This window comes from Eleutherodactylus coqui, chromosome 6, assembly GCF_035609145.1.
Source record: "Eleutherodactylus coqui strain aEleCoq1 chromosome 6, aEleCoq1.hap1, whole genome shotgun sequence".
Taxonomy (NCBI): Eukaryota; Metazoa; Chordata; class Amphibia; order Anura; family Eleutherodactylidae; genus Eleutherodactylus; species Eleutherodactylus coqui.
The window spans coordinates 151,437,221-151,509,309 of NC_089842.1; the positions used below are offsets into that span (position 1 = coordinate 151,437,221).

Sequence of the window (72,089 nt, forward strand, 5' to 3'; positions counted from 1 at the left end):
CTCTGTAAGTCTGTCTGTGAGTGCAGTAAATGGGTTTACTCGCTGTATAATTAACTATGGGAGGATCATCGATACTGGGCAAGACCATCATTACTGACTGTATACATTATATTGCACTGAATTGGTCATTATTGGTATTGTTTAGACAAAACATAGGGGTAGTTTCACAGAAATATATCAGTTCCTGAGTGATTGAAGCTAACAATCTAGTTTTTTGGCTATTTTGATCAAATATAGTTATGAAATGGTACAATGGTCATTCGTGTATTCAGATATTCTTCTAAGGTTTGCAAAGGTTGTGTCATGAATTATCCACATTATACTGTGATGCCAAGCATATAGAGAACATAGGCACCCAGGTACCCAAAGATTACATACACTGCTTACGTCTGAAACTGACACCACCTCATGTGTTCCTTGCTTCACTTAATGTGTATGTGTACCTCTGCTTTGGTATGAAGAGAAGCGAAACCAAGTTTTTCGAAGTAACCAGGAACTATTCAACTTGCTGTGTCATGTATGTGTATACCTGTCTCAGCCTGCGAAAAGCGTACAGGCACATACACCTGTGCACATATATGGTAATGGTATGCTGCAATGGCATCACTAAAATATGGACGAGTCACACTTGGGGGTTGTACACTCTAGGAAGGCTTTGTTATGGAACCAATAATTGGGCGGCTTTAGCCTTGTAATTACTGACAAAAGTAGAAAAAAAATGAGATACTAATGACTGGAATCCATGTACAGGACCAGAGACCTCTTTGCTTTTATTTGTGCTGCTAGCCCCAGAGGCAGGCAAGACATCGAAAGATATTACAGACATTATCCAGGTCAATATTTATGAGCTGGAAGCAAGAATTCAGCCAATTAAGGAGATCATGTGGCTCGATTGAAGGCTGATGGTACAAAATCTGAACTTTGTAGAAACATGTTAACTACAGACAAAGAGACTGAGAAGGTTACAACCATGGTAAAACCTACACATTGGATTTTGTAATGCCTCAGGGAACATCCTCTGTAAGTGCAGTGTTATATATAAAACATACATTCAGTTCTTTCACTGTTAGGTTTGGTATAAAAACTAAATTAAGCCTCACCACTTCCAAATTTATTGATAAATTCCATTTAGCCCCCTGGAAACCAGTAGGCCATTCTTTAATATGCCTAAAATAATGCCAAAAAGGTCTCCAAGTATATTTTAAATATTGCCTAAACTAAATTAAAATTTTGATAAGCAGCATGGACATCCAGCAGTTTCTATCACTTCCATAAACATTTCATTAAAGGGAACGTCACGTCCCCACAACACAATAAACTATGGCAGTAGGTCACCCCTAGTAGTTGTACGAAGGACAATGATAGCTCAGCGATATGTTTAGGACATCCTGCAGCCACATGTGTTCCTCTCATGGCGGCTTCCAAGAGGCATTTTCCATCAGGGTAATGCTCGGCCGTAAACAGCAAGGGTGTCACAAACATTGCCACACTTCCATGGCTGCCCGACCGCCAGATCTGGGATGCCAACTTCGATGGTGTATGTGTTTCCACAATCATTAATAGGTTGCAAGTCTGCATGGTGCACTACACGTATCAATGGGACTTATCTATGTGTAACTATAATGCTAAGCAGCTACTCCCCCTCAATATGTGGTAGGTGTGAGTGGCTGTTCGTCAGTAACTTGTATTTATGCAATGCTCCTCCTACTGTATTGTGCTGGAAAGTGGTATTTGTACCTGCCCTTGTATGAGTTTATAAGTAAATATGGTCGCTGGCAGTGATATTTGAAAATGGACGATATCAACCATAACAGCCGTTTGTTAGCTTAAATTTAACAACAAATGATCACTTTCGCTGACAGTTAACAACCATTGTCTGCAAATGATCTTTCTTTAAAAAAATGTTTTCAGAAAGACCTCCCGGTGTTATTGAACATCTACGGCCAGTTTAAATGATTGTGACGGCCAATATTGATTAAAATTAGAGATGAGCGAGCACCAAAATATTTCGCCGATGCTCGCTAAGGTTTCCTTGTGTGAAAATCTGGGCAATTCAAGAAAGTGATGGGAACGACACAGCAACGGATAGGGCAGACGAGGGGCTACATGTTGGGCTGCATCTCAAGTTCACAGGTCCCACTATTAAGCCACAAAAGCGGCAAGAGTGGCCCCCCCCCCCCCCTCCCAAAAACTTTTACTTCTGAAAAGCCCTCATTAGCATGGCATACATTAGCTAAGCACCACACTAGCTCCAACAAAGCACAATCACTGCCTGCATGACACTCCACTGCCACTTCTCCTGGGTTACAGCATGGGTGGCTCCCTGGAACCCACCGGCGGTACATAAAAATATCCCATTGCATTGCCCAACACAGCTGAGGTAGTAATGTCGTGCTTAATGCAGGTGGGCTTCGGCCCACACTGCATGCCCCAGTCAGACTGGGGTTCTTTACAAGTGGAAACAGATGCATTTATAATTCCCTGTGGACCCACAGCATGGGTGGGTGCCAGGAAGCCACCGGCGGTACATAGAAATATCCCATTGCATTGCCCAACACAGCTGAGGTAGTAATGTCGTGCTTAATACAGGTGGGCTTCGGTCCACACTGCATGCCCCAGTCAGACTGGGGTTCTTTACAAGTGGACAGATGTAGGTTAAACTCCGTGTGCACCTACAGCATGGGTGGCTCCCTGGAACCCACCGGCGATACACAAAAATATCCCATTGCATTGCCCAACACAGCGGATGTAACGTCAGCTGTAATGCAGGTGGGCTAAAAATTCATTTGATTACACTGTAGGCGAGGGCCCACAAAAATTGCTGTATCAACAGTACTAATGTACATCCAAAAAATTGGCCATGCCCAACCAAGATGGCAGGTGAAACCCATTAATCGCTTTGGTTAATGTGGCTTAAGTGGTAACTAGGCCTGGAGGCAGCCCAGTTTAACGAAAAATTGGTTCAAGTTAAAGTTTCAACGCTTTTAAGAGCATTGAAACATATAAAAATTGTTTAGAAAAATTATGAGTGAGCCTTGTGGCCCTAAGAAAAATTGCCCGTTCAGCGTGATTACGTGAGGTTTCAGGAGGAGGAGCAGGAGGAGGAGGAGGAATATTAGACACAGATTGATGAAGCAGAAATGTCCCCGTTTTGGATGGTGAGAGAGAACGTACCTTCCATCCGCGGGTGCAGCCTACGTATTGCTTACGTATCGCTGCTGTCCGCTGGTGGAGAAGAGAAGTCTGGGGAAATCCAGGCTTTGTTCATCTTGATGAGTGTAAGCCTGTCGGCACTGTTGTTTGACAGGTGAGTACGCTTATCCGTGATGATTCCCCCAGCCACACTAAACACACTCTCTGACAAGACGCTAGCCGCAGGACAAGCAAGCACCTCCAGGGCATACAGCGCGAGTTCAGGCCACGTGTCCAGCTTCGACACCCAGTAGTTGTAGGGGGCAGAGGCGTCACGGAGGACGGTCGTGCGATCGGCTACGTACTCCCTCACCATCCTTTTACAGTGCTCCCGCCGACTCAGCCTTGACTGGGGAGCGGTGACACAGTCTTGCTGGGGAGCCATAAAGCTGGCAAAGGCCTTGGAGAATGTTCCCCTGCCTGCGCTGTACATGCTGCCTGATCTCTGCGCCTCCCCTGCTACCTGGCCCTCGGAACTGCGCCTTCTGCCACTAGCGCTGTCGGATGGGAAGTTTACCATCAGTTTGTCCACCAGCGCCCTGTGGTATAGCAACACTCTCGAACCCCTTTTCTCTTCGGGACTGAGAGTGGGAAGGTTCTCCTTATAGCGTGGGTCGAGCAGTGTGTACATCCAGTAATCCTTAGTGGCCAGAATGCGTGTAACGCGAGGGTCACGAGAAAGGCATCCTAACATGAAGTCAGCCATGTGTGCCAGGGTACCTGTACGCAACACATGGCTGTCTTCACTAGGAAGATCACTTTCTGGATCCTCCTCCTCCTCCTCTTCCTCCTCCTCAGGCCATACACGCTGAAAGGATGACAGCCCAGCAGCATGTGTACCCTCACCAGTGGGCCAAGCTGTCTCTTCCCCCTCCTCCTCATCCTCCTCATGCTCCTCCTCTTCCTCCTCAACGCGCTGAGATATAGACAGGCGGGTGCTCTGACTATCCAGCGACATACTGTCTTCCCCCGGCTCTGTTTCCGAGCGCAAAGCGTCTGCCTTTATGCTTTGCAGGGAACTTCTCAAGATGCATAGCAGAGGAATGGTGACGCTAATGATTGCAGCATCGCCGCTCACCACCTGGGTAGACTCCTCAAATTTTCCAAGGACCTGGCAGATGGCTGCCAACCAGGGCCACTCTTCTGTAAATAATTGAGGAGGCTGACTCCCACTGCGCCGCGCAAGTTGGAGTTGGTATTCCACTATAGCTCTACGCTGCTCATAGAGTCTGGCCAACATGTGGAGCGTAGAGTTCCACTGTGTGGGCACGTCACACAGCAGTCGGTGCACTGGCAGATTAAACCTATGTTGCAGTGTCCGCAGGGTGGCAGCGTGCGTGTGGGATTTGCGGAAATGTGCGCAGAGCTGGCGCACCTTTCCGAGCAGGTATGACAAGTGGGGGTAGCTTTTCAGAAAGCGCTGAACCACCAAATTAAACACATGGGCCAGGCATGGCACGTGCGTGAGGCTGCCGAGCTGCAGAGCCGCCACCAGCTTACGGCCGTTGTCACACACGACCATGCCCGGTTGGAGGCTCAGCGGCGCAAGCCAGTGGTCGGTCTGCTCTGTCAGACCCTGCAGCAGTTCGTGGGCCGTGTGCCTCTTCTCTCCTAAGCTGAGTAGTTTCAGCACGGCCTGCTGACGCTTGCCCACCGCTGTGCTGCCACGCCGCGTGACACCGACTGCTGGCGACGTGCTGCTGACACATCTTGATTGCGAGACAGAGGTTGCGTTGGAGGAGGAGGAGGAGGAAGGTGCTTTAGTGGAGGAAGCATACACCGCCGCAGATACCACCACCGAGCTGTGGCCCGCAATTCTGGGGGTGGGTAGGACGTGAGCGGTCCCAGGCTCTGACTCTGTCCCAGCCTCCACTAAATTCACCCAATGTGCCGTCAGGGAGATATAGTGGCCCTGCCCGCCTGTGCTTGTCCACGTGTCCGTTGTTAAGTGGACCTTGGCAGTAACCGCGTTGGTGAGGGCGCGTACAATGTTGCAGGAGACGTGGTCGTGCAGGGCTGGGACGGCACATCGGGAAAAGTAGTGGCGACTGGGAACCGAGTAGCGCGGGGCAGCCGCCGCCATCATGCTTTTGAAAGCCTCCGTTTCCACAAGCCTATACGGCAGCATCTCTAGGCTGATCAATTTTGCAATGTGCACGTTTAACGCTTGAGCGTGCGGGTGCGTGGCGTCGTAGTTGCGCTTGCGCTCAAACTGTGGCACTAGCGACGTCTGGACGCTGCGCTGAGAGACATTGCTGGATGGGACCGAGGACAGCGGAGGTGAGGGTGTGGGTGCAGGCCAGGAGACGGTAGTGCCTGTGTCCTCAGAGAGGGGTTGGATCTCAGTGGCAGGTTGGGGCACAGGGGGAGAGGCAGTGGTGCAAACCGGAGGCGGTGAACGGGCATCGTCCCACCTTGTGGGGTGCTTGGCCATCATATGCCTGCGCATGCTGTTGGTGGTGCCTCCCCAGCTGATCTTGGCGCGACAAAGGTTGCACACCACTGTTCGTCGGTCGTCAGGCGTCTCTGTGAAAAACTGCCACACCGTAGAGCACCTTGACCTCTGCAGGGTGGCATGGCGCGAGGGGGCGCTTTGGGAAACAGTTGGTGGATTATTCGGTCTGGCCCTGCCTCTACCCCTGGCCACCGCACTGGCTCGGCCTGTGCCCACACCCTCACTTGGCCCTCCGCGTCCTCGGCCGCGTCCACATCCTCTAGGCCTACCCCTACCCCTCAGCATGCTGTATTACCAGTGATTTGATTTCCCAGGCAGGAAAGACAATGGCGCTAGGCTGCAGTAAAGCGTAGCTGGTTGCGTCTGATTTTTGTACGTTGTACACGCAGCACACACGTACACGGAGACCTTAGGACTGACACAGGCAGGCCAAATATAATTTTTTTCCTTTTTAGCTTAGGGAAGACCCCACTGCGCGTATTCAATGAATAATAAATGTCTTCTGGCCCTGCCTACACAATTCTATCCCTGTAGTATTAATGCCGGGTGCAATGCTCTGCACAGCCGGTTTTGAGAAAAAAAAAAAAAAATGCAACACTGCTAACAGCAGCCTGGACAGTACTGCACACGGATAGAAGTGGCCCAGAAAGGACCGTTGGGGTTCTTGAAGCCTACACTAACTCCTAACACTCTCCCTGCCTAACCCCCACTTCTGTCCCTATTGCAGGGCGCAATGCTCTGCAGATCCAATTTTGGACAAAAAAAAAATACTGTGCTAACACAGTACTGCACACTAGTAGATGTGGCCCTGAGAAGGGCCGTTGGGGTTCTTGAAGCCTACACTGACTCCTAACGCTCTCCCTACAGCAGCACCAGCAGCAGCACTTTCCCTCAGCTAAGTCACAAGGCATGTGTGGCGAGCCGCGGGAGGGGCCGATTTTTATACTCGGGTGACATCTGATCGCCCCAGCCACTCACAGCAGGGGGGTGGTATAGGGCTTGAACGTCACAGGGGGAAGTTGTAATGCCTTCCCTGTCTTTCAATTGGCCAGAAAAGCGCGCTAACGTCTCAGAGAGGAAACTAAAAGTAACCGGAACACCGCGTGGTACTCGTTACGAGTAACGAGCATCCCGAACACCCTAATATTCGCACGAATATCAAGCTCGGACGAGTACGTTCGCTCATCTCTAATTAAAATGTATGGCTGTATCTGTTCACGAGACAATCATTTATTCAACACTTATTTAATCATCATCCTACATCTATATAATGTGTTAAGGCTAGAGATGAGCGAACGCGCTCGGCCCCGCCCCTTTTTCGCCCGAATACCGCGATTTTCGAGTACTTCACTACTCGGGTGAAAAGTACTCGGGTGCGCCGGGGGGCGGGGAGAGGCGTGGCGGCGTGGTGGGTAGCAGCAGGGAACAGGGGGGAGCCCTCTCTCTCTCTCCCTCTCCCCCCCACTCCCCGCTGCAACCCCCCGCGCCGCCACGGCGACCCCCGAATTTTTTCGCCCGAGTACGGAAGTACTCGAAAATCGCGGTATTCGGGCGAAAAAGGGGCGGGGCTGAGCACGTTCGCTCATCTCTAGTTAAGGCCCATTTACACGGAATCATGATTGCTCAAAATTCGCTCAAACGACAGTTTGAGTGACAGTTTTGAGCGATTATCTTTGCATAACTTTAAGGATACCAGCTGAAAGAATGATATCAGCTGATAAGGCTCATCGCTTATTTCTAGCTGGCTAGAAATCAGTGATGAACGAACAGTGCACGATAACCGCGCATTTAGATGCAACGGTTATCGTTCAAAAGATGGATTTTGAGTGAATTTTGAGCAATAATCGTTGTGTCTAAATGGGCCTTTAGTGCTCTGCCCCCTTCTATGTTTTTCCCTATACAGCAGTGCCCCAGCCACTCAAGTGCAGGGAAGTGTACCATGGCTCCATTCAAGAGCCGTTGTACAGGGAAAACCTAAAAATCTTCACTAGAGCTCCTTCAATCTCAGGATTTCTGGGGGTACCAGAAGTAGATCCCACTAATCATAGTGTAATGGCATATCCTAGTGACATGGCATCAGTTTATATGATGAAAAAAACATTTGAGCATATACAATATTAAATAATTTACCATTTTGAATTTCTCTTGCTACACATATGCAATAAATTCAATGGACTACAAGTTGTCTTCCAAGATTGGTGTGTATGGCTGGTATGCATCTTATGGAATGGTCTAATACCCCACGGCATACAATTCTACTTCAATGCTTTAATGCAGTTTCTAGAATTGAAAAATATAAGAACTGGAAGGGAAACTTAGAAACAGGGAAGAATGCTGAAAAGTGGTATTTGATCGATTACAGATGATCTACTAGACATAGTATTTATTAACTCCCTGATGACAACATCTGCTATACATGTAAGGTGGTAAATGTGAAAAGTGAATGAAGTGGGCTTAGGAACTTAGCCTGCTTCATATGTGGCAAATGCTGGCTATGTTACACAGCTGACACTGGCCTGCAGCAGTTAGGATTGGACATAACTCTATTCCTCGCCATTTAATCCCTCACATGCTTGGCCAATAGCAACTATGGCATTTGAGTAGTTAGACAGATTTAAGTATCTAAACTCCCTTTGCCCCCCTCTTTAATTGACAATGCCGAGTGCTTCTCATGACAGCTGAGGGCATAGTGAAAATCTTCAGGCCTGCCATTATAGTACTTCTATTACACTCTACCAGAGAATAATAGCAAAATACACTGCAATACTTCTGTAACAGTGCATTTTACAAGCGATCAGCTAATAGCACATTCAAGCCCCCATTGAAACTTAAAAAAGTGAAATAAGTCAAAAATATATCTACAAAAAAATTATTAAAAACATCCCCTTTTCCTGTTTATCAAGTAAAAATGTTAAAAATAAAAAATATATATTATCACTGCATCCAAAAATTAATATAATGTAACTATACCTACCATAGGTGCTTGGTTAGTGGATCCTTAAAGCCACAATCTTACTGGAAATCACAGGGTAGCTTGGTAGCACAGATGAGTGGACAAGGCTTGGCAATGGTGTAGCAGAGTCAAATACACGCAAAGGTGTAGAAGAACCTGATACAGGCAGTGTAGCACAGACTATGGATTGACAAGCTGGACATCACAAGGTTGACCTGATTTGGCAGTTCACAGGACCACAACAATGAACAAACTGCATTGCCACTCAGGCAAGGCATGAATGAGTTCCCGGAGTCTAAATAGGAAGGCTAATGAGCGAATTAGGAACCACTGTGGCAACAAAGTTCAAAGACCAGGAAGAGTTAGCTATTGAATAGCCACAGTGAATCATGGCACACTAGCAAAGCATTCCAGCAGGATCACAGGATGTCCTGGCCAAGGCCCCAGTGGCAGGCATAGAAGACCTAATGGTACAGCTCAACCTCTGCAAAGCCATGGAAGGTTAGTGCCAGAATGGTGAGCTAAGAGCACCTTTACAATTGGCACTGCATGTAACAAATATCTTGCACAGTGAATACAATAAAAAAAAACGCAATGCCAGAATTGATGGTTTTTGGTCACTTTGTCGTAAAATCTAAATCAAATCAATATGATTTTGACTCATTAGTCCAGAACACTTATAGCCATTTTTCTGCACCACAGTTCCTATGTTTTTGTGCATAGTTGAGTTGCTTGGCCTTGTTTGTACATTAAAGCTGTGTTTTTCATCTGCTGCACTACGTTTCCTTGGCTGACCACTGCGTCTATGGTCCTCAATGTTACCCGTTACTTTGTGCTTGTCCAAAAAAGCTTGAACAGCACACCTTAAAACCCCATTCTGCTTTGAAATCTTTGCCTGGGAGAGACCTTGCTGATGCAGTATAACTACCTTGTTTCTTGTTTCTGTGCTCAGTCTTGCCATGGTGTATGACCTGTGAGATTAAACTGTCTTCCACAACCTCACATTTGTAGCAGAGTTTGGCTGTTCCTCACTCAATTTTAAGCCTCCTACACAGCTGTTTCTGTTTCAGTTAATGACCGTGTTTTAACCTACATATGCAAATGATCATCATTATCACTTAATTGGTATAATTGGTTAATCATATAGCTGACTATAATCTTACAAAGCTCCTGACTTTGTGCAAGTGTACTTAGAAGGGATGCTGTTTTGAAGGTAAAGGGTGGTCACATCAAATATTGCTTTGATAAAGATTTCTATTTTATTCATTTACTTTGAATTTTAGTAAATTGACAAAAAAAAGATTATCACCAATATTTTTGAAAGCATTCTTACTTCGCAACATTTTTTCCACACTTGCCTAAAACCTGTGCACAGTACTGTATATAAAAAGGTCACATATAATACAACTTGCTCCCCAATAAAATAGATCCCAATATGGCTAGGTCAACTGAAAAATAAAAAAGTTTTGGCTTTTAGAAGGCAAGGATGAAAAATGCAAAACACAAAAATTGGGTTGGTGTCTTTATTGTGATCATTTGATAGATATTACTTTTCATCGTTGCTGAGGATTGTCCACCATTCTTCTTTTTTGGGGGCGTTTCATACTGTATTGTTAAATCATCCTCTAGTTGGAATCACTAGCAAATGAAAAGCTTCTCACAGTCTAATATAAAAAAGTTAGTTTAGTTTCTACCTGCCTCTTGGCTCAATTGATCTCCATGATCCAAGGTCTTCATTGTCACCAGAGCTTACATACTTCCAAAAATGTGATTGTATGTATGCCCATCTGGAATAGACACCAAACAGCAAATCGGAACTTTTCAGGGGTTCCTCTGTTAAGATAAAGGGAGATCTCTATGTCATAGTTGTGTACAATGCTTTACAATGCATGAATTCCAAAGCAAACACAGAAACTAATTATGATCCTATGGGGGATACTAACAAGAGCCAACATTTAACCTCTTCATACAAAACACATGCTTTGGGCTTTATTGCCTTTGCCTACACTTCCTCTCTATAGTTAAGTGGTAATCACAAGAAATTAGTATTTGCATCTGCAGATATACAGTATATAAAACATTTCTATTTAACATTCTAAGAATTCTTTTAGTGTCCTCACTGTTTTTTGTAATGAAAAGCCATACCACAAAACAAAATATACTCCGGAAAACCAGCACCGCAGCTGTACATGAAACATTTGAATCCGGGCTGACTCTGGGACGACACTCCTGACCGCTAACTAAAAACAGATTTTCAGCATGAATGGTCCTAAACTAATTGAAATCTTAGTAAAACTACACACCTGTGTTTGCACATCCCTCCCCTGAAAGCCTTGTCTTATGGCCAAGTCATATTTGTTAGCATCTATCAAAACATATTTGTGTGTTTACTATTAAAGCGCACCTGTTCATGAGAATGCAGCTTTTCGCATTCTCTTTGTATAGACTCCCTACCGATAACGGTTGGGAGACAAAGTCCAAAGCCGCATGAGGTCGAAACCCTTCCCACCAGCAATGGCCAATGGCTGCACAATTTAGCGAAAAAATAGTTCGGCCATTGGCCACCATGGGTGGGTGAGATTTGGCCACGTGCAGCTGCACTCTGAAGCCTATATACATTCTTGAGAATACAACCCAGCCATATGCTATTCTCAGTCTTTTCTCACTAGGTGCAATATATATATTCACTAGGAAAATAGGAAAGCACTGAACTGCAAACATTTGATTTACCAACTACCAATGAGCAGTAAGCTTTAAGTACAGAAGGTTTTCCTACAGGAAAAACCAGTCAGCAGTATAATTTCCCTAAAGTTGAACTAGTAGCTACAATAGAACATACTGAATGGCCCTTTAACGCACCAGTCCTGGTTATAGGTACTAAAACCAGCTGTCTACAAATTGTGGCTCCTTAGCCATTTCAAAAACTTAAATTCCAAAAGAGCTGAACTTCTTGCAATGGTTGAAGTGCTACAAGTCTGAGGCGTATTTGCCAATAGGCACTGGACGTCCTGTGCCTAGGACATACACTTGGTAGGAGGGGTCCCAGGAGCCGAAGAGTCTATTTTTTTTTTCTTTCAATCGTCATAACCGTTGAACTCTATTATTGGCTGCAGTCTCTGTGATGTCCCTTAAACTGGGATGGACTGCAGCTATAAACAGAGACCAGAGCGGGGGACTGAGCACATTTGTGGGAAACAGCGGGTGTCCTTTCCTGTACTTTTTGCGTGCGGAAATCCTGTGCATTTCCGCATGCAAACAAGCATCCAAGCATGCTTCAGTTCATGGTAATGGGCAATTATTTTAATAAGTTTAATATGTGCTATTCTTGTGTGCAAATATTGAGGAAAATACGTATTTTTTAGTGTGAACCACATATATGTGCAAAATACACTTATGTGAATGAACACATTGGATTCTCTGCACTGCGTATTGCGTGTGCAAATATGTACATGTGACACATGTAAGTGCATTTACAATACTAATAAGTAAATTTAGATTATGCCAAGGATCTGAAAGGGAAATATTAGAATTTTCCATTTTTACACCTGAGGGAAGGTTAGTAGAGATGAGCGAATGTACTCGTCCGAGCTTGATACTCGTTCGAGTATTAGCGTGTTCGAGATGCTCGTTACTAGAGGCGGGCACCACGCGATGTTCGAGTTACTTTCACTTTCATCTCTGAGACTTTAGCGCGCTTTTCTGGCCAATAGAAAGACAGGGAAGGTATTACAACTTCCCCCTGCGACGTTCAAGCCCTATATCACCCCCCTGCAGTGAGTGGCTGGCGAGATCAGGTGTCACCCGAATATATAAATCGGCCCCTCCCGCGGCTCGCCACAGATGCATTCTGACATAGTTCAGGGACAGTGCTGCTGCTGGTGCTGCTGCTATAGGGAGAGCGTTAGGAGTGATTTTAGGCTTCAAGAACCCCAACGGTCCTTCTTAGGGCCACATCTGACCGTGTGCAGTACTGTTGAGGCTGCTTTTTGCAGTGTTGCACATTTTTTTTGTTTTTGTATATCGGCTGTGCAGAGCATTGCGTCCTCAGTTTGCAGTCATTGTACAGAGTATAGGGCCAGTACTGGTGAGGCAGGGAAAGAGATATTCAGGCTATGTAGGCAGTGGGCTTTTTCCAAAAAAATTGGGGAAAAATACTATATTTGGGCTGCCTGTGACCGTCTTCAGTTTACTGCGTGTCTGCTGGGGGTAGTAGTCCTAATTAATACGCAGCTAAGCGTTACAGCAGGCTTGCGCAAAATTGTTTCCTGGATCTGCTGTCTCTGTTACATCAGCGCCGTCATCCCGCCAGAGGGAAACAGTATACATAATATTATACGCTGCCTACAGTATCTATCTGCTGGGGGTAGTAGTCCTAATTAATACGCAGCTAAGCTTACAGTAGGCTGGCGCAAAATTGTTTCCTGGATCTGCTGTCTCTGTTACATCAGCGCCGTCATCCCGCCAGAGGGAAACAGTATACATAATATTATACGCTGCCTACAGTATCTATCTGCTGGGGGTAGTAGTCCTAATTAATACGCAGCTAAGCGTTACAGCAGGCTGGCGCAAAATTGTTTCCTGGATCTGCTGTCTCTGTTACATCAGCACCGTCATCCCGCCAGAGGGAAACAGTATACATAATATTATACGCTGCCTACAGTATCTATCTGCTGGGGGTAGTAGTCCTAATTAATAAGCAGCTAAGCGTTGAAGCAGGCTTGCGCAAAATTGTTTCCTGGATCTGCTGTCTCTTTTACATCAGAGCCGTCATCCCGCCAGAGGAAAACAGTATACATAATATTATACGCTGCCTACAGTATCTATCTGCTGGGGGTAGTAGTCCTAATTAATACGCAGCTAAGCGTTACAGCAGGCTGGCGCAAAATTGTTTCCTAGATCTGCTGTGCGTTCCGTAAGGGAAGTCAGCCTCCAACCACAGGCCAATAAGCGGCACATTTAATTACAGCGTTCTGTTTCTGCACTACTGGTAATACAGCATGCTGAGGGGTAGGGGTAGGCCTAGAGGACGTGCACGCGGGCGAGGACGCGAAGGCCCAAGTCAGGGTGTGGGCGCAGGCCGAGCTCCTGATCCAGGTGTATCGCAGCCGACTGCTGCGGGATTAGGAGAGAGGCACGTTTCTGGCGTCCCCACATTCTACACACAATTAATGGGTCCACGCGGGAGACCTTTATTAGAAAATGAGCAGTGTGAGCAGGTCCTGTCGTGGATGGCAGAAAGTGCATCCAGCAATCTATCGACCACCCAGAATTCTGCGCCGTCCACTGCTGCAACTCTGAATCCTCTGGCTGCTGCTCCTCCTTCCTCCCAGCCTCCTCACTCCATTACAATGACACATTCTGAGGAGCAGGCAGACTCCCAGGAACTGTTCTCGGGCCCCTGCCCAGAATGGGCAGCAATGGTTCCGAATCCTCTCCCACTGGAGGAGTTTGTCGTGACCGATGCCCAATCTTTGGAAAGTTCCCGGGGTCCGGGGGATGAGGCTGGGGACTTCCGGCAACTGTCTCAAGAGCTTTCAGTGGGTGAGGAGGACGATGACGATGAGACACAGTTGTCTATCACTCAGGTAGTAGTAATTGGAGTAAGTCCAAGGGAGGAGCGCACAGAGGATTCGGAGGAAGAGCAGCAGGATGATGAGGTGACTGACCCCACCTGGTTTGCTACGCCTACTGAGGACAGGTCTTCAGAGGGGGAGGCAAGTGCAGCAGCAGGGCAGGTTGGAAGAGGCAGTGCGGTGGCCAGGGGTAGAGGCAGGGCCAGACCGAATAATCCACCAACTGTTTCCCAAAGCGCCCCCTCGCGCCATGCCACCCTGCAGAGGCCGAGGTGCTCAGAGGTCTGGCAGTTTTTCACTGAGAGTGCAGACGACCGACGAACAGTGGTGTGCAACCTTTGTCGCGCCAAGATCAGCCGGGGAGCCACCACCACCAGCCTCACCACCACCAGCATGCGCAGACATATGATGGCCAAGCACCCCACAAGGTGGGACGAAGGCCGTTCACCGCCTCCGGTTTGCACTGCTGCCTCTCCCCCTGTGCCCCAACCTGCCACTGAGATCCAACCCCCCTCTCAGGACACAGGCACTACCGTCTCCTGGCCTGCACCCACACCCTCACCTCCGCTGTGCTCGGCCCCATCCACCAATGTCTCTCAGCGCACTGTCCAGCCGTCGCTAGCGCAAGTGTTGGAGCGCAAGCGCAAGTACGCCGCCACGCACCCGTACGCTCAAGCGTTAAACGTGCACATAGCCAAATTTATCAGCCTGGAGATGCTGCCGTATAGGGTTGTGGAAACGGAGGCTTTCAAAGGTATGATGGCGGCCGCGGCCCCGCGCTACTTAGTTCCCAGTCGCCACTACTTTTCCCGATGTGCCGTTCCAACCCTGCACGACCACGTCTCCCGCAACATTGTATGCGCCCTCACCAACGCGGTTACTGGCAAGGTCCACTTAACAACGGACACGTGGACAAGCACAGGCGGGCAGGGCCACTATATCTCCCTGACGGCACATTGGGTGAATTTAGTGGAGGCTGGGACAGAGTCAGAGCCTTGGACCGCTCACGTCCTACCCACCCCCAGAATTGGGGGCCCCAGCTCGGTGGTGGTATCTGCGTCGGTGTATGCTTCCTCCACTAAACCACCCTCCTCCTCCTACGCAACCTCTGTCTCACAATCAAGATGTGTCAGCAGCAGCACGTCGCCAGCAGTCGGTGTCACGCGGCGTGGCAGCACAGCAGTGGGCAAGCGTCAGCAGGCCGTGCTGAAACTACTCAGCTCAGGAGAGAAGAGGCACACGGCCCACGAACTGCTGCAGGGTCTGACAGAGCAGAACAACCGCTGGCTTGCGCCGCTGAGCCTCCAACCGGGAATGGTCGTGTGTGACAACGGCCGTAACCTGATGGCGGCTCTGCAGCTCGGCAGCCTCACGCACGTGCCATGCCTGGCCCACGTCTTTAATTTGGTGGTTCAGCGCTTTCTGAAAAGCTACCCACGCTTGTCAGACCTGCTCGGAAAGGTGCGCCGGCTCTGCGCACATTTCCGCAAGTCCCACACGGACACTGCCACCCTGCGCACCCTGCAACATCGGTTTCATCTGCCAGTGCACCGACTGCTGTGCGACGTGCCCACACGGTGGAACGCTACGCTCCACATGTTGGCCAGGCTCTATGAGCAGCGTAGAGCTATAGTGGAATACCAACTCCAACATGGGCGGCGCAGTGGGAGTCAGCCTCCTCAATTCTTGACAGAAGAGTGGGCCTGGTTGGCAGACATCTGCCAGGTCCTTGGAAACTTTGAGGAGTCTACCCAGATGGTGAGCGGCGATGCTGCAATCATTAGCGTCACCATTCCTCTGCTATGCCTCTTGAGAAGTTCCCTGCAAAGCATAAAGTCAGACGCTTTGCGCTCGGAAACAAAAGCGGGGGAAGACAGTATGTCGCTGGATAGTCAGAGCACCCTTCTGTCTATATCTCAGCGCGTTGAGGAGGAGGAGCATGAGGAGGATGAGGAGGAGGGGGAAGAGACAGCTTGGCCCACTGCTGAGGGTACCCATGCTGCTTGCCTGTCATCATTTCAGCGTGTATGGCCTGAGGAGGAGGAGGAGGACGAGGATCCTGAAAGTGATCTTCCTAGTGAGGACAGCCATGTGTTGCGTACAGGTACCCTGGCACACATGGCTGACTTCATGTTAGGATGCCTTTCTCGTGACCCTCGCGTTACACGCATTCTGGCCACTACGGATTACTGGGTGTACATACTGCTCGACCCACGGTATAAGGAGAACCTTTCCACTCTCATACCCGAAGAGGAAAGGGGTTCGAGATTGATGCTATACCACAGGACCCTGGCGGACAAACTGATGGTAAAATTCCCATCCGACAGCGCTAGTGGCCGAAGGCGCAGTTCCGAGGGCCAGGTAGCAGGGGAGGCGCAGAGATCAGGCAGCATGTACAGCACAGGCAGGGGAACACTCTCTAAGGCCTTTGACAGCTTTTTGGCTCCCCAGCAAGACTGTGTCACCGCTCCCCAGTCAAGGCTGAGTCGGCGGGAGCACTGTAAAAGGATGGTGAGGGAGTACGTAGCCGATCGCACGACCGTCCTCCGTGACGCCTCTGCCCCCTACAACTACTGGGTGTCGAAGCTGGACACGTGGCCTGAACTCGCGCTGTATGCCCTGGAGGTGCTTGCTTGTCCTGCGGCTAGCGTCTTGTCAGAGAGGGTGTTTAGTGCGGCTGGGGGAATCATCACAGATAAGCGTACCCGCCTGTCAACCGACAGTGCCGACAGGCTTACACTCATCAAGATGAACAAAGCCTGGATTTCCCCAGACTTCTCTTCTCCACCAGCGGACAGCAGCGATACCTAAACAATACGTAGGCTGCACCCGCGGATGGAAGCATCGTTCTCTATCACCATAAAAACCAAGGACCTTTTAGCTTCATCAATCAGTGTATTATATTCATCCTCCTCCTCCTCCTCCTAAAACCTGACGTAATCACGCCGAATGGGCAATTTTTCTTAGGCCCACAAGGCTCAGTCATATAATTTTTGTAAACAATTTTTATACGTTTCAATGCTCATTAAAGCGTTGAAACTTGCACCTGAACCAATTTTTATTTTAACTGGGCTGCCTCCAGGCCTAGTTACAAATTAAGCCATATTAACCAAAGCTATTAATGGGTTTCACCTACCCTCTTGGTTGGGCATGGGCAATTTTTCTGACGTACATTAGTACTGTTGGTACACCAATTTTTTGGGGCCCTCGCCTACAGTGTAATCCAATTAATTTTTTGCCCACCTGCATTAAAGCTGACGTTACATCAGCTGTGATGGGCACTGCAATGGGATACATTTATGTACAGCCGGTGGGTTCCAGGGAGCCACCCATGCTGTCGGTCCACACAGAGTTGTAACTGCATGTGTCCACTTCTAAAGAACCCCAGTCTGACTGGGGCATGCAGTGTGGGCCGAAGCCCACCTGCATTAAACATGACATTACCTCAGCTGTGATGGGCAATGCAATGGGATATATTTATGTACCGCCGGTGGCTTCCTGGCACCCACCCATGCTGTCGGTCCACACGGAGTTGTAACTGCATGTGTCCACTTCTAAAGAACCCCAGTCTGACTGGGGCATGCAGTGTGGGCCGAAGCCCACCTGCATTTAATCGGACGTTACCTCAGCTGTGATGGGCACTGCATTGGGATACATTTATGTACAGCCCGTGGGTTCCAGGGAGCCACCAATGCTGTCGGTCCACACGGAGTTGTAACTGCATGTGTCCACTTCTAAAGAACCCCAGTCTGACTGGGGCATCTAGTGTGGGCCGAAGCCCACCTGCATTAAACATGACATTACCTCAGCTGTGATGGGCAATGCAATGGGATATATTTATGTACCGCCGGTGGCTTCCTGGCACCCACCCATGCTGTCGGTCCACACGGAGTTGTAACTGCATGTGTCCACTTCTAAAGAACCCCAGTCTGACTGGGGCATGCAGTGTGGGCCGAAGCCCACCTGCATTTAATCGGACGTTACCTCAGCTGTGATGGGCACTGCAATGGGATACATTTATGTACAGCCCGTGGGCTCCAGGGAGCCACCCATGCTGTGGGTGCACACGGAATTCCCATTGCGGAGTTGTACCTGCCTGTGACTATTTATAAAGAAACGCGGTCTGACTCGGGCATGCAGACACCTTGACAGAATGAATAGTGTGTGGCACATAGGTTCCCCATTGCTATGCCCACGTGTGCAGCTCCTGATGGCGGTGGCACAGGATATTTCTCATTGCTTCTGTACAGCATTGTGGGCTATCGCCCCGCCCCTTTTAAAGAGGGTCGCTGCCTAGCCATGCCAACCCTCTGCAGTGTGTGCCTGCGGTTCCTCCTCATGGCAGACACACTTATAAATAGACATGAGGGTGGTGTGGCATGAGGGCAGCTGAAGGCTGCGCAGGGACAATTTGGTGTGCGCTGTGGACACTGGGTCGTGCAGGGGGGGGCAGCATGTAACCCAGGAGACGTGGCAGCGGAGTGTTATGCAGGCAGTAATTGTGCTTTGTTGGAGGTAGTGTGGTGCTTAGCTAAGGTATGCATTGCTAATGAGGGCTTTTCAGAAGTAAAAGTTGTTGAGAGGGGGGGGGCCCACTCTTGCTGCTATTGTGGCTTAATAGTGGGACCTGGGAACTTGAGATGCAGCCCAACATGTAGCCCCTCGCCTGCCCTATCCGTTGCTGTGTCGTTCCCATCACTTTCTTGAATTGCCCAGATTTTCACAAATGGAAACCTTAGCGAGCATCGGCGATATACAAAAATGCTCGGGTCGCCCATTGACTTCAATGGGGTTCGTTACTCGAAACGAACCCTCGAGCATCGCGAAAATTTTGTCCCGAGTAAAGAGCACCCGAGCATTTTGGTGCTCGCTCATCTCTAAAGGTTAGTAACACTACAAATAGAGACCCTGTTTATAAAAGTAGACACTGTGTGTAGTCATAGATCACTAGTGACATACCGGGAAATCAGGGTTTGTTTATAAACTTAAGACAAAGCTTATCCTAACTCTACATAGTGGTGACTGTTTTTCTACCCTCAATGAGAAGTTACATAGGATAAGTTAAATTATTTTTGATTGGTTTCCATTGCACCAATCAGAAAGTGAGAAAGAGCCCCTCCTTCTGTGAGTTCTTTTGACTATATAACAAAGTTAAGATAGGTCCCATGACAAATTACCTCATAGCTGTGATGGCTAAAGACCCTTTTACACAGAATAATTATCATTCAAACGAGCGAAGGTGAACGATAATCGTTCAGTGTAAACGCAGCCAATGGTCAAACGATGAATGATAAATTATTCACTTTTCGTTCGTTGTCATTTCATGCAGGCATAAAAATCATCGTCGGCTCGTTCACTAATCGTTCAGTTTAAATACCGATCATTCAGTTGTTCTCAGCACTTATACAGCAAATGTGAATGACTATATGATTTCTCGTTTGAGTGAGCCAACGATGTAGCTGCTGTATAAACAGGCTGCTTAAGAAGTTAACGCACTTCTTTCAGACCCCTAACTAGTCAAAGTTTAATAGGGTATTGTTTAGCTGCTCCAAGAGCCTGCCAAGAGGCAGCAGAAATGCAGTCCTAAGCTCTTGCTCATGACCTGAAGGTTGCAGGTTCAATCCCTGTGTGGTTCAGGTAATTGACTCAAGGTTGACTCAGTTTTCCAGCCTTCCGAGGTCAATAAAATGAGTACCCAGCTTGACTTGGGAATGCAATCGCAAGCCCCCCCACCAAAACAGTCTGCCAAGAAAATTTCATCCTAGGAGTCAGTCATGACTCAGTGCTTGCACCAGGGGACTTTACCTACCTTACCAAGATGTTGTAACCCAATGAGAACTAGTCTTGACAGATTCTCTTTTAAGCACAACTGGGCTTTCCAGTTCTTTCTTCTAGTTCTTGCACTTCTGGCCACCAAAAATCTCAGACTATTGGGACAGTCTAGAGTAATTTTAAGTACCTACATATGCACATGTAACATTCAGTATGGTAAGTATTCATACCCGGATTGGTTTTCCATAGGCTTTCAATGCTCTTTAAGGATATTGTGTTTATGTCAAGATGATAATTCTGCTTTCTCCTTGTGGGATATTAAGACAGTGTCGTCAGACCTGCAAATCAAAGTGACAAAAAGGACAGTGACCATCTGCACATATGATTTTGTTAAAAATATACATGAGAAACTAGATATATGAAAACTGAGATCACATTAGCTATATAGATACAGGAGACAAATAATCATGCTGATTTATCTGATTCCTTGTTTGCTACAAGCGATCATCCAAAGATCATATCTAGTTCCCTTTCCCATTGCTCCCCAGAGTTCAATAGTTTAGAACTTGTCAGGTGTGCTGCAATATATGCCGAACTGAGACACCTGTAGTATTAATATTGTGTTTCTACACTGCGGTCAGTGAGAATGGCATGCCTTCTAAAGTGCTTTACAAATATTACTGTTATTCCCTTGCATGTACACCACCGAAGACCGGGAAGTTGTGGTCAGTACTGGATTCTCCAACACTCAACCACCTGTCCAGCATCCAAAATCAACCAAAAGAGACAAGTGGAAAAATTGTCAATAGCAAACTAACATTAGCTCAGGGCAGGAGTCTGGTTAACTCTTTTAGTGCTACAAATGGTGTACAACTACTACTCATAATACCAAATAGCTATGATCCATAACTGCAATTAAATCCTGATTTCCACAATGTATATGCAGGCACAACTATGGTGGCTTACAAAGAAAAACAACATATGTCCAAATGATTTAAAGGAACAGTCCGGCAAGAACTGGATGCACTGTGTTAGGCCAAGTGCAAGACCTAAAGGGGCCGAGCATGACACAGATTCTCATTTTGGTGTTCTCTTCCCTGCCCCCGTACAAGGCACCCCCACTCAGTTACTGTACTAGGTATAAAACAATATCACTTTTGCTTGGAGTGTTCCTTTAAGATTGATGCAAGTCATCATCTATGTCATTTTCCAAACGATTTTCCTTTGACCTAGAAAACATTTGTTGCGTTAGATGGCCATACTGTAAATGCAGCATGACTGATACTTCAAAATGATATTACTCATTTCGACAAAATGGCCATTACAGAATGCAGCACCAATTGAGTCGGTGACAATCTCCATTACATATAACAACCTTATGCCTTGTGCGCTACATTACATTTCAAAAACATCAAATATAACCACCTTAAAATTCAGTATCTTGAAAGCTATAAAAGTAGAAACTTATATTTGTTGGCAGATGAAATTTAAATAAAAGCTTTCAAATTTTCATTATTAAAAGGGAGCCTGTCATCACCTTTGAGCCCCATACTCACCGGATGCCCGTTGCAGCACTGTGTCTCTGCAGAGCCAGCAGCTTGACACTTTCTGTGCACGCATCTCCCATAGAGATGAATGGAAGATGTGTGCAAAAAAAAGTTAATCTACTGATTTGTGGCAAGTTCATGGTGACATATCGCTAGAACGAGACACTCAGTGAGCATGAAACACAGACCTTCAGAATCCCCATCCTTTCACCTTTGCAGCTGATGAGGCTAAAAAGTGATGACAAGTTCCCCTCAAACCTATAGTATTAGTTGAGAAATTCAGGTTGGGTTACTAGTTCTGTGCAATACTTTTGTAAATTCTGCCCATGGGGATAAAACCTTGGGTATTTCAATTAAAAAAGAACATGCTCATTGAGGAAATCCTGCAAAAACGCAAATGATTCAATGAGCTGTCATCAATTAATTAACTAGGTAAAGTCCCTCGGTGCAAGCACAGAGTCGTGACTGACTTCTTGGGTAATGTCTAGCAGACTGTTTTTGTGGGTAGTTTTCCATTGCCTTCCACAGTTATCTTTTTTTTTTTTTCAACGGTTCTCTGATTATCAGGCAGAAATACAATGAAAACGTAAAACCCATAGATAGATAACATAGGATCCACTATTCTTAATTGGTGATGATCACAGGTTATCTACTCTCCCCTCCCTATACAATCATCTCTCTACTGGTCACAGAGCAGGTCAAGAATAATCTCCCATAGAAGTCAACGTGTCCCCTCCTGTTCAATGTGTGAATGGCTCATGATTTCTGCTGTAGAGCATCTCTAAATGCTGGTAAATGATGCTCCCGTGAGATAGCCAACTTCATAGTAATGTACACTAGAATAAAGTCAGAAAATAAAAACACATTAGAAAAATTGTGTTTCACTACCTGGTTTTATTTTGGTAAAGAAAAATATATAAATGATAGCATTCCCTTTAAGTCAATGGGCTCTCTGAATAATGCATAGATGTACTTGGTCCTCCAAAGCGGGAGGTGCTCCTTGTAGCCACCCGTCTATGGATAATTGATGGGGTCTAGAATGGAGAACACTATTAATTCAGAAGTCCCAATGGGATTTAAAGTGGGTTTTCTAGACCAGGCAGCCCCTTTGTTTTTTGTATTCCTTATTACATTTATATATTCAATTACAGCCTCTGATTTAAAAGGGTATTAATAGATGGAACCAGATGAACCTGGACACCATGTTTGTAGAGGTCTCATAACCTCCACGGCACAGAACGAAAAGGGTTTTGTGGATATTAAGTTAACAGGCAATTATCTCAGAAGCCGGGGTTATCGGACTTGTGCAGATCAGTTGAAATGTACGTAATTGCTCTGTCAAACAACTGAAAAGCACTCAGCTTTTAGCTTATTGCCACTTTAAAATGAAATTCTTTCTGCAGAATGGTTATGCCTGATATTCAAGGCATCAAAGACGAGGCAGCAGGTCACCACTGCCTTAGGCAAGACAGCTAACCTTTAAAGTGAAGAATGAGTAGGGGTGGGAGGGTGAGGGGCTGGGCTGATAAATAGGAGAAAAATAGTTGTGTTTTAATAACTTTGTGGAACTATTCTAGGCAGGTATGTATTCATCACAAATTCTGCAAAGAAATCATAGTTTATACATAATTATCATCATTGTCTACTCTAAAAGGTGGCTTTTCACAAGTCTGCTAAAATAAGACCAAAAATACGTCATTTTCCAAATTCAAAGTCTTGAGCTTGGGCCCTTTCGCAAACTAATTTTTTTTGCAAATATTGTTATCTGGAGGATTAGGGGTATTTAGTTTAAATATCAAACTCTTGGATTACTTTGTTTTATGTATTGAATTAAAAGGAAAAATGTAGGGGATTCAACAATTCAATATGATTTAATTACTGCTCACTTTGGAAAGATTACTCATTGTGCTTATTGTAGTATGATAAAGGTTTTGCTCTTTGTGTCAGGGATCAAAAGCAATTAGTAAGTAGTGACCAAAAACATTCACTTTCTAAGACAGTAATCAGTAACTGATTACAATTAATGCTGGTAAGTGGGTCAGAGGAATGCCTATGAAGAGACCTACTGCTCTCTTGGCTTTATCAACATTCGGGGTCAGAAGTTTCATGTCACGATTTCCCTCGTCCTACTTAATCGTTTGACTTGTCTTTTGCCTTAAGTCTCCACCCAAAAAAAAAAAACAGCTCTAAGCCCCTAAAAAAATATAAGCATTTTTCAGTGATTTTGATGCATCTCTGCATTAAAAATGCATGACCTGCATCGGATTTACTTTTTTTTTTTTTTTTTTTATGTGCGTGAAATATGCAAGTGGTTCCAGTAGTAAAATGATAGACAACCACATGTAAATGGCATGGCATGTGGGTGTAATGTGTATTTTTTTTCACAATCCCATAGGATATAATAGGCAATTCTTATTCCAAGACCAAAAATACGACTAATGTGATTTTTCTATCTCAGACTAAAAACTTGAGAGACAATTGCTCATGTACAAACCCATTGAAATCAATAGGTTCTTTTCCTGTGCGAGTTCTATCCATATCACGGAACTTGTGCAGGAGCATTGCCTGTGTAAATACAGCCTAGAAGGACTACTTTAGGGTTTAATGATCAGTGAATAACCTGCACAGAATACAATATAGACATTTTATAAGCTAAACATAGGATATTTTTATGGAAAGGTTTAGAGTACGATAGCTTAATACTACTCAACAGGGTCAAATTTGAAAGGGTCACACAACACTTTTCTGTACTTGGGAGTAAACAGCCAACCCTGGCAATACAATCTAGAGAACATAGAAGGACATTTACTGGTCCAAGGTGGAATTTGGCCAACAATTATGGTTTCTGTTAAGACAGAAGGGTACGGTGCTAACCTTTCTTTACTCCCTGCAATGCTTAAAGCATGCACGCTTATTGCCTTTTGGTGGATTGAACAACTGATTACTACGTCATATTTATAACTAGCATTATAGTTAGACTAATTGATCCACTAGTATATTTATCTTAAACAGGGTGAACCATGTGTAACATTTAAAGAACGGCAAGGGCCTTATAGCTTTTGCAGCTAATAGTTATTACTTTGCATATCATTTCTTTGTGATTAGAAGCTTAAACAATAATGATTAAGCTACAAGTGAAATTCTCATGAAGTCGTCATGTCATTTAAACAGTGTATAGTAGCTTTCATGCATTTTTTTTAAAGCCAAAACCAGAATTGAATCAGTACACGTTCTACTTGGCAACCCTCCAGGTTCTAGAACTGGCAATACACATTACATGTATATCAGACCAACACGGTCATCCAATGTGTATGTGAGCCTTTCGACTCTTCCCCAATGGCAGACGTCAGTGGAGATAAGGATCTGACAGTTTAAATTCAACATGCCCCATTCGCTTGCTTGTGAAGAGAAAATCCACCGCCAGAAAGGTCTGATAGCAAATTCCTCCTCCCTCCCCATTTAGAACATATGTATGCTCAGCTAAACTGAACATACATGTATATTGGGGGTGTTAGGAGAGACAGTCCTCACTACCTGTGTATGGTCAGCCTAAAGGTGCATTTACACAAGCCAATGATTGTGAAGACGATTGTTCACCGATGTAACAATGCAACGATCAGCCAACAAGCGAGCAAATACTCGCCTGTCATCTGATTGGGTCTTTTATGCCACACACAAAAAAAGAAAGGCATTTTTCTCAACAGCACATTTCCCTATGTGAATGGGTGTGTGCTGCCCACACTGATGATCTAGCATTGGCATGTGTAATTGATTATAACTCATTTAAACCACCTGTTTGCTTGTCTTTGTAAAAGGGCCATAACTCCTAGTTTTGCTTTTTTGCTTTACAAGAACACAATACAATAGCACCAAGCTGTGCAGGCAATAATAAGATTATATATAAATGCAGACACACTGTACATATACACATGAAATTCTTACATACCTTAAAGGACGAGAAAGGGAAAAAAAGGTGAAATACTTCTGCAACATTTTACCATCATTTGTTACCAAAAGACTCCACAATCAGATTAATGGAATTTAATTATTCTCACCTAACTAATAAATGGGGTGGAGGTTTCTTTTTATTATAGTTTCTCTTTTTTTTTACAATAGACTATAAACAGGTAGATAGGAAAGGAAAACTGAAATGAAGCACGGAACTTCAATGTTACTTTCTGCGGTGTCAATTCCTCAAAGTGACTGGGAAGTCTGTACAGTTAAAAACACACATTACAATCATTAGAGTGGCAATGCTAAAAGGGTTTACATAAAACTCTACAAAATGTCATAAAATTTCTGGACCAAACATTTGCCATGACAAACACCACTGTCCACTCATGAATGTAAGCGCCTAAAGATAGAAGCCATTCCAGCTCTTCTTGTATTCACTTTAATAAGGCATTAATTACACAGGGAGGGTTTATGTTATTTTGTTCAGGGGGTGCTGTCAGACAGTGGTGCATCACATGTGGTTTTCCTACTTTAGTTGCTATGGACAAGCCAAACTAATGCAGCTCAACAGCCAGATAGGAATGTTACTGACCTGTCAATGTCATCAACCACAGACTTTTGCAAGTTAGAATTACTCTCCATTAGAAGTTGCAAAAGTGACAATGTTGCATTCTGCAACTTTGTTGTAATTAAACTCTATTGTCACAAAAAAACAAGTTTCACGTCAAGGCACCATGCAGTCATGATAGATGTTGGATTAAAGTTAGCAACCTAAATTCTAAAAATTGAGAAGGATCCGCCGCTAGACAAATTCTTGGCACCATTTATTTTGGATGAAAAACAATGGGTTTAGCCACAAGAAACAATAGCCACTGTAATCCTTCCAAAGTTTGGCCACCCATGAGTTTCTGGTCAACCCAATTAAATTGGACATATACCACACATAGTGGACATTAAAAGAGAATTCACAATACTGGAGGATAACCTGCAAAAACGTAATGGTGAATACCAAATATAACTCATTTTTTGGCAACAAGGGCAGGCTTAGTGTATATAAAACATGTCTGTTTCTGAACTGACCTTACAACCCTATTTACATTGACAGTACATGTAAAAGATTTTTTTTTTTTGCAAATCAAACATCACAAAACAAATTAGTCCTCAGGGAAAACGAAGTTCAATCTCTTTTAAACAATTTATTTAAGCTCTGTACAATTAAAAAGGCCCTTTCTGAAGGGAGCTACAAAAGCAGCATGAAGTCTTGTTGCTTTAGCCTGAGGCTCTGATCTGGTCCCTCCACCTGCACTCTCCGGGAAGTTGTGGCTTGGCAAACTTTCCACTCTTTTACTGGTTTTAACTAAGCCCCCTCCCTACTATCCCTTCACCATTTTCCCCTTTCTAAGCACTACAGAGCTTTCAATAATTAAAAGACAAACCTTAGTAGAGTTTTAATGGGGAAATTTGGATGCACTGACACGCAAATTTAAAATGATTACTTATTTTAATGTGAAGGAGGAAAATAAATACATTTATTTAAAAAATATCAAAATATTATTTATATATTTTATTAAAAAAATATGATTTCTGATTTGGTTCGCTGGTGAAGATGGAAACACAGATGAACACATCTGTCAGTTTTAAATACAGTACTTGTCAAGTGTCTTTGCATTTTTATGTGTTTTTAACCTTCAAAAGACTTTCGGAAGCTTTGATGTCTTAAAAGAAATTATTTTGCACAATACTCTCTCAATACAGTCCAATCCAGTCTGTACACTCTGCAAAATTAAAAGAAAAGTCACATGAATAGCTTTGAACCTGCAGTATATAGCAGAAGGGAGGGAGGCGAGTATTGCTAGGATTTAACATAACAACTCAGGTGCTTCCAAGAGTCTTTTCAGATGACTGAAGTGGGGAATAAAAGGAAAACATTCAGCACAGGTTAGCAAATGAAACAGCTGAATCCAAGCTCCACTGTGACCTCTATACAGCACTATGCTTTCAACTCATTTACATTCATTTAGAGAGATGGATTTAAACCATAAGGCCAATAAATATTAACGCTATAAAAAGATATTTATAGAAAAAAAAATACTCTATTACCATATAAATTCATCCTAATGTACATTTATAAACAACTGTACAAAGAAGTAGCTTATGTTTTTTGTAATTTTTTTTTAAAATAATGACTTACTTTATTTTTTTCTTTTAATATGTTGTTATAAATATATTTTGTCAAAATATATGATCATATTGTCAAAACAATTTTGCACGTAAAAGACATAAATAAGGTCAAGGTGAAAGTTCACGATTTTTTAAAGAAGTCCATCTGATAACAATCAGTCCGTATTTTAATTTAACGGCATCCGCACCCCTCTACCACCATCTCCTGATAGTTTTTAAGGACTACTTTGTCATACTCGTCCAAATAGAGCATGGAAATAGCACTCAGTTCTGTGGGAACACAGCATGCTTTGGGAATGCTTGAATTTACGGAGTTAACCAGAGTCTGTACAATGGCATGGTTGGTTGAGTTTAGGTGGTCAGCCAGGGGAAACGGGCAATCACCGTGGCAGTAAAAAGCCTGATATCCAGGTGGTGCCACAATCCAATCATTCCAGCCTACATCGCTGAAATCCACATACAGAGAATGCCTCCGGCAATTTTTGTTCTTTTTGCGGGCTCTCTGCGGTTTAGGACTTCTTTTGGACCTCCTGGTCAGTGCATGTCCCCTGCCATCATGGCTAAATGTAATTAGAAGTGGCCTCATCTGTGACCAGTCTGCATTATCTTGAGGTAATAACGATCGGCTAATCCTGACATGCTTCCCCTGATAAGTTTTAGTCTGGTTGAGATGAATGACCTCAACAGCAAGCCCATGGTTAATTCCCTTGACTTGGGTCCACCTCATAATTGCTGGACTTACATCAAAACTTTCCCACCGAGTCACATTGTGATGGATTAGTCTGGTGTCCAGTAGCCTAGTAATCATCTGTCCATTTGCTGTCAGAGTCTTCATAACTTCATATATATTTATTCTATGAAAGCCTTCTTCCCATGCTGGGCCATGTTCAATTTGTTCTCTATAAAGTCTTAGCTCAGCTGAAGAAATCACCTCATTCTCAGGAATGCTGCTGAGATTGAAGTAAAAGCGGATGCCGGCGTTTTCAGCTGTGCCCGGTATGTTCTCCAAATATTCTAGCAAAATAAAAAAAAAGAAGAAAAAAGGAGAATGAATACTTGTAGGATGCAGGTTAAGACAACAGATCAACATCTAGGCTTTCTGTTCTCACAGACTCAAGAACATACTGTTTCAGCTTAAATACAGGAGAAAACAACCATGTTTTTGGTAGATGTTTAGCCCTTTGTGATTCCCGCACTGCAAGACCTTCTCGTTCCATGTTCAAAATCACTTGGCAGCTGAGATTACATACAAGGTTTCTTTTTTTTTTTTAACCTGAAGTGTATTACTTGGGATATCCAGCGATTTTGAAAACATAGAGCATGCCTTGTTGATCATATTACAGAAGGGGGGAAAGGCAAATTCCAGCACAGTAATGATGCTGTGGATTAATAACTCAGATTTACTTTGGGAGAGAAACATCCGCTAGGAAACATTTGGGTCAGATTACAAGGCTTCATTGAACAAATCTTACAAACACACGGCTGTAGCGTTAAATACACTAAGTGTATTTTAAGTATTAAAACTAGTGGAAAAAACAGGGAGTTACGCCTTTCCCTTTGATGAGTGGGGATACATAAAGTGGCTTATAAAATGCTCAAATGGACCTGTGGCATAAATTTAACATAAATATGCATTTTCTTCCCTTGATCTTGCAGGGCCAGCTCAATGTGCTATTTGTAGAATCAACTTGTTTGCTACAGATTTCCAAGTTGAGAATTGATCCTGAACATTATATATATGTTTATTGACTGCCAACATACCCATGGGTTCAGGACAGACGGCATAGATATATACGATCTACTTTTAGAATCCTGGAAAATGCTTGTGCAATGTGTGGCACTACAGTGACTGTCAAATGAAAAGTCCCAGAGGAAAGAATGTGACTTGTAGTTCCTCAAGAACTAAGGAATGGCTGCTTGACACTGGAAATACTATCCAGAATACACTTCTATGATTATAATTATGGTAAATCTATGTGGTGTCCTTCCTATTTTACACATAGCATTTATATAATACTCAGCATTTCAGTTGCACCAACATATAATAAACTTAACTGGCTTAGAAGAACTTTAATCTATATACTTTGGGTTTTTAAGAACATTTAATTCTACTTTCCCAGAGACACAGGTGTTTTATTTTCTGTCCAGACTGCTTGGCACTACACTGGCCAACATACTTTGCAGTTATGTAGAAAGAGCTTTTTGCAGGTGTTTGGAATGCAATGCAGATTTTTCTTTTTAACTCAACGTACTTATACTGTCCACGATAGAATAAGGACTGCTAAATACTTAGCAGCCTTCTACATTGTAACCACCTGATCATTTAATGTATGTGTGGAAGATACAATGATAAAGGAGAGACAATAACACATTTGCAATAAATAATAGGTTGAACTTGATTGGTCCTTGATTGAGCCTTTTTAGAGCCTTCAGTAACTCATAAGTAGAGGGTTTAATAAAAGATTAAGAAACACATGCTCCATGGTTAATTTACAAAGTTAAATTAACACTACTGTGCAAATGTAGAATGGAAATGAAGGGGGATGGTCAGCAATTCTATACTGATAGCAGACAATGGAAGGTGTTACATGAGAATGAGTAACACAATGACAATATTATTGGAAGAGACAGACCTAAAGGGACTATCTAAAAATGATGGACTCTAAGACAAATATAGTGCTTTGAGTTAATGATTACAGGTAAACTGTACCATGTTACTACTGGATAGTTAATGTCAGTCTTAAGAAGGCAGGACGTGTACAAATAATAGGTAGTGGGAATATTGTCAGATCAGGGAACATGGCCTTTAAGGTGCTTATTTTATACTATATTCCAGGTGTAACACTAGCATGCTTTCTAGTTTCACAATCCGTTAAAGGACAACTGACGTCAAGCCTGAAAATATGTGAAGGATATTTGGGAAAGGTGGAAGGTTAAGCGCAGGTTGACACTCACCTTCATGGTGGAAGCTCCTCACGGTATTGGCACGGCTGGTAGGTCTCTCAGGATATTCCAAGTTGATCTCCTGAAACTCATCCTCTTCCTCTGCTGACTGTAGTCGGTACAAGTCCCGCATATACGCAGGCACCACCACTTCCTTACTGGGTTGCGGCCGCTTGCGGAGGCCAAACATCTGCAGCAGCGTTGTCTCAAAGTCCCGCAAGAGCTCATGGCTCTGAGCAGACCTCCTTCCACCCGCCTGGCCCTGAATCTCAGCCACTTTCTTCTTTCCGGTCTCAGGGATCAGACTAGCATGGCTAGTACCTCCTAGCAGGACTTGGCATAATAAAATGACCATCAGCATTCGGTTACCAGGAATCATGGTGTCTCTGGGGTGCAGAACACAATATATACAAAATAAATAGGAGGCTTGGAAATGGAAACTTCTATGTTAAGTGGTAAAGACAAATAGCAGAAGAGCAACCCCTAAGTACATAGCGTCCTGGGGCAGGAGGAGGGCTTCCTATCATATTGTGGTCTAACTTGTTTACTGGCAAATAGCTCATTATCAGTTAGCCACCATCCTGCTAATCTGTGTGTGTCTCTGGGACTATCAGTACAATTATCTCAAACCTGACTTCTGGCAGAACAAACAGGGATTCCAGGCAGTGCAATGCAATCTTACTGTCTTTGCATGGAAAGAGATCTGCAATCGACTATCCATTACCAAGTAAAGAAAAAATCTATATACAGGTGTTGCTAGGTGCCTCTGCTAGGGCATCTACAGAAATCTACCAGATGACAACAAGCATTGCACTCTCATTGGAGCACTGTAGTAGTCTTGGAATTCCATGCCACTACAAGGGACTGAATTCTTTCTGTCAATGCCCTCTTATCTCAACCAGTGCACACAGGATCAGCTCCAGCCGGCTTTGCACTGCAGCAGCTTCCACCCTGGATGCAGAAGAGCTTTCTGTGCCTCCTCAACATCACACAACAGATGGAAGGCAAGCACCTTCTCTCTCACTTACAGCTAGGATCCAGTGCTCATATCCTGCCATGCTAGTATTGCAACACATCCCACTACAATCGCAGCTCTTTGCTGATAGTGAAGGTAGAGCTAAGAACCCCCCCCAAAAAATCAAAATATTAAATTCTACTCACTGACAGAAAACAAGGCATAGAAAAACAGTCCATGATTCTTGACAGCCAATCCTGGACAAAGGTGTGGAGAAAGCTCAGGGGCACCGAGGCAGTTTGCAGATCGGGATGATACTACGAGAATGTAGCTGGCTCCTAAAATGAATATAATGAGACTCCAGCCAGACAGTCTGTTTTTCTTCCAGCCCCCCTCCACAGTCACGTGGTGCAAATCACTCGGAGGAGATGTCAATCAAGTCTCCCCTTCCAGCCCACCGGGCGTCCTATATAAGAAACTCAGCCCCCTGCTCCCGTGAACTTGCTTGTGTGAGGAAGGAGTCAGCTGTGGAATAAACTGCTCCTGCTCTGCACAATGCATCTCGTCTTCCATCTATTATGGTGCAATGATCGTAAAATACCATTGTGCTTGTGCAGAAGGTTGGGGGTCCTGGTCAGCGCTGTTTACAAACTGATTAGCCGGATTGATACATTCAGTAAACACAAGAGGATTGCTACATTGTAATCACTCGCTTGTATGTAAGAGGAGAATGTTACAAGCTCTCCAATAATGAAGAGAACGAATATGTTGTCTGGCATACACAGACTGCAATAAACTCTTGTGAGCAGGCTTTTGAGGGTTAATTGAGCCATTGAAGACATGAAAGGAGAAGGACAGCAGGCAGGGAAGGAGACAGAACACCTCTTTCACCTTAGCTATTAGCATTCTTACAGTCTATACCAAGTATTCCACATCCCATCCATTCTTACACAAATGTTTCGACATTCACACCCCAATGGCAGATCCCCCCACAATCACTGCAACACACAAGGGGACACCATACTGACTATATAATAAGTGTAAACTAGTAAGGGCAAACATTTTTCTGAATATAGCTAGAATAGAAATATTTATGACAATTTGCTGCGGAGTACATTACTAATCGTTGTGTATGCATGAGTTTCGGGAGACAACCTATGATATATGCGATAAATGGTATTGGATCGTTTATTGCAATTAGTTGCCAACATTATAGAGTGATAAGTGCTGCGGAATAAGTTGGCGCTATACAAATAAAGATTATTATTATGATGCGCGACCTTTTGTGAAGTTCAGTTTGGTGGCTTTACCGAATGTTTGTAAAAAGTTTTGGTTCGGCCAAATTAGTTTGAACCAAACTGGAAGTTCACCAAAACCCTTAACACTGGTGTATAATACTGTCTACGGGACATAAAAGCCCTGTATAACATGCCAAGTGTTATAAAGTGCTTTTATGTCTCTTAAGGTACATTCACGCACGAGTTCCGTCAGATTGCAATATGGACAGAACTTGAACAGGAAAATAACCAACCGATTTAAATGGGTTAATTTACATGAGCGATTTTTTGCTCATAGTGATGAAAGATTGAAAATTTGCAGCATGTGCTTTTTGGGGGGCAATTCTGTTCAATAATCGCCCATTATTTCGTATTGGAGCCAAAAAAAATGGCATTGTGCTCACAAGTAAATGAGATTTTCATAAAAAGTGCAAAGCAATTTTCTATTTTTTTACTATTGGAATAACATGTGAATTTTACACATATGAAAATCATATGTGTAGCGATGCAATTCCTTTTTTTCCTAAAACGCATTGCAAGCACAGAAAGAAAATTTACTTATTTACAAGTGCGTCCAGGTTTCTCAGACTAATACCACACTGGCCTGTGTGAATACACCCTTTAGGCCTCATTCACACGGGCTACAAAATCATTGCTAGGTTTTGTAGCCTGAAAGAACCCATTGGAAACCATGGCCTTCACATACATGCCTTTTGTAGCAATGATTTTATAGTGAGAGTTTGTAGTCCGTGTGAACGAGGCCTTAGACCGTGTTATTCCAGGTTTAAGGACTAGTGTTGAGTGAAGCGAACCAGTAGAACCCTGTCTTGGGGAGAACTTTGCTAAAAGCTCGGTTTGGGTTAGTGTCGAACCAAAGTTTTAGCAAAGTTTGACCCGAGACAAGATTCCACTGGTTTGCTTTACTCAACACTAAACACACAACTGTCACTTGGCCTCCCATGGCAGGATGTATTTGTGTGGTGTTGTGCGAAGCAGGAGTAACATTTTATCAAAAGATGCTGGTCATATCAGTTGAAACATAAAATGTACCCACCCCCACCCCCACCATAACTTTCCTTATCTATTCAGTGTATGGGGAGTTTACAGCCCTTTGATGTTGGAGGTAGTGAAGTATTGCAGCACTAGTTTACTAGAAATCTGGCTTCCAGGGTAGTGGGGCCAGTCTAAAGATATTAGCCATTTGTTACATCAGATGTCCATCCTGTGGCTTGTTCTTTACATTAGAATTCTCTCACCTTCCACTGTCTTCTCCTTTCCTCTCACCTCTACTCTAAAGAGTCAGTGACTCCCATCTCTGTGTGTTCCCTCATCACCACTTCCTTGACATGCCAATTTTCAGTTTCTAGGAAGCAGTACTGTTCATGAAAGTCATTTAGAGGTTTTGCAGTTTGAGTTCCTGTACTGATCTATCACATACTTGGAAAGAGCTAGCATATTTGTGCCAAGGCTAGACCAGGCCAGAGTAAAACTTATGATGCAACTGTTGCAAGAGCAGACTCTCACAACATGGCAGCACAAAGAGTGCCTATACATTCTATCCACATATGTGGCTTAGGCCACTATATACCACTACCATTATCTTACAAGATAACACTTGAGAAAAGTCCAGAATAAGCCTAAATGTCTTGTGATAGTCTGGATGAGGTTTTGGAAGTTAAATGTCACATTTATGTGAAAAGGACATAATATGAAGTCCAGTTTTAATGTTAAGAATGTACAAACACTGTATAGAGAGGTAATCCATTATGGACACCCTGCAATAGATTGTAAAGGGTACAATCAAACTTGGCAGATTTGTTGACATTTCTGCAACTCTCCCATTTCTTAAAAAGGGGCCTGCAGAATTCCATGCACATGATGTAGAAAAAAAGAATAATTCACGCATATGGAATCAATCTTTCAGTTGCAGAAATTTCTGCAACAAATCTGGCACATATGAATATACTCTTGCAGTCGCTTTGCATGCTCTGCCCATTTTATACTGGTGCGGACACTATGTACTCCTATTAATCGGTTGTTTCAGTCTTTTTATTTTGTGAGTCTAGCATGGTAATTGAACTACAGCTACCAGCATAATCAGGATTCCTAGATGGTCTATACTCAAACTATCTTAGTATGCAAGACATAGGCTAAATGCCCCTTTCACACGGTATAAGTATTGCTCAAATCGCTTGTTAGATTGAGCGGTTTGCACGATAATTGTGCAGTGTGAATGCATGCAGTGAAAGAACAATCGGCAATAAATTCCCAGTTTGGATCTTTCATGCCTAACAATCATTGTTGGTCTGCCGTTGCATCGTTCTGTGTAAACAGGCCATCGTTCATCTATGAATAACAGCCTATTTACTGTGAATGGAGGCTTACAATATGCTTGTCCGAAAGTGGCCTATCTAGGTTCAGTGACATCCAACAACATTTTTGTAAGCTTGTTAGCTTGAAATATTACAAGAAAATTAGTGAAGCCAACTGGAGAAAGAAACTGTAAGGAGTGCACTCCCTGTGCAGTGCTATGCCAGAAATGAGGAAGCACTTTATAAATAAGCAATACATAATAATAGTAGTTAGTACATATACATGAGTATATAATCTCAGGGGTTTGGGTGAGTGACCTCGCTCTGCTTGGATACAGAATAGTGCTCCTAATAAAAGGCAGGTGTGTCTCTGTGTATACGTAACCTATTCTGCAGAGCTCTACTGAGATGGTCATCCGTCTTAGGGTACTTCCAGATGCAAAGCAATATCCACAGCAATTCTGGGGGAAATCCGCGGTGGCCAAATCTGCTCCTGAATGGTTTTTATGGTTATATACAATAAAACCGGATCTCAATCACATTAAAAGAGTGCAATCCATTTTTTAGAACCGCACCCATAGACTTGAATGGGCGATTTTTATCTAAAAATTGCAACAAATTAGGACATGCTGCAATTTTTTTTTTGCTTAGAATGTTTGTCCGATTAAAACAAATATTACAATTTAATGAAACCGCTTTCTTTCTGTTTGATTTCAATCAGATTTTCTTCGTCTTAAAATTGGTTGGAAAGATGGTTTGTGTAACTATATCCTAACTTCATGTAATGCACAGTAATTAATGGTATTAAAACAGCTTGAAATACATTGGCATTGTTACTCCAGCTATTCCGAAATATATTTCTTGGAGTTAATGCAAAATATCTATTTTTTCCGGTACATAATTTTAGGTGGACTCCTGAATCTCTTCCCATTATTGGAGGAGAAAAGTGTTGCATCTGGAGTTCTCTGCAGTGACAAATTCTATGATGTATACCAAGGCTTCCAGTCTCAGTGACGTGCCTCTGCATGGTGTGGGTAGGAATTAGACCAAGGAAAACAACCTATTGGGACATTTCGTCATCTTACAGCAATAATAGTCTATCATCTGGATTTGTGTATGATCACCAAGGCAACCTAATATATACAAAACACAAATGGAAAAAAGAAAACTCTTCAAAGAAGAGGAGTGCAACAAAACACTGACAAGTACAGCACAACTCACAGGTCTATGCTGGATGTCTGTACAGAGCTCAGCTGAATACACTGGGAGCTGACACTACTTTTAACCAGTTCAAGTACTTTGCAGAAGTTTATTCTGTTGACTTTAATGTAATGTTCCTCACCCAACATATAACCAGATGCATTCCTCTGCAATAACTGTAGAATATAAAACATCCACTTCAATAAAACAAGAAGCTTGAACGAAAAAAAATGCTAATTTTCCCTCATTTAACAGGGACATGAGTGTTTCCTGCATGGAAGAATTCAAACCAGACACATCGTGATTAGCAAACATGCAACAGGAGAACCTCAATCTGTGCACTAAAACTGATTTATAGGCCTGTGGGAGAGCTGAAATCTTACACTGGATGCTTTGCTAAGAACATCAAAAACACACACGCTTCCTCTGAGTAATTAAGGACATTTCTGAGAGCAGACGGAAGTTTAAAAATCCAAGCAAATACGTAAAAACAGATCACAAGCAAAGAAATGCACTAATTAAGACAAGGGAACCTGTCCATCAAACCAGAGCACAGGCTAGCTGTCAGTCACTTACCATGCAGCCCCCTCCCCTATTATTAATCACTCTTATGCAGCACACAACACTTACCCCACGTCCAGCAAGTGTCAAATTGGGTGACATGCTCCATTCAAAGTGGGGGAGGGAAGGTAGAACAGAATGGCAAGGAGGTTCATTTTAATCCCATCACATAGCAAGGCAGACAGTGCAAGGCAGAATGTTACAATGTAGCAACCTTTGGCTCTAACATTCTGATAGCCCCGCCCTTCAGCCTGCCCGTCTGATGACATCACCAGGGAGCATTAACCTGGTCCTCAGACTACCCTGGTCTACTTCAGCTGTCTGTATGTCACATCCCAGCACAGACAGAGAAGCCATATCTTACACTTTGTCCTTGCTATCAGCAAGATTCAATTTTTACCACAAATTTGTATGGGAAGAAATTCTGGAAAGTCCATCAGAATATTGCATTTGTTAACAATGGGATGAGACAGGTGCAATATGAGGACATCTGACTTTTCTGGTTGGTATTATACCAGATCTCATAGTGGTGATTGTAGCAGAGAACAATGAAAGGTACCAAGGGGCTTGTGTAAAACATTTTTCAACATGATGTTCTCTAGGGCTTTAAAGGCTACAAATCATTTCCCCCCAAAAATTCATAATGCTATTAGCCTGTGGCCTTGAAAATAAGCCTGCTAAACCGTGCTGGTTTGGCTGCGTTCAGGATCTATATGCTAGGTTATAGGGTTAACTGTAAGGCTGCTTTCACACCAGCCGCTTTTTTACAGTGATTAGCGCGGCGTCCCAAATGCCGCAGTAATTATGGTACAACACTCCCATTGATTTCAATAGGGCCTTGATGACCTGCGCTGAAACGTGGTGTTCAAACGCCGCACTTTTTTAGCGCTGTCTGTTCTGTTTTTCTGTGATTTCATATTTTTTAACGTACCTCATCACCCATCACAATGATGGGGTGTGTTAAAAAGCACTGTCAAAAGCTGTACCACGCATTCAAAAACACTGCTCAAAATCGTGGTAAAATGTTGTGGTTTCGAGTGCCGTATAATTGAACGCATGTTAGAGTGTGGTCATATGTGCAAATGGGCAAAATGATGGGATCCTTCACATTGGGTAAAAAGGGCAGTGAGATCGCGCTGACCAGAAGGACAACCAATGTCATTACTGTCACAACCTCAGAAAATCATAAAAGGCGGATTCCCTTTAATTAGCCCCAAGCTTAGAGACATAATTGACTGACAGATGCTGTGTAAAAACTACATATGCCCTGAATGTACAGGCACCTCAGAGATGTAGCTCGCCCCCCCCCCCTCCACCGACCAATTAATAAACTAATGTAATGTAACGTTTTCATTTTTTCCTACATTGTGGAGTCAGAATATGGGAATTTGAGGCTAAGATGCCATAAGGCTCAAGGACCCGACACTGGTTCTGATACGAATTTTCATTTTTTCATTTATTCTGCAATAAGAAGTGACACATCCATGGCATATACACTACAGTGCAGATTCCCATTAAAACTAAGAAACTTCTGATTCAGGTTTCTTTATGGATTTAGGCCTCCAACACACTGCAGAGCCAGACCCCTCAGCAGAATTCGGCCCTTGGAGCAGCAGCGTCCACGCGTACCTGGTTGCTTTAGTTTTCATCTGTACTATGGATGGTCCGCATGCTATGGGCGGTATTTGCTGCAGACTCCCACTGAGGATCCCGCAGCAAATATCCACCCGTGGGCAGGAGGCCTTAATGTGGAATTGGCACAGATTCCATATCAAATCCATGGTGAAAAATGCCATGTGAATATGGTCTTAAATGGATGTAGCACTGAAGCCAAAAGCACAGCACTGAAGGCAAAAGCGCAGCTTGGAATCTGACTCTTACCACATATGTGACTGATCACATACTCATGACTGACTCCTAGGGTTTTCTTGACTGACTTTTTTTGTGGGATGGTTTGTCATTGCCCCAGCAAGCCAGGTACTCATTTTACTGACCTTGGAAGGATGGAAGGCTGAACCTGGAGCCAACTATCTGAATCATCTGGGGATTGAACCCACAACCTTCAGAGAGTTTAGGACCGCATTTCTGCTGCCTTAGCATTCTGCACCACATGTGGCTCTATTAACTGCTCCTCAAGCCCTAAAGGTAGTATCTTTCTCTGCTCTTCTGCAGAAATCAGCTGATTACCTCTTTTGATTGTAGCCTAGGCTGGTGCCCCTCCTCACTGGGGAGAGTAAGGCCAGAGTAATGATGCTTTCACATCTGCAGTGGGGTTTCTGGTTTCCATTCGGGGAGCAGAAAAGGGGAATCCCTTAGCCAAAAGGGTCCGTTATGATGGAAATGAACAGTGCTATTTCTTCCAAATTTTGTGCCAGGTCCACGACAGAACATCAGAATGGAGGTTCCAATGCAGATGTGAAGGCAGCCTCATACACAGCTAAAAAGTTACTTTTAAAACATGTATGTCATTTCAGAGATGGATTATGTATAAAGATGAGCGAGTATACTCGCTAAGGCACATTACTCGAGCGAGTAGTGCCTTAGCCGGGTATCTCCCCGCTCGTCTCTAAAGATTCGGGGGCCGGCGCGGGTGACAGGTGAGTTGCGGCGGAGAGCAGGGGGGAGAGAGGGAGAGAGAGATCTCCCCTCCATTTCTCCCCGCTCTCCCCGCCGGCCCCCGAATCTTTAGAGACGAGCAGGGAGATACTCGGCTAAGGCACTACTCGCTCGAGTAATGTGCCTTAGCGAGTATACTCGCTCATCTCTAATTATGTAGCTTATTTTATTGATATCTTTTTGATGATGAAGTTTGTGGATTTAACACAAGGTAATATACAGCCCTGAACAGAGAAGCCTTTAGCCACAACCTGACAATGATCATCTGCCCACAGAATTTAAACCAGAACCAGTAAAGACATAATGCATTTGCAATGATATCATTTTCTGCATAGTTTGCGTACACCGAATAGACCCTCTTTGGCTCAAATTTTTTTGGAATTTTGACACAGTGGTTTTCTTTGCTGGCAACAAAAACTCTGTCTCTAGATGCTTACTGTAAGTCAGCAGTAAAATATAATAAGCCCTACAAACATTGCTGTTTTTTTAGTGGCATATTTTTCTCACTTTTGTGCTTTTTTGGGGCCCATAGTCAGTTTAAGTGTGAATCCACATTAAAATAAGAAGATCGAGCGATCTGAGCATCTTAAAATGAAATCTGGTCATTGGTGCCAGACTAGCCATTGCTACAGCTTCAAAAACTGCCAACTGGGCTTTTCTTGTGCAACAGGGTAGAGAGTACATCAAGAATGGTGTGATCAAGAAAAAACATCTACTGAAAGAGGATCCTATGGATGTAAACAACTCGTCAACAAAAGGGATCAGAGGAGGATGTCAAGAATCATTGCCACGAAGAGGCAGTACACAGTCTAGGAAGTTGCAGTTCAATAAAATGCTGGTGCTTCAACTAATGTGTTGGAACACACAACTTGTTATTCTTTAGCACAGAAGGGTTATAGCTAGAGATGAGCGAACACCAAAATGCTCGGGTGTTCGTTATTCGAAACGAACTTCCCGCGATGCTCGAGGGTTCGTTTCGAATAACGAACCCCATTGAAGTCAATGGGCGACCGGAGCATTTTTGTATTTCGCCGATGCTCGCTAAGGTTTTCATGTGTGAAAATCTGGGCAATTCAAGAAAGTGATGGGAACGACACAGCAACGGATAGGGCAGGTGAGGGGCTACATGTTGGGCTGCATCTCAAGTTCACAGGTCCCACTATTAAGCCACAATACCGGCAAGAGTGGGCCCCCCCCCCTCCCAACAACTTTTACTTCTGAAAAGCCCTCATTAGCATGGCATACCTTTGCTAAGCACCACACTACCTACAACAAAGCACAATCACTGCCTGGATGACACTCCGCTGCCACTTCTCCTGGGTTACATGCTGCCCAACCGCCCCCCTCCCCCCCACAGCGCACACCAAAGTGTCCCTGCGCAGCCTTCAGCTGCCCTCATGCCACACCACGCTCATGTCTATTTAGAATTGCGTCTGCCATGACGAGGGACCGCAGGCACACACTGCAGAGGTTGGCACGGCCAGTGACCCTCTTTAAAAGTGGCGGGGCGATAGCCCACAATGCTGTACAGAAGCAATGAGAAATAGAATCCTGTGCCACCGCCATCAGGAGCTGCACACGTGGGCATAGCAATGGGGAACCTATGTGCCACACACTATTCATTCTGTCAAGGTGTCTGCATGCCCCAGTCAGACCGCGGTTTTTAATTCATAGACACAGGCAGGTACAACTCCCTATTGTGAAGTCCCTGTGGACCCACAGCATGGGTGGCTCCCTGGAACCCACCGGCGGTACACAAAAATATCCCATTGCATTGCCCAACACAGCTGAGGTAGTAATGTCGTGCATAATACAGGTGGGCTTCGGCCCACACTGCATGCCCCAGTCTGACTGGGGTTCTTTTCAAGTGTACAGATGTAGTAAAAACTCCGTGTGCACCTACAGCATGGGTGGGTGCCAGGGAGCCACCGGCGGTACATAGAAATATCCCATTGCATTGCCCAACACAGCGGATGTAACGTCAGCTGTAATGCAGGTGGGCTAAAAATTCATTTGATTACACTGTAGGCGAGGGCCCACAAAAATTGCTGTATCAACAGTACTAATGTACATCCAAAAAATTGGCCATGGCCAGCCAAGAGGGCAGGTGAAACCCATTAATCGCTTTGGTTAATGTGGCTTAAGTGGTAACTAGGCCTGGAGGCAGCCCAGTGTAACGAAAAATTGGTTCAAGTTAAAGTTCCAACGCTTTTAAGCGCATTGAAACTTTTAAAAATTGTTCAGAAAAATTATTTGAGTGAGCCTTGTGGCCCTAAGAAAAATTGCCCGTTCAGCGTGATTACGTGAGGTTTCAGGAGGAGGAGCAGGAGGAATATTAGACACAGATTGATGAAGCAGAAATGTCCCCGTTTTGGATGGTGAGAGAGAACGTAGCTTCCATCCGCGGGTGCAGCCTACGTATTGCTTACGTATCCTTGCTGTCCGCTGGTGGAGAAGAGAAGTCTGGCGAAATCCAGGCTTTGTTCATCTTGATGAGTGTTAGCCTGTCGGCACTGTCGGTTGACAAGCGGCTACGCTTATCTGTGATGATTCCCCCAGCCGCACCAAACACCCTCTCCGACAAGACGCTAGCCGCAGGACAAGCATGCACCTTCAGGGCATACAGCGCTAGTTCAGGCCACGTGTCCAGCTTCGACACACAGTAGTTGTAGGTGGCAGAGGCGTCACGGAGGACAGTCGTGCGATCGGCTACGTACTCCCTCACCATCCTTTTACAGTGCTCCCACCGACTCAGCCTTGACTGGGGAGCGGTGACACAGTCTTGGTGGGGAGCCATAAAGCTGTCCAGGCCCTTAAAGACTGTTGCACTGCCTGGGATGTACATGCTGCTCGATCTCCGCACCTCCCCTGCTACCTTGCCCTCGGTACTGCGCCTTCTGCCACTAGCGCTGTCGGCTGGGAATTTTACCATCAGCTTGTCCGCAAGGGTCCTGTGGTATAGCAACACTCTCGAACCCCTTTCCTCTTCGGGAATGAGAGTGGGCAGGTTCTCCTTATAGCGTGGGTCGAGCAGTGTGTACACCCAGTAATCCGTTGTGGCCAGAATGCGTGCAACGCGAGGGTCACGAGAAAGGCATCCTAACATGAAGTCAGCCATGTGTGCCAGGGTACCTGTACGCAACACATGGCTGTCTTCACTAGGAAGATCACTTTCAGGATCCTCCTCCTCCTCCTCCTCCTCCTACTCAGGCCATACACACTGAAAGGATGACAGGCAATCAGCCGGTGTACCGTCAGCAGTGGGCCAAGCTGTCTCTTCCCCCTCCTCCTCATCCTCCTCATGCTCCTCCTCCTCCTCCTGTACGCGCTGAGAAATAGACAGGAGGGTGCTCTGACTATCCAGCGACATACTGTCTTCCACCGCACCCGTTTCCGAGCGCAAAGCAGCTGCCTTTATGCTTTGCAGGGAATTTCTCAAGATGCATAGCAGAGGAATGGTGACGCTAATGATTGCAGCATCGCCGCTCACCACCTGGGTAGACTCCTCAAAATTACCAAGGACAAGGCAGATGTCTGCCAACCAGGCCCACTCTTCTGAAAAGAATTGAGGAGGCTGACTCCCACTGCGCCGCCCATGTTGGAGTTGGAATTCGACTATAGCTCTACGCTGTTCATAGAGCCTGGCCAACATGTGGAGCGTAGAGTTCCACCGTGTGGGCACGTCGCACAGCAGTCGGTGCACTGGCAGCTTAAAGCGATGTTGCAGGGTGCGCAGGGTGGCAGCGTCCGTGTGGGACTTGCGGAAATGTGCGCAGAGCCGGCGCGCCTTTACGAGCAGGTCTGACAAGCGTGGGTAGCTTTTCAGAAAGCGCTGAACCACCAAATTAAAGACGTGGGCCAGGCATGGCACGTGCGTGAGGCTGCCGAGCTGCAGAGCCGCCACCAGGTTACGGCCGTTGTCACACACGACCATGCCCGGTTGGAGGCTCAGCGGCGCAAGCCAGCGGTCGGTCTGCTGTGTCAGACCCTGCAGCAGTTCGTGGGCCGTGTGCCTCTTATCTCCTAAGCTGAGTAGTTTCAGCACGGCCTGCTGACGCTTGCCCACCGCTGTGCTGCCACACCGCGCGACACCGACTGCTGGCGACGTCCTGCTGCTGACACATCTAGATTGCGAGACAGAGGTTGCGGAGGAGGAGGAGGAGGGTGCTTTAGTGGAGGAAGCATACACCTCCGCAGATACCACCACCGAGCTGGGGCCCGCAATTCTGGGGGTGGGTAGGACGTGAGCGGTCCCAGGCTCTGACTCTGTCCCAGCCTCCACTAAATTCACCCAATGTGCCGTCAGGGAGATGTAGTGGCCCTGCCCGCCTGTGCTTGTCCACGTGTCCGTTGTTAAGTGGACCGTGGCAGTAACTGCGTTGGTGAGGGCGCGTACAATGTTGCGGGAGACGTGGTCGTGCAGGGCTGGGACGGCACATCGGGAAAAGTAGTGGCGACTGGGAACTGAGTAGCGCGGGGCCGCCGCCTCCATGATACTTTTGAAGGACTCCGTTTCCACAACCCTATACGGCAGCATCTCAAGGCTGATGAATTTTGCTATGCGGACGGTTAACGTTTGAGCATGCGGGTGCGTGGCGGCGTACTTGCGCTTGCGCTCCAACAGTTGCGCAAGCGACGGCTGGACGGTGCGCTGAACTACACTGGTGGATGGGGCCGAGGACAGCGGAGGTGAGGGTGTGGGTGCAGGCCATGAGGCGGTAGTGCCCGTGTCCTGAGAGGGGGGTTGCATCTCAGTGGCAGGTTGGGGCACAGGGGGAGAGGCAGGGGTGCAAACCGGAGGTGGTGAACGGCCTTCGTCCCACCTTGTGGGGTGCTTGGCCATCATATGTCTGCGCATGCTGGTGGTGGTGAGGCTGTTGGTGTTGGCTCCCCGGCTGAGCTTTGCGCGACAAAGGTTGCACACCACTGTTCGTCGGTCGTCAGGCGTCTCTGTGAAAAACTGCCAGACCTTAGAGCACCTCGGCCTCTGCAGGGTGGCATGGCGCGAGGGTGCACTTTGGGAAACAGTTGGTGGATTATTCGGTCTGGCCCTGCCTCTACCCCTGGCCACCGCACTGCCTCTTGCAACCTGCCCTGCTGCTGCCCGTGCCTCCCCCTCTGAAGACCTGTCCTGTGTAGGCGTTGCACACCAGGTGGGGTCAGTCACCTCATCGTCCTGCTGCTCTTCCTCCGAATCCTCTGTGCGCTGCTCCCTCGGACTTACTGCCCTTACTACTACCTCACTGCAAGACAACTGTGTCTCATCGTCATCGTCCTCCTCACCCACAGAAAGTTCTTGAGACAGTTGACGGAAGTCCCCAGCCTCATCCCCCGGACCCCGGGAACTTTCGAATGGTTGGGCATCAGTGACGATAAACTCCTCTGGTGGGAGAGGAACCACTCCTGCCCAATCTAAGCAGGGGCCCGAGAACAGTTCCTGGGAGTGTTCCCGCTCCTGAGCAGGTGTCATTGTAGTGGAGTGAGGAGGCTGGGAGGAAGGAGGAGCAGCAGACAGAGGATTCTGATTTGCAGCAGTGGACGGCGCAGAACTGCGGGTGGACGATAGGTTGCTCGAAGCACTTTCTGCCATCCAGGACAGGACCTGCTCACACTGCTCATTTTCTAATAACCGTCTCCCGCGTGGACCCATTAATTGGGCGATGAATGTGGGGACGCCAGAAACGTGCCTCTCTCCTAATCGCGCAGCAGTCGGCTGCGACACACCTGGATCAGGAGCTCGGCCTGTGCCCACACCCTGACTTGGCCCTCCGCGTCCTCGGCCGCGTCCACGTCCTCTAGGCCTACCCCTACCCCTCAGCATGCTGTATTACCAGTGATTTGATTTCACAGGCAGGAAATAAATTGGCGCAAGACTGCAGGCCAAATATAATGTTTTCCCTTTTTTTGAAAACGAAAGGCCCCACTGCCTCTATTGAATGAATAATCTAAGTTTAATAACTGTGCTGTGGCCCTGCTAATGTGTCACAGAACTTGAGGGTAGCAGAGTTATTAACTCTGGCAGAGCAGGTATTTTTTTCCCAATTAAGGAAAGCAAATGGCGAAGCCAGCAGTAAACCGTAGCTGGGTGCGTCTGATTTTTTAACGTTGTACACGCAGCTCACACGTGTCCACAGCCCTTAGGACGGACAGAGGCAGGACAAATAGATTTTGTTTCCCTTTTTTTACACCAAAAGGACCCACTGCGTATATTCAATGAATAATCTAAGTTTAATAACTGTGCTGTGTCCCTGCTAATGTGTCACAGAACTTGAGGGTAGCAGAGTTATTAACTCTGGCAGAGCAGGTATTTTTTTCCCAATTAAGGAAAGCAAATGGCGAAGCCAGCAGTAAACCGTAGCTGGGTGCGTCTGATTTTTTAACATTGTACACGCAGCTCACACGTGTCCACCGCCCTTAGGATGGACAGAGGCAGGACAAATAGATTTTGTTTCCCTTTTTTTACACCAAAAGGACCCACTGCGTATATTCAATGAATAATCTAAGTTTAATAACTGTGCTGTGTCCCTGCTAATGTGTCACAGAACTTGAGGGTAGCAGAGTTATTAACTCTGGCAGAGCAGGTATTTTTTTCCCAATTAAGGAAAGCAAATGGCGAAGCCAGCAGTAAACCGTAGCTGGGTGCGTCTGATTTTTTAACGTGTCCACAGCCCTTAGGACGGATAGAGGCAGGACAAATAGATTTCGTTTCCCTTTTTTTACACCAAAAGGACCCACTGCGTATATTCAATGAATAATAACTGTGTTGTGGCCCTGCCTACACAATTCTTTCCCTGTAGTATCAATGGAGGGTGCAATGCTCTGCAGAGGCGATTTTGAGAAAGAAAAAAAAATGCAGCACAGCTAACAGCAGCCAGCACAGTACTGCACACGGTTAAATATGGCCCTAGAAAGGACCGTTGAGGTTCTTGAAGGCTACACTCACTCCTAACACTCTCCCTGCCTATCCAACACTTCTGTCCCTAATGCCGGGTGCAACGCTCTGCAGAGGCGATTTTGAGAAGAAAAAAAAAAGGCACTGCTAACAGCAGCCAACACACAGGTATTACTGGCCCTAATAAGGACCTTTGGGGTTCTTGAAGCCTACACTAACTGCTATTTCTCTCCCTACAGCAGCTCCGGTACCAGCAGCACTGTCCCTCATCTAACTCACAAGGCATCTGAGGCGAGCCGCGGGAGGGGCCGACTTTTATATTCGGGTGACATCTGATCTTCCCAGCCACTCACAGCAGGGGGGTGGTATAGGGCTTGAACGTCACAGGGGGAAGTTGTAATGCCTTCCCTGTCTTTCAATTGGCCAGAAAAGCGCGCTAACGTCTCAGGGAAGGAAGTGAAAGTAACCGGAACACCGCATGGTGTTCGTTACGAATAACGAACATCCCGAACACCCTAATATTCGCACGAATATCAAGCTCGGACGAATACGTTCGCTCATCTCTAGTTATAGCAACAGATGACCAGTTTGAGTGCCATTGCTAAGGCTACATTCATATGGGCGAGTGTGATATTGGTCCGAGAAACTCGACCTGATATCGCACTTGTCAACCTGTGTTTTACCCACAGATGTGACGTTTGAATGTAGCCTTAGAGAAACAGAAAGGTGAGACTCCAGTAGGCAAAACAGTAGAAAAACTGGATCACTGAGCAGCAGAAAAACATTGCTTAGGCAGAAGATTCAAGATGTCTGTGAAACCATGCTAATTGGAAGATCAGAATTTTGTGCAAGCAGCATGAATTGATGAACCAGTGTTGGCAACGGTTCAGTACATGTCAGTACTGCCTTCTAATCTGCAGCAACTACAAGAAGCTATCCGGTCCACATGAGCCAATATTCCTACAGAACTACTTCAACACTTAATGGAATCTATGCCATGACAAATTGCTGCACTTCCGAACGCCAAAGGAGGTCTAACATGCTACAAGATGGGTGCCTCTAGTAAAATATTCAGTGTATATTTAAAAATGTAGGTTAACGATAACCATATGCATTGGATGAATGTTAGCTGAACATGTAATGTTTATAGGGGTCCATCATCGGACTAACCTAGCAGTGGACCAAAGAATCCTTGAGTATGCCCCAGCCTCCTAAGCTTTTATTTGCTGAACTTCTGCTTTCCCCTATCTGCCACTAGCTGCCTGTCTACACTTTGCTAACAACTGTAAAAGTAGCATGGCGTGACAGCAGTAACCATGAGGAAAAGCAGCCCTAGCTGGTAGGAACAATCTACCATATTTACATTTAACATAACAGGCCTACACCGCTGCCATGTGGCTCAGGAAAAAGGGTGCCCCAGATAAAGTTAAAGGGGTTGGGATGCATTCACATGTACGCAGTCTGGATGCAGTAAAAACTGCATTGGAAATAAATACATGCATTTTTGCCATGGTTTAGCCTTGTTTTAGATTAAAAGGGGAGTCAGAAACGCTATCTTTTCTCCTTAAGGAGAGCAACTATGCTATAAACTAAGTGAGGAGACTCAAATGGCCATGCACGCTCCTCTGGGTAATATGCAAATAAGGGAGATGAATAAATCCTCCACAGTGCCACCTATTGAAAGGCAGCATTCCTTCAAGTCAAAGTCAGACTTTTTATACAAGCCTTGTTACAATGACAGGGAATTACAAGCAAAGCCAGACTCCATGTACATACAGGGTTTTTGCCCTTCATCAGTGTTCAGTAGGAGTCTGGCTTTGCTAGTGAGAGGTCTGGGATGGGGGTCAGAAACGCTATATTTTCTCCTTAGGGAGAGCAACTATTCTATAAACTAAGTGAGGAGACTCAAATGGCCATCCAGGAGGAGGATTTATTTCATCTCCCTTAGGCCACCTGCAGACGGGCAGAAATTCCGCGGCGGGATTTACCGCAGAATTTCCGCCCTTGGAAGCTGCCATAGGATTGCGTTAGCAAACGCAATCCTATGCAGAAGGCTGCGTTTTGGCCGCGTGAAATCTCGCGTGACAAACAAACTGCAGCATGTTCTATTTCTGTGCGGGGCTCGCAGAACCCCGCACAGAAATGTCCCTCACCGGCTGCCAGCTCTGGTCTGCGCATGCGCCGGCTGCCCGGCAGCCGGCACATGGAAGATCCGGAGCTGCGGGGCGCAGGTGAGTACGCGCTACTCTCTGCAGGCGCTCGGGTCAGGTCCCGCGGCGAGAATTCTCGCTGCCGGATCCGACCCGGCCGTCTGCAGGCGGCCTAAGTTAGATTAAAAAAACATGATAAATTTCCAATACATTTTTTGGTGTATTATTTTTCTATTATCAAACATAACTGACATTAGTATGAAACAAAAGAAGTTGTAGAAAAAGACAAATATTCCTGTTTACCCCGGCAACTGAGCACTGGAGTTCCAGTGGTTCCCTGACAGTCTCGGTTCTCATGTGGCAGCAATGACATTTCATACTACTGGTGACGGTTGTATGCAGCCAATCACTGGCCACAGTGGCCACGTGCTGTATCTCTGCCATAAGAATGTAACCACAGTGGTCACTGATTGGCTGCAGCCTTCACATGCTGGCGGCTTCTAAACGAAAACTATGGGAGGACTATGGAAGCTTAAGCGCTGAATTGCCAGGAGAAACGAGGTGAGTACTGGTTCTTTTTTTTTAATCTAATTATTTTAAATTGGATTACCCTTAAAGGGGTTGTCCCGCGCCGAAACGGGTTTTGTTTTTTTTTCAACCCCCCCCCCCCCCGTTCGGCGCGAGACAACCCCGATGCAGGGGTTAAAAAAGAACACCGGAGAGTGCTTACCTGAATCCCCGCGCTCCGGTGACTTCTTACTTACCTGCTGAAGATGGCCGCCGGGATCTTCACCCTCGGTGGACCGTAGGGCTTCTGTGCTGTCCATTGCCGATTCCAGCCTCCTGATTGGCTGGAATCGGCACGTGACGGGGCGGAGCTACAAGGAGCCGGCATCCAGCACGAGCGGCCCCATTGAGGAAAGAAGAAGACCCGGACTGCGCAAGCGCGTCTAATTTGGCCATTAGACGCCGAAAATTAGACGGCCTCCATGGAAACGAAGACGCTAGCAACGGAGCAGGTAAGTGAAAAACTTCTTATAACTTCTGTATGGCTCATAATTAATGCACAATGTACATTACAAAGTGCATTAATATGGCCATACAGAAGTGTATAGACCCACTTGCTGCCGCGGGACAACCCCTTTAATGTTCTCTCATTTCTTCTAATTTCTTATTTATTTTTTTTCTTCAAGGGGAGTCAAGACATTTCTATAAACAAACACTGTCTCTATATAGAGGTGTGATGATATGAACATTGACCAGGATATGAACAATGTCCGTAGGTAGTTACCATTTTCGGTGTTTTGGACCCACCACAAAAGTAAGTATGCCCCTGGAAATTAATTAATTTACCTAGAGGACATAAACCACATACAGCTGTTGTATGCAAAAGATTCTCACATTTTATTTACCAATAAATGCTACTTTTGTCACGTGGTGAATGCTGTGAAAAAAAACATAAAAATGCCAGATTTGCTGGCTTTATTCATCCATCTCCTCAAAACAAAAGGTTAAAAAGGGATAGAAAAGATGTATATACAAGTGGTACTGGTGTATCTTGTCTCCACTGGAAGTATGGGTGGAGACATGGATTGGTCAGAGCAATGACAGGGAACACCTATGTAACGCCCCCCCCCTGTAGCGCTATGTAGGGTTAGGGTTAACCTGGGAGAGTGACAGGAGCGTGGAGGGGTGGGTACAGGTCTTACCTTGCATATGGGGAGGAATGTCAGTTAGCCAATTGGCAGCAGTGGGTGTTTTATTTTACTCCACCAAGACAAACCCATGTCTCCACCCATAGTTCTGGTGGAGACCAGATACACCAGTATCTATATGAGTACCTCAAAAATGATAAGCAGAAAACCTACAGCTTGTCCTGCAAAAAACAAGCCCTTGAGGAAAACTGCACGTTAGATGGAGATATGTGTCCCCACAGGTGCTACTACAGGTATATATTGAATGGCTGTGATTGGCTCATCGAGCGCTGCAGGGATTGGCTGAGGCGTGGTGCTTGAAAACTAATCAGAACCAGCGCTTCCTAGAAGTGGGATTTTTAAACCTCATGACGAGGAAGTGCTGGCTGAAGACTGCAGACAAGTATTGCAGAGCTTCGGAGGAGAAGAAGTGCAGCAGAGCGTACAGCACCTGTTATAATGTTTTTTTGGTTTTTTTTTATGCAACTAGGGGTTATTTTGGGGAAAACATTAGGATTTCCTATGGTAAAAGTTGCATCACACCGTACGATGCAGCACAAAGGAAAGCTCCATAGGAAAACATGGGCTACAAAACATCGCAAATCGTGGTTGTATAGAGCATGCCGCGATTTTGTATTCTTGTAATGAAGCATCCTACAAAACATTGCTAATGTGAAGGAACCCATAGGAAAGCATGGGCTTCACATACATGCGATTTGTAGCGCTGTCGCATCGCAAGAAAATCATGTGATTTTGTCGCCTGTGTGAAAGCGGCCTTAAACTGAAAGACTTGTGCTGGCTGGAGGGCTTCTTGTCATAAACAACCACGAATTACAAGTGAGTGATTTTTTCGAATTCATACTGAACTATTCAAGCTCTAATTCATTTGAATGAACGAATTTTGAGCGATAATCGTTCCGTGTAAATAGGACTTTATTGTAGCATTAACGGTATGTCTGAAGCTTTTAATGGTTACATGTGTTTATTTTCTAAAAAAAGGTTATTTTTTATTTTGGATGTGCAATATTTTTTTATGTGACTTCCTGTTGTTGTATTATGATTATGTTCACATCCATTTTTCACCCCTCTCTTTTCTTCATAATTCTGGTGCCTCTCTGTTTTGGATTACTGCAAAATACAAGCCCTCACACAGCTCCAACCATGTTTTACAATGCTGTTGCTTATTAAAGGGGTTGTCCTCTAATCGTTTTGGAAACTAAAACTCCCAGCATATCATGCTAAACGTTTGTTATCCACAAGGACATTGTAGACACAGATACATCTGAACCCAGGATGAAGCAAGGCCTGTATTTTTTTCTTCGTGGTTTGGATGCTTTGGTCTCCATGAAACTATAGGGTAGGCCCCTAAAATCAATTCCACTGGTGGGTCTTAGGCTCCCCAATCCAACATTATGGGGCCTCCTGATTCTGTCCAGATTCAGATGTTGGAGGAAAGAAGAATCAGACAGTTGGATTTCAACATGCTCAATCCTTTTGTTCTCAAACAAGATAAACCACAGCCAGAGGAGTCTGGCAGCGACTTATTCCCCTCTCTATACTGAGAAGATATGTATGCTCGGCCAAGCTGGGCATGCATGTCTATCAGGGTTTTGGAAGGAATAGCTTTTGGCTGTCCAGTATCTAATTTGTTTGGCTATCCTTAGTGTATGATTTCATGCACCATATTGATAAAGGGCATAGCTATACATAGATTCATGTTTAGTATTATGACAGACATTTGGAGTTCATAAGTAACAATTCAGTGCTGAATGCACAGCACATATGTCACTTTGTGCGCATCCTGTATTGATGTTCTTGCCTAGCCTGGAAATAGCCCAAATCTTAGCTGTATAGAAAATTGTTGGAACAGGTTGGGCACCAGCACCACTGTTATGCAGAAGAAACCATCCACGAAAAGGAAACTTCAGGAGGCATTAACCTGTGTGTGGCATCACTTACCAAATCAAGAGAAACCTTGTTTTCCCAGTGACCTGTCAATGCAATTCCATCATAAAGGCTATAGCAAGGCCTACTAAATACTAAGAACCAGAACCAGCTACTGTATCACTGACTGTGTACCCTTTACATAACATATAGCCTGTAAAAAATGGCTTTAAAGGGGTTGTCCCACGGCAGCAAGTGGGTCTATACACTTCTGTATGGCCATATTAATGCACTTTGTAATGTACATTGTGCATTAATTATGAGCCATACAGAAGTTATAAAAAGTTTTATACTTACCTGCTCCGTTGCTGGCGTCCTCGTCTCCATGGTGCCGACTAATTTTCGGCCTCCGATGGCCAAATTAGCCGCGCTTGCGCAGTCCGGGTCTTCTGCTGTCTTCAATGGGGCCGCTCGTGCAGAATGCCGGCTCCGTGTAGCTCCGCCCCGTCACGTGCCCATTCCAGCCAATCAGGAGGCTGGAATCGGCAATGGACCGCACAGAAGAGCTGCGGTCCACGGAGGGAGCAGACCCCGGCGGCCATCTTCAGCAGGTGAGTATGAAGACGCCGGACCGCCGGGATTCAGGTAAGCACTCTCCGGTTTGTTTTTTTAACCCCTGCATCGGGGTTGTCTCGCGCCGAACGGGGGGGGGGGTTAAAAAAAAAAAAAAAAACCGTTTCGGCGCGGGACAACCCCTTTAATATTAAAAATAATTAGGGCAAGTTTGCACTGGAGTTTTTTTGTTTCCGTCTAGGTGTTCCATTGTGGGAGCAACTAAACGAGAAGAAAATGGAAATGAAAGAGAGTCGCGGATAGCTTTCCACTTTCCATTGATAGCAATGTAAGAAAACAAAAAGGGAAATATTGTTATCCGTTTTGGTTAAGTTTTTTTAACTGGAATCCAAGGCGAAGCAGTCTGCGCTTTTGTTTCAGTTTTTTTTTTAAAAAGGCGATGGAAAATTAACTAGTGGATTGAAACGGAAGGTCTTCCGTTTCAATGCATGTCTATGGGCAAAAAACTGAAGCGTTTTCTTTCTGTTTAGTTGCTAACACAATAGAACAGCTAGATGGAAACAAAATACCACTAGTGAGAACTTTGCTTACAAAAATTGCATATTCTGTAAGGCTTTTTGCCATAGGCTGATAGCAGCAGAATGCACAAGCTGTTTTATGTAATTTCAGAAAATTCATTGTATATTGTTGTTAACAGAATATTCAAATATAAACATGATGAACATTGATTTATGTGCATATTTATTACATGTAGCCACTTTCTTATCCCTTCAGCTTCATTCATTTTCAACTTATGTATAAAAAAGTACCAAACGTGGTGATACAATTTTTTTGTGGTCCACTGTAGCTATAACTGATTTTGTTGAAGTCAGACAAGGACAAGCAAGATATGTCTGAATTATAAATATACCGTATAATAATGTTGTCATACTGCCTCATTTTTCAAAGCAATCAAACAGAAGTAAAAGACAATGTAAAAGGATCTGTGGACCAGATGCTATATATATATATATATATATATATATATATATATATGTTACCTTTAGGCCTTAGTCACACGGGCGTTTTTTCACGCGATTTGCGCATCGCATGACGGATGCGCATGCGCAAATCGCGTGACCGGCGCCGAAAAATCGCCCGAAAATCTGTTCCTAGCCGCGTTTCATTAGAAACAGGCCGGAGCTGTCCAGCGCATTGCATTCAATGGAGCCGGCAATACAGCCGGCTCCATTGAATGCAAGCGCTGCGGGCGAGTGTGGGATGAATTGTCGGGAAGGGGTTAAATATATAACCCCTTCCCTGCAATGCATCCTGAAAAGTGAAAAAATAAAAAAAATGTATGTACTTACCTGCTCTTGGCAGCCGGAGATCCCCGCGGCCGTCCTGCAGTGGGTGTGAAGGGGGTGTGACTCAGGCTTGCCCCTGATTGGCTCAGCGCTGAGCCAATCAGAGGCAAGTCTCAGTCACACCCATTCATGAATTCATGAATGGGTGTGACTGAGATCAGCCTCTGATTGGCTCAGGCTGAGCCAATCAGGGGCAAGCCTGAGTCACACCCCCTTCACACCCACTGCAGGACGGCCGCGGGGATCTCAGGCTGCCGGGAGCAGGTGAGTACATTCTTTTTTTTTATTTTTTCCATTTTCAGGATGCATTGCAGGGAAGGGGTTATATATTTAACCCCTTCCCGACAATTCATCCCGCGCACTCCGGCAGCCCATTGCTTTCAATGGAGTCGGCTGTATTGCCGGCTCCATTGAATTCAAAGGGCAAACATCGTTCTTCTCTGCCACAGCTGGAACAGCTGTGGCAGAGAAGAATGATTTGTCTTCTATATGTTCTCAATGGGGTCGGCGCTGCTGCCGCAGGCCCCATTGAGCGCATATAGAGAAGAGAACAGGTCACCGAAAAGAACTTTACTAAGATATAAAATAATAACCTTTATTAAATCATTTAAAACAGCTTGTAAGTAAAATAAAAGAAGTCATACGACTCCACCAGCAACAATCTTGGGGATATGCTGGCACTATGTCCTAATATCCCGGCCGGTGCGGCTGGTCTTGTTGCTCCCTGCATAAGGGCTTTGAGCCTATGCTAGCTTACTATCTAATGATGCAGTAGTGGCTCTGACAAAAATTCTTTTCTGGTCTCAGGTTCATATATATATCCCAGGAATTATCCAGCCTAGGGATATGAACATAGACCAGGTTTTGTGCTCTCTTTCTAATCAGCTATATGGCGTTACACATATGATTTCATCAATGTGACTTTGGTCATCGGTCTCTCCTCTGATTAGAAATAGTTGTCTATCTAAGGTTGGAAAGCTCTATTCTCATCAATATAGACTTTTTGCCTTGGTTCTTGAATTGCCCCGTAAATGTGGGTATTAGTACTTGGTTGTCTACGAGAATCTATAATTGGGAGTTATTGACCCTGAACATTTGGGTCAATCTCACCCAGTGGATTATTCGTATGCCGAAACTCTGTTTCCATCAATACAGATTCTTACTGAGTAAATAGCCCCGTAAATGTGGGCAGGAGCACACTTGTCTAGTTGAATCGCCCCCGTAAATGTGGGTAGTAGCAGGTTTGACCACGTAAATTTATCATTGGGAGTTTTTGACCCTGGTTATCCTGGGTCAATCTCATCCAGTGGTTCATATCTTGAAACTCTGTTTTCATCAATACAGTTTTTCACTTTGCAAATTGCCCCGTAAATGAGGGCTGGAGCATATATTTTCGTCTGAACTTACCTTTTGAGTCTTTTATTTTGACTCTTTTTGAGTAAATTACACCAAGACCAATATTGTTAATGTGCGGTCTTATCCAGTATAATATTGGTGTGAATAAGCCCCCTCTGTTGAGGGTTGGAGCAAGAAAGTGTATTCAATATGTCAATCAGTTGATGGTCTATTCCCAACTGATTTGATAGTGTCCATCCTGATGAAATAGTGTACTTTGTTGGCACTAAAGGAAACGCGTCGATGGATGTAATGTTTGTCTAATTGAGCTCTGGCGATCAGTGATATCAGATATAAGAGTGAAGAAATTGCTCCATAGAGTTATCTGGTTTAATTATACCCACTATGGACATATGATATATCTAATCAAGTTGGAGGGTCATTAAAAAAAAATTTTTCCCTCTGGTTGTGGGTGCCAGCATATCCCCAAGATTGTTGCTGGTGGAGTCGTATGACTTCTTTTATTTTACTTACAAGCTCTTTTAAATGATTTAATAAAGGTTATTATTTTATATCTTAGTAAAGTTCTTTTCAGTGACTAGTTGGATATTACAGTAAAAAGAACCTTTCTGCTACAGTGAACTGTTTAAAGAGAAGAGAACAGGAATCGCAGATCGCAGATAGGTGCGATCTGCGATTTCTGTTCTCTAATTTATCGGACGAGCGCATAAAAAGCGCTCATGTGTCCGATACCATTGCAAAGCAATGGTTTTAAAAAATCGCCGGACGCATGCGCATGCGCAAATCGCGGCAATAAACGCCCGTGTGACTGAGCCCTTATACAGTACATTTGCTTAAAGGCTGTATTCTCACACTATACTGGCCCTCAATAAGGAAAAGGCAATAATGCACCTACATTTAGCAGAATGTAAGCATAGACCAAAACAGCAAATACTCATTTTATAGTACATGTTGTTTCAAAAATGACCACTGTAATTGAGCAAAACAAACATAGCAGAAAAATCTCCTTATTATTTTCCATATCTAATCATAATTTAACAGGGTTTTCCGAGACTGCAGTCCTTTATTTCAGATTGTTTGGGGCCAACGTCTGGCACTTCCACCAATCAGCTGTTTGAAGAGGTTGCAGAGCTCCAGAGAGTGCTTTAGCCTGTTCATTGTATACTAGGCACGCGGCCATAGATTCTTTCAGCAGTGATGCCTGACATTGTAGCTCAATCCCATTCACATGAATGGGACTAAGCTGTACAAAGCATTGATAGATTATGACATCACAGGATGCGGCCTTTTTTAAACAGCTGATTGATGGTGTTGCCAGGAGCCTGACCCCCACCAATCTGATATTGATGACCTATCCGAAGGGTTGGTCATCAATATCTAAACCCGGGATAAATCCTTCCATCATCAAGCGGATACTTAAAAAGATTTTTTTAAAGTCACCTTTGTGATTGTGGTAGGGTCTGAAGAAATTGACCAAAATCCTAAATTCTATGGGGAATATCAACCTGCATACCATCCTCGATACTCCAATAGCAAAGGAGAGAGAGGAGAACTTGATGAGTACATTGGCTTTCTCTGCGAGAACAGATAGGGACGAGAAACTGCTGGGCCCTTCTGTCTCAGGATGAGGACATTTGGCAGATCATTGCAAATTTCGCTCCATTCTTTATTTCCTCCACAGGTAAAAAAAACAACAAAAAATCTACTTGACTATTCATGGTTTGGAAGAGGTCCTGTGATGTTACTAAATAATGTTATTAAATGGACAATGTCATATCATCCATGTTACCTGCACCTGTGTGGATGGAGCCTTTAATACATTTGGATAAACATATGAGTACAGTAATGCAGGACCACAATTACAGTTCTCTCATTGCAATTCTCTCATAGCTGATGGGAGGAGACTGCTGCTATGCTGCCTTCTATACACCATAAGTGGAGAGAACAACAAATTCTGCTCCCTAACTTTATGTAGCGCACACACAGAAGAATAACATCAGCATAGAGAACACTAAAGAAGTACTGAGCAGCAGGGGCATACCTAAGGGCTCAGGGGCCCGGGTGCAAAAGTTCAGCTCGGCCCCCCCCCCCTCGGGCCTCCACCCTACACTCCTCCGTATCCATACCTAGATCGTGCTGCATATATGATCTGCCCTTTGGCGTAATCTTTCCAAACATGATGCATTTCCTGCACATGAAAATTTGTTTGTAGCCCCACAGGCCACTCTCACACCGCTTTTTACCGCTATTAGCGCGGTGTCCTAAGCGCCGTACCAACCACGGTACAACACTCCCAGAGGTTTTAATGAGCTTACTTAAACCTGCGCTCGAACACAGTGTTTCTAACGCTGTGATTTTCGAGAGCTGTCTGTTCTATTTTTGCATTGTCGTGGTTTTTAAACACACCTCCTCACAACGATGGTGTGCATTAAAAAGCGCCGTCAGACGCTGTAACCTGTGTTCGAAAACGCTGCTCGAAATTCTGGTAAAAATGCCACGATTTCAAGCTGCGTTTTCTGAACACGTGTCTATCTATCTATATACTATTTATCTATCTCATATCTATCAATATACTATCTATCTATCCCATATCTATCTATATACCATCTATCCCATATCTATCTATATACTATCTATCTATCCCATATCTATTTATATACTACCTATTAGAGATGAGCGAGCACCAAAATGCTCGGGTGCTCGTTACTCGGGACGAAATTATCGCGATGCTCGAGGGTTCGTTTCGAGTAACGAACCCCATTGAAGTCAATGGGTGACCCGAGCATTTTTGTATATCGCCGATGCTCGCTAAGGTTTTCATTTGTGAAAATCTGGGCAATTCAAGAAAGTGATGGGAACGACACAGCAACGGATAGGGCAGGCGGGGGGCTACATGTTGGGCTGCATCTCAAGTTCCCAGGTCCCACTATTAAGCCACAATAGCGGCAAGAGTGGGTCCCCCCCTCCCAACAACTTTTACTTCTGAAAAGCCCTCATTAGCAATGCATACCTTAGCTAAGCACCACACTACCTCCAACAAAGCACAATCACTGCCTGCATGACACTCCGCTGCCACTTCTCCTGGGTTACATGCTGCCCAACCCCCCCCCCCCCCCCGCACGACGCAGTGTCCACAGCGCACACCAAAGTGTCCCTGCGCAGCTTTCAGCACTCATGCCACACCACCCTCATGTCTATTTATAAGTGCGTCTGCCATGAGGAGGAACCGCAGGCACACACTGCAGAGGGTTGGCATGGCTAGGCAGCGACCCTCTTTAAAAGGGGCGGGGCGATAGCCCACAATGCTGTACAGAAGCAATGAGAAATCCAATCCTGTGCCACCTCCATCAGGAGCTGCACACGTGGGCATAGCAATGGGGAACCTATGTGCCACACACTATTCATTCTGTCAAGGTGTCTGCATGCCCCAGTCAGACCGCGTTTTTTTTATAAATAGTCACAGGCAGGTACAACTCCGCAATGGGAATTCCGTGTGCTCCCTGGAACCCACCGGCTGTACATAAATGTATCCCATTGCAGTGCCCATCACAGCTGAGGTAACGTCCGATTAAATGCAGGTGGGCTTCGGCCCACACTGCATGCCCCAGTCAGACTGGGGTTCTTTAGAAGTAGACATATGCAGTTACAACTCCCTGTGGACCGACAGCATGGGTGGGTGCCAGGAAGCCACCGGCGGTACATAAATATATCCCATTGCATTGCCCAGCACAGCTGAGGTAATGTCATGTTTAATGCAGGTGGGCTTCGGCCCACACTGCATGCCCCAGTCAGACTGGGTTTCTTTAGAAGTAGACACATGCAGTTACAACTCCCTGTGGACCCACAGCATGGGTGGCTCCCTGGAACCCACCGGCGGTACATAAATATATCCCATTGCAGTGCCCAACACAGCTGAGGTAATGTCATGTTTAATGCAGGTGGGCATCGGCCCACACTGCATGCCCCAGTCAGACTGGGGTTCTTTAGAAGTAGACACATGCAGTTACAACTCCCTGTGGACCCACAGCATGGGTGGCTCCCTGGAACCCACCGGCGGTACATAAATATATCCCATTGCAGTGCCCAACACAGCTGATGTAACGTCAGCTTTAATGCAGGTGGGCAAAAAATTAATTGGATTACACTGTAGGCGAGGGCCCCAAAAAATTGGTGTACCAACAGTACTAATGTACGTCAGAAAAATTGCCCATGCCCAACCAAGAGGGCAGGTGAAACCCATTAATCGCTTTGGTTAATGTGGCTTAATTTGTAACTAGGCCAGGAGGCAGCCCAGTTAAAATAAAAATTGGTTCAGGTGAAAGTTTCAACGCTTTAATGAGCATTGAAACGTATAAAAATTGCTTACACAAATTATATTATTAGAGCCTTGTGGGCCCAAGAAAAATTGCCCGTTCGGCATGATTACGTCAGGTTTCAGGAGGAGGAGCAGGAGGAGGAGGATGAATATTATACACAGATTGATGAAGCTAAAAGGTCCCCGTTTTTGATGGTGATAGAGAACAATGCTTCCATCCGCGGGTGCAGCCTACGTATTGTTTAGGTATCGCTGCTGTCCGCTGGTGGAGAAGAGAAGTCTGGGGAAATCCAGGCTTTGTTCATCTTGGTGAGTGTAAGCCTGTCGGCACTGTCAGTTGACAGGCGGGTACGCTTATCCGTGATGATTCCCCCAGCCGCACTAAACACCCTCTCTGACAAGACGCTAGCCGCAGGACAAGCAAGCACCTCCAGGGCATACAGCGCGAGTTCAGGCCACGTGTCCAACTTCGACACCCCAGCCTTGACTGGGGAGCAGTGACACAGTCTTGCTGGGGAGCCAGAAAGCTGTCAAAGGCCTTAGAGAGTGTTCCCCTGCCTGTGCTGTACATGCTGCCTGATCTCTGCGCCTCCCCTGCTACCTGGCCCTCGGAACTGCGCCTTCGGCCACTAGCACTGTCGGATGGGAATTTTACCATCAGTTTGTCCGCCAGGGTCCTGTGGTATAGCATCATTCTCGAACCCCTTTCCTCTTCGGGAATGAGAGTGCAAAGGCTCTCCTTATACCGTGGATCGAGCAGTGTGTACACCCAGTAATCCGTCGTGGCCAGAATGCGTGTAACGCGAGGGTCACGAGAAAGGCATCCTAACATAAAGTCAGCCATGTGTGCCAGGGTACCTGTACGCAACACATGGCTGTCCACACCAGGAAGATCACTTTCAGGATCCTCCTCCTCCTCCTCAGGCCATACACGCTGAAAGGATGACAGGCAAGCAGCATGGGTACCCTCAGCAGTGGGCCAAGCTGTCTCTTCCCCCTCCTCCTCATCCTCCTCATGCTCCTCCTCCTCCTGCTCAACGCGCTGAGATATAGACAGGAGGGTGCTCTGACTATCCAGCGACATACTGTCTTCCCCCGCCTCTGTTTCCGAGCGCAAAGCGTCTGCCGTTATGCTTTGCAGGGAACTTCTCAAGAAGCATAGCAGAGGAATGGTGACGCTAATGATTGCAGCATCACCGCTCACCATCTGGGTAGACTCCTCAAAGTTTCCAAGGACCTGGCAGATGTCTGCCAACCAGGCCCACTCTTCTGTAAAGAATTGAGGAGGCTGACTCCCACTGCGCCGCCCATGTTGGAGTTGGTATTCCACTATAGCTCTACGCTGCTCATAGAGCCTGGCCAACATGTGGAGCGTAGAGTTCCACCGTGCGGGCACGTTGCACAACAGTCGGTGCACTGGCAGATTAAACCGATGTTGCAGGGTGCGCAGGGTGCGCAGGGTGGCAGCGTCCGTGTGGGACTTGCGGAAATGTGCGCAGAGCCGGCGCACCTTTCCGAGCAGGTCTGACAAGCATGGGTAGCTTTTCAGAAAGCGCTGAACCACCAAATTAAAGACGTGGGCCAGGCATGGCACGTGCGTGAGGCTGCCGAGCTGCAGAGCCGCCACCAGGTTACGGCCGTTGTCACACACGACCATGCCCGGTTGGAGGCTCAGCGGCGCAAGCCAGCGGTCGGTCTGCTCTGTCAGACCCTGCAGCAGTTCGTGGGCCGTGTGCCTCTTCTCTCCTAAGCTGAGTAGTTTCAGCACGGCCTGCTGACGCTTGTCCACCGCTGTGCTGCCACGCCACGCGACACCGACTGCTGGCGACGTGCTGCTGCTGACACATCTTGATTGCGAGACAGAGGTTGCGTAGGAGGAGGAGGAGGAGGGTGGTTTAGTGGAGGAAGCATACACCGCCGCAGATACCACCACCGAGCTGGGGCCCGCAATTCTGGGGGTGGGTAGGACGTGAGCGGTCCCAGGCTCTGACTCTGTCCCAGCCTCCACTAAATTCACCCAATGTGCCGTCAGGGAGATATAGTGGCCCTGCCCGCCTGTGCTTGTCCACGTGTCCGTTGTTAAGTGGACCTTGGCAGTAACCGCGTTGGTGAGGGCGTGTACAATGTTGCGGGAGACGTGGTCGTGCAGGGCTGGGACGGCACATCGGGAAAAGTAGTGGCGACTGGGAACTGAGTAGCGCGGGGCCGCCGCCGCCATCATACTTTTGAAAGCCTCCGTTTCCACAACCCTATATGGCAGCATCTCCAGGCTGATAAATTTGGCTATGTGCACGTTTAACGCTTGAGCGTGCGGGTGGACGGCTGGACGGTGCGCTGACAGACATTGGTGGATGGGGCCGAGGACAGCGGAGGTGAGGGTGTGGGTGCAGGCCAGGAGACGGTAGTGCCTGTGCCCTGAGAGGGGGATTGGATCTCAGTGGCAGGTTGGGGCACAGGGGGAGAGGTAGTGGTGCAAACCGGAGGCGGTGAACGGCCTTCGTGCCACCTTGTGGGGTGCTTGGCCATCATATGTCTGCGCATGCTGGTGGTGGTGAGGCTGGTGGTGGTGGCTCTCTGGCTGATCTTGGCACGACAAAGGTTGCACACCACTGTTCGTCGGTCCTCTGCACTCTCAGTGAAAAACTGCCAGACCTTTGAGCACCTCGGCCTCTGCAGGGTGGCATGGCGCGAGGGGGCGCTTTGGGAAACAGTTGGTGGATTATTCGGTCTGGCCCTGCCTCTACCCCTGGCCACCACACTGCCTCTTGCAACCTGCCCTGCTGCTGCCCTTGCCTCCCCCTCTGAAGACCTGTCCTCAGTAGGCGTAGCAAACCAGGTGGGGTCAGTCACCTCATCGTCCTGCTGCTCTTCCTCCGAATCCTCTGTGCGCTCCTCCCTCGGACTTACTGCCCTTACTACTACCTCACTGATAGACAACTGTGTCTCATCGTCATCGTCCTCCTCACCCATTGAAAGGTCTTGAAACAGTTGCCGGAAGTCCCCAGCCTCATCCCCCAGACCCCAGGAACTTTCCAAAGGTTGGGCATCGGTCACGACAAACTCCTCCGGTGGGAGAGGAACCATTGCTGGCCATTCTGGGCAGGGGCCCGGGAACAGTTCCTGGGAGTCTGCCTGCTCCCCAGAATGTGTCATTGTAATGGAGTGAGGAGGCTGGGAGGAAGGAGGAGCAGCAGCCAGAGAATTCAGAGTTGCAGCAGTGGACGGCGCAGAACTCTGGGTGGTCGATAGATTGCTGGATGCACTTTCTGCCATCCACGACAGGACCTGCTCACACTGCTCATTTTCTAATAAAGGTCTACCGCGTGGACCCATTAATTGTGAGATGAATGTGGGGATGCCAGAAACGTGTCTCTCTCCTAATCCCGCAGCAGTCGGCTGCGATACACCTGGATCAGGAGCTCGGCCTGTGCCCACACCCTGACTTGGGCCTCCGCGTCCTCGGCCGCGTCCACGTCCTCTAGGCCTACCCCTACCCCTCAGCATGGTGTATTACCAGTAGTGCAGAAACAGAACGCTGTAATTAAATGTGCCGCTTATTGGCCTGTGGTTGGAGGCTGACTTTGCTTACGGAACGCACAGCAGAGGAAGGAAAGAATTTTGCGCAAGCCTGCTGTAACACTTAGCTGGCTGCGTATGAATTAGGACAACTACCCCCAGCAGAGACCAGTACACTTGTGAACAGGAATACAGCGGTGATGTAAGAGGCAACACAGAGGCAGGAAAGAATTTTGCGCAAGCCTGCTGTATCACTTAGCTGGCTGCGTATGAATTAGGACAACTACCCCCAGCAGAGACCCAGTACACTTGTGGACAGGAATACAGCGGTGATGTAAGAGGCAACACAGAGGCAGGAAAGAATTTTGCGCAAGCCTGCTGTATCACTTAGCTGGCTGCGTATGAATTAGGACAACTACCCCCAGCAGAGACCCAGTACACTTGTGGACAGGAATACAGCGGTGATGTAAGAGGCAACACAGAGGCAGGAAAGAATTTTGCGCAAGCCTGCTGTAACACTTAGCTGGCTGCATATGAATTAGGACAACTACCCCAAGCAGAGACCCAGTACACTTGTGGACAGGAATACAGCGGTGATGTAAGAGGCAACACAGAGGCAGGAAAGAATTTTGCGCAAGCCTGCTGTAACACTTAGCTGGCTGCGTATGAATTAGGACAACTACCCCCAGCAGAGACCCAATACACTTGTGGACAGGAATACAGCGGTGATGTAAGAGGCAACACAGAGGCAGGAAAGAATTTTGCGCAAGCCTGCTGTAACACTTAGCTGGCTGCGTATGAATTAGGACAACTACCCCCAGCAGAGACGCAGTACACTTAGGACGGTCACAGGCAGCCCAAATAGATTTTTTTTCCCAAATGTTTTTGGAAAGGCCCACTGCCCATATACACTAAATATGTCTTCTGTCCCTGCCTCACTACTACTGGCCCTGGGCAATGTAAAATTACTGCAGGACGCAATGCTCTGCACGGCCGATATACAAAAAAAAAAAAAAAAGTGCAACACTGCAAAAAGCAGCCTCCACACTACTGCACACGGTTAGATGTGGCCCTAAGAAGGACCGTTGGGGTTCTTGAAGCCTAAAATAACTCCTAACGCTCTCCCTATAGCAGCTCCGGCACCAGCAGCACTGTCCCTGATCTCTGTCAGAATGCATCTGTGGTGAGCCGCGGGAGGGGCCAATTTATATACTCGGGTGACACCTGATCTCGCCAGCCACTCACTGCAGGGGGGTGGTATAGGGCTTTAACGTCGCAGGGGGAAGTTGTAATGCCTTCCCTGTCTTTCTATTGGCCAGAAAAGCGCGCTAACGTCTCAGAGATGAAAGTGAAAGTAACTCGAACATCGCGTGGTACTCGTCTCGAGTAACGAGCATCTCGAACACGCTAATACTCGAACGAGTATCAAGCGCGGACGAGTACGTTCGCTCATCTCTACTACCTACTGTATCTATCCCATATCTATCTATATACTATCTATCTGCTATCTATATACTATCTATCTATCTATTCATCCATCTATCTATACACTATCTATCTCATATTTATCTCCTATCTATCTCCTATCTATCTATCTATCTATCTATCTATCTATCTATCTATCTATCTATCTCTCTCTCTCATATCTATCTATATAGTATCTATCTATCTATATACTATCTATCTATCCCATATCTATCTATATACTATATATCTGCTATCTATATACTATCTATCCCATATCTATCTATATACTATCTATGTATCCCATATCTATCTATATACTATCTATCTGCTATCTATATACTATCTATCTATTCATCCATTTATTTATATACTATCTATCTATCTATCTATCTATCTACTATCTATACACTATCTATCTACTATCTATACACTATCTATCTATCTATATACTATATCTATACACTATCTAGCTATACACTATCTATCTCATATCTATCTATACACTATCTATCTCATATCTATCTATACACTATCTATCTCATATCTATCTATATACTATCTATATATCTGCTATCTATATACCATCTATCTATTCATCCATCTATCTATATACTATCTATTCATCTATCTATATACTATCTATCTATCTCATATGAGATAGATAGTATATAGATAGCAGATAGATAGTATATAGATAGATGGATGAATAGATAGATAGTATATAGATAGCAGATAGATAGATAGTATATAGATAGATAGCATATAGATAGATATGGGATAGATAGATAGTATATAGATATGGTATAGATAGATAGATAGATAGATAGATAGATAGATAGTATATAGATAGATATGGGATAGATAGTATATAGATAGCAGATAGATAGTATATAGATAAATAGCAGATAGATAGATAGTATATAGATAGCAGATAGATAGTATATAGATAGATAGTATATAGATAGATAGTATATAGACAGATAGATATGGGATAGATAGATAATATATAGATAGCAGATAGATAGTATATAGATAGATATGGGATAGATAGTATATAGATAGCAGATAGATAGTATATAGATAGATAGCAGATAGATAGATAGTATATAGATAGATAGTATATAGATAGATAGTATATAGACAGCTAGATATGGGATAGATAGATAGTATATAGATAGCAGATAGATAGTATATAGATAGCAGATAGATAGTATATAGATAGATAAAGGAGGGAGACAGACACACACATATATACACACTTACCCCAGGCCCCGGTCCACTTCTCCTCCATGTGACAGCAGCAGGAGAGGCAAACTCAGAAGCTTCCCGTTCAGCAGGAAGCAGGGGGCAGTACATGATCACTGTGCTCTGCCGCCCCATGTGACTTCTTCCCTCCTCCCCTGGCGGCCCATGTGACTTCCTCCATCCTCCCCTGCCGGCCCATGTGAGTTCCTCTCTCCTCCTCCCTGCTCTGCCGGGCCTTCCTCCCCGGCTGGTTGTTCTGGCTGCCGCATGATGAGAGTTTTGCTGCAGTCAGAACGGCCAGCAAATAATGCACTAAATGTGCATGTTGGTATTGCGGAGGGCGGCCTCGGGGCCCCCTGAGTGCAGAGGCCGGGTCGCCATGGCGACCCCAGCACCCCCTGACGCTACGCCTATGCTGAGCAGTGTACATGCGATTCCAATAGCTGTAAATCACTAAACAGTTAGCTTCTGCAATATCTGTGTGAGTCTCTGTTTCTGTCTCCATCCTCCTCTCTCCATAGACTTCTATGGACAGTATGAGCCATCAAACTCATTCACTTCCAATGTTCTGTCTTGTTATCTCTATGAGGAGAGTTGGACTTCACTTGACAATAGACAATGGACAGCAAAATAGTAGGAAGAAGACCTCCTAGAGGCCAACACTTTAGAGACACTTTGCATTGCAAAAACATAAATTTAATTAAATTGATTTCCACTTTTGCTAGTTGTCACATTGGCTATCATATTAACACAAGTTGTCTCAAAGTGCAGTGACCATTTAATTTTATCCAATATGGTCCAAAATTTAAAGTTAAAAATGTTGCAAATAATTTACATTTCTCCTCCTCCAATACGGTATAGTATTCAGTTTTGCTGTTAGAACAGATGTATTTAGATCATTTTAATCATTTGTCTGTGTGGTTATGATTATGAACACAGTACCCACACTGTGGTCTATTAATGGTCTTTAAGAAGATTTGAGCTTGCAGCTAAGTAAATATCTTCCATTAGTGGGCCGGGGGTCAGTTTCCTAAGCATTAACTTTGATTCTGCAGTGCCGACCTTTCATTCTTGTGGCTGTCAATTTCCTAATGTGATTTGATCAATTCTTTGTTTTATAATAATTAATCCCAGGTATAGCTGTATAGCCGGTGGCCTAAACAGATAGTATTTCATCCCTTGAGTAATCACAATTCAGGTGACTAATGTTTTCTTCATGAACCAAGGAGGTAAGAAAGCATGTCTGAGCCTTGTGGTTTACCTACAATCAGTAGGGCCAACTTGCTTAGTCATTCAGCTCTTCATGTTAACATTAGCTCTTGCTTTCAGTAGCTGTTAAACAATTCACTTGCATTACAGTCATCCCTTCCAGAGGTTTTCGTAAAAGAGTATCTGACACTCTTTCTCTATCTCTCCTGGAGAGACTATTATGCTAATATTTTGTCTTTGTTACCAGTGTTTACAAAGCCTTGTGTTGGTATAATCCTGCTGCAGGACCTTCAGTTTGGAATTACTGTAAATCTGTTCCCCCAGGGAAGCACAATGTTAAGACTACAACTGCAGTGGCTTTGGTAAACAATAGTAACATTATCTATTGAGGATCTAAGGGAATATCATATGTAGGGGGAGATGTTGTTTGTTTGTATTTTTCCTTAACATTTATTGCGTATCCGCACTTTTAACACACTTTTCGGAATAAACTACTGTGTTTGTACATGAGGAATTAAGCTACCTACCTTTACATGGGCTGATTATTATTACATTGTGCGTGTAAGGCTGAAAAAAAAAGACATTCGACATGTGGATTTTGCCCATTCGCAGATTTCAATCCACATATGAATCCACTGTAGAAAGTTGTGGCTTAATGAAGTATTGAAACAGTATAGATGTGATTTTAGTAGATATAGCAATAAACAATCATTTAGTATTAGTTTAACTCAGCCTCTGAGTCTCTGCTTCTGTCTTCTTTCTCCCACTCCCCTTGGATCTCTATAGACTTTAGTTAGCAGCATGAGTTATAACTCTCCTTGACTTCCTGTTATCTGTCTTGTTATCTTGCTTACTAGAGACAAACTTCACATAACAACAGGCAATGGACAGAAAATTAGAAGGAAGTAAAGGACCATTTACACGCAAAGATAATATTTCAAAAGACTGATTAATGGCCATTAACACTTTATCATCTTCATTTGCATGTAAAAGGGCCTCCAGGAGCTGTTGGCAGAGCCCAGCGTGTGATTAATCACATACCCAGCTTTGCACACAGCTGCATTGTTCTCTTCATGGCTGCCAGCAGATTATAATGTTATCTGCTGGCTCCCATGGAGATAACAGTGTGGAGTCTATTGAGAGATACTTTATCTCTCACTAGCTGAATGATTGATTTAAGTTCACCTTAAAATCAATGTTCAAGTGAAAACTGCACAATGCCCACGTTTACACGTAATGAATACCAAGCAAGTATCCAAGCACCCTGTGCTAGCTTGTTTCCATAACTTCCAAAGAAGTTAATGTAGTAGTGTAGCACAGCAAGCCATGATGTTTCAGTAACCCAGTAGGTGCACAAATAAAATAGCTCACTGTGCTACGCTGCGTTTATAACTCCCATCAACTTCTATGGGAGTTATGGAACCAACATAGTTCAGCTTTTTTGTCAGCTCAGCCACCTTGTGCTCAGCAGTGTTGATGGCTGACATCAGAACACCCCATTAAATGAGTTCAGAATACGATATGAAAATCTAGATCTAGACTAAAAAAAAAACTCTATGTAACAAGTATTGGCCCCTGTTTATGTGAATTTCTAGAGATTGCTTCTTGGAATTAATACAGGAAGAGTGAGACTGAACACGACTTTCTACAAGCCCCAAATACAATTCCAGTTATTGAAACTTAATACTGAATGGAGTCAAAATACTCTACATTATTTCAGTTCATATTAAACAGGTAAATAGGATTAAACAACGTGATGACAGTTTCCCTTTCAGCTTCTTAATATTTTACCTTCTTTTCTACATGGGATTTACAGTTGCAACCAAAATTATTCAATTCCCATTGTAAATTAGGTTTATTTGCCAAATTTGCAAACTTTCACTGTTTACAACAAAAAACAGTCAAATAAATATAATTTTTATGGCTCAACACAACTAACATAACAAGTGGTTTCTAAAAATCCAACACAAAATGCCATTTGTAATGAATACTATAGTCTCAGAATGATTCAACCCTTTGAATAGAATCCCTTATAAAAGCACACATTTGTAAGTCAGGTGTTGCCTCAAGCACACCTGATGCAACTAATCAAGGGCTTCATTAGTTCCATCAGATGTGCTTGAGATAAAACACATCAAATACCTAGATTGGCTATGGCTTTGTTGACTGTGTTGTTTGATTGCATGTTAGAAATATGGTTAAGTCGAGTGAGTGGTCTACAAAGTTAAATGAAGAGCTCATCCTGGCCAAGCACAAACTCGGAAACTAATACAAAAAGAGAGCAAAAGCATGGAATGTTCTTAGAGATACAGTTGAAAGCATAATTCACAAGTTCAAAGTGAAAGGAACACTGACTACACTACCTGGACATGGCAGAAAGAGGAAGCTATCAACAGCTGCCACCAGCTTACTGACACGGCAGATGGTCAAAAACCCTTAAAGGGGTTGTCTCGCGAAAGCAAGTGGGGTTATACACTTCTGTATGGCCATATTAATGCACTTTGTAATATACATCGTGCATTAAATATGAGCCATACAGAAGTTATTCACTTACCTGCTCCGTTGCTGGCGTCCCCGTCTCCATGGCTCCGTCTAATTTCGCTGGCTTCTTGCTTTTTTAGACGCGCTTGCGCTGTGCGGTCTTCTGCCTGGTGAATGGGGCCGCTCGTGCCGGAGAGCTGCTCACCGCGTCGTCATCGTAGCTCCGCCCCGTCACGTGTGCCGATTCCAGCCAATCAGGAGGCTGGAATCGACAATGGAACGCAAGGAAGGAGAAGAAAATCCACGGTGCACCATGGGAGAAGACCCGCAGTCCACCGTGGGAGAAGACCATCGGCGCTATCTTTAAAAGAAGAATAGAAGAAGCTGCAGAACGCTGATGCAGTTAAGTGCAATGTGCTTTTTAAAAACTAACCTATGCTTTCTTTTTAACAGGGCAGAATGCGGGGGTAAGTGAAAAAAAAATTTTTCCGCTTTCGCCGCGAGACAACCCCTTTAAGTGAGTGCAAGAAAACTGCAGAAAGATTTGTTGGCAGCAGGCACTGAGGATTTCATCTGCACAGTAAGACACATACTAAATGCTGAAGGTCTTCATGCCCAAACTCCAAGACATACACCTCTACTGACCCAAAAGCACAAGAAAAGTTGGCTTCAGTATCCTCAAAACCATGTAAATAAGCCAGAGAAGTTTGGAGATTTTGTTCTGTGGAGTGAGGAAACACAACTGGAACTTTTCAGGCCTATGGATCAGAGGTATGTCTAGAGGAGGAAGACTGAAGCATACACTAAAAAGAACACCTTGCAAAAAGTGAAGCATGGTGGTGGCTCGGTGATGCTCTGGAGCTGCTTTGCTTCCTCTGACACTGAACACCTGCAGTGTGTGGAGGGCAAGATGGATTCAAACAAATACAAAGAAATTCTAGGAGAAAATGTCATGCCTTATACAAAGAAGCTGAAGCTTGGATATAACTAGACCTTCCAACAGTCCAATCCTCCCAAGCATACCTCAAAGTCCACCAAGGCTTGGTTTCAGAATAAATCCTGGAAGACTCTGGAGTGGCTGTCAGTTGCCTGACTTGGACCCCATAGAAAATCTTTGGTGGGATTTGAAAAAGGTGGTAGCAGCACACAAACCCAAGAATATTAGTGAAGGTCACTGATCATGAGGAATGAGCTAATATTCCTCAGGAACGCTGTCAATTGCTGGTTTCTGGCTATGTGTCATTTTTGAAGCAGGTCATAACAGCAAAAGGGTGCTTTACTAAGTATTAAAGACGCTTGCCATGAAGTGGTTATATAATTCCAAGACTACAGTAGTTAATTAAGGCCTCATGTCCACGGGCAGGTCGGATTTCACATGCGGGAGCCCACAGCGGAATCTGACCTTGCCCGCGGCCAGCGACCCTGCTTACCTGTCCGGGTCTGCGAATGCATGTGTAAGTACTGGCGCATATGCGCAGTAGAGGTTTTTTTCTCAAACTCCTGCTTTCCCGCGGGATATGCGGCCTGCCTGCAATGTCAATTACAGTTGAGCCGCGGATCAGACGGCTTCCATTGACTTCAACGAAAGCCGTCCGTGTGGGGACCGCAGCAAAATGGAGCATGCTGTGATTTGTTTTCCACGCCAAAACGTCCGCAAAACAAATCTGCAAGGTTTAAATCAGCTGCGAACGCCTATGCTTCTCTATAGGCGGCTTGAATACGCGGATTCCGCAAATTACATCCGCCCGTGGACATCGGGCCAAAAAGTGGTATTTAGCATTGAATTTGGAGAAATCTCTTCTTATATTAGTTGTGTTGAGCTATTTAATTTAATTTAATCTTGTCTAATTGTGTTTTTCTTTTTTTTACAAACAGGTAAAAGTTTGTAAATTTGGCAAATAAACCTAATTTGCAATGAGGAGTTGAATATAATTGTGGATGCCTAAAGGTCCATTTAGATGCACTGATTATCACTTAAAATTCGTTTAAGCGATCAAAAGTGAGTGATGGTTTTGCTTTTAAAGACGACCGTTTAAACGTAATGATGATCGTTGGAAAACAGACGATAATGGACAATAAACAATAATTGAACGATAGTTTGTTTGAACGGCGTGTGCATTAGTGAAGGTTAAAAAATGAGGTAAAAAAATCGTTAAACGACTGAACCATTTTCATTTAGGGCGCCCACCCACTGGCGATTTTTTTTCCTTTGCGTTTTGCGTTTTTTCTCAAGAGCAATTAGAATTGAATGTGTTCCTGTCCACTTGCGTTTTTTTTTTCAGTCCGTTGCAATTTTTAACATAGAAACTGTCAGTTGCATATGTGTCCTTATTTTTCTCTTAATGCACCCATGAATGTCAATGCACCCATGAATGGGCGCACGTTTACACGTAACCATTATCGCTCACTCTCGACACTTAACGAATTTTGAGCGATAATCATTGTGTCTAAATGGGCCTCAATCAACAGT

General features: G+C 45.1%; 1 protein-coding gene across 3 annotated transcripts; it reads right to left on the reverse strand.

The window, feature by feature from the left end:
* Nucleotides 1–26,622: 26,622 nt before the first annotated feature.
* On the reverse strand, nucleotides 26,623–37,055 carry BMP4 (bone morphogenetic protein 4). 3 transcript variants are annotated; one of them, XM_066607992.1, is made up of 3 exons: nucleotides 36,945–37,055; nucleotides 30,583–30,956; nucleotides 26,623–28,641 (listed from the first exon to the last, which is right to left on the reverse strand). In XM_066607992.1, the coding sequence occupies exons 2-3, from the start codon at nucleotides 30,947–30,949 to the stop codon at nucleotides 27,800–27,802; spliced, it is 1,209 nt and encodes a 402-aa protein (XP_066464089.1). In that variant the 5' UTR covers nucleotides 30,950–30,956; nucleotides 36,945–37,055; the 3' UTR covers nucleotides 26,623–27,799. The 3 variants fall into 3 exon arrangements, with proteins under 3 accessions (XP_066464089.1, XP_066464087.1, XP_066464088.1); XM_066607990.1 differs by lacking the exon at nucleotides 36,945–37,055 and adding an exon at nucleotides 31,736–31,863; XM_066607991.1 differs by lacking the exon at nucleotides 36,945–37,055 and adding an exon at nucleotides 31,732–31,863.
* Nucleotides 37,056–72,089: the final 35,034 nt, after the last annotated feature.

What these genes read in the sequence shown, in the direction of transcription:
- BMP4 (XM_066607990.1), bottom strand. Translation starts at nt 31,764, where the DNA reads ATGGACTGTTTTTCTATGCCTTGTTTTCT. An exon ending in TTTTCTATGCCTTGTTTTCT is followed by an intron (nt 30,957 to 31,735) that starts GTCAGTGAGTAG and finishes TCTGCACCCCAG; the next exon opens with AGACACCATGATTCCTGGTA. An exon ending in GAGGAGCTTCCACCATGAAG is followed by an intron (nt 28,642 to 30,582) that starts GTGAGTGTCAAC and finishes TTATTTTGCTAG; the next exon opens with AATATTTGGAGAACATACCG.